At 37.4% G+C, this 71,463-nt stretch overlaps 6 protein-coding genes and 1 non-coding gene across 9 annotated transcripts; 3 read left to right on the top strand and 4 right to left on the bottom strand.

Moving 5' to 3' along the window:
• Nucleotides 1-9,867: 9,867 nt before the first annotated feature.
• Nucleotides 9,868-11,424, bottom strand: LOC138872998 (uncharacterized). Its single transcript, XM_070151423.1, has 5 exons — nt 11,161-11,424; nt 10,624-10,714; nt 10,380-10,456; nt 10,209-10,331; nt 9,868-10,029 (listed from the first exon to the last, which is right to left on the bottom strand). Exons 1-5 carry the CDS (start codon nt 11,422-11,424, stop codon nt 9,868-9,870), a joined length of 717 nt encoding a protein of 238 aa, XP_070007524.1.
• A 4,350-nt stretch (nt 11,425-15,774) lies between these two features.
• Nucleotides 15,775-21,585, top strand: LOC104218909 (putative F-box protein At1g49610). 3 transcript variants are annotated; one of them, XM_009769511.2, is made up of 5 exons: nt 15,775-15,874; nt 16,435-16,712; nt 18,378-19,380; nt 20,414-20,593; nt 21,084-21,585. In XM_009769511.2, exons 3-5 carry the CDS (start codon nt 18,385-18,387, stop codon nt 21,399-21,401), a joined length of 1,494 nt encoding a protein of 497 aa, XP_009767813.1. In that variant the 5' UTR covers nt 15,775-15,874; nt 16,435-16,712; nt 18,378-18,384; the 3' UTR covers nt 21,402-21,585. The 3 variants fall into 3 exon arrangements, with proteins under 3 accessions (XP_009767813.1, XP_009767814.1, XP_009767812.1); XM_009769512.2 differs by having other exon boundaries at nt 15,778-16,028; XM_009769510.2 differs by having other exon boundaries at nt 15,778-16,712.
• Nucleotides 21,586-22,284: 699 nt separating this feature from the next.
• On the bottom strand, nt 22,285-23,787 carry LOC104218914 (homeobox-leucine zipper protein HAT9-like). Its single transcript, XM_009769516.2, has 4 exons — nt 23,712-23,787; nt 23,078-23,442; nt 22,703-22,782; nt 22,285-22,603 (listed from the first exon to the last, which is right to left on the bottom strand). The coding sequence occupies exons 1-4, from the start codon at nt 23,785-23,787 to the stop codon at nt 22,285-22,287; spliced, it is 840 nt and encodes a 279-aa protein (XP_009767818.2).
• Nucleotides 23,788-26,007: 2,220 nt separating this feature from the next.
• LOC104218910 (QWRF motif-containing protein 3) lies at nt 26,008-28,768 on the top strand. The gene is made up of 6 exons (XM_009769514.2): nt 26,008-27,245; nt 27,339-27,458; nt 27,577-27,693; nt 28,118-28,207; nt 28,296-28,403; nt 28,555-28,768. Exons 1-6 carry the CDS (start codon nt 26,097-26,099, stop codon nt 28,645-28,647), a joined length of 1,677 nt encoding a protein of 558 aa, XP_009767816.1. The 5' UTR covers nt 26,008-26,096; the 3' UTR covers nt 28,648-28,768.
• A 1,026-nt stretch (nt 28,769-29,794) lies between these two features.
• Nucleotides 29,795-29,889, bottom strand: TRNAY-GUA (transfer RNA tyrosine (anticodon GUA)). The gene is made up of 2 exons: nt 29,853-29,889; nt 29,795-29,830 (listed from the first exon to the last, which is right to left on the bottom strand). It is a non-coding gene; the product is annotated as a tRNA-Tyr (tRNA).
• Nucleotides 29,890-32,032: 2,143 nt separating this feature from the next.
• LOC104218913 (uncharacterized) lies at nt 32,033-35,684 on the top strand. The gene is made up of 4 exons (XM_070150599.1): nt 32,033-32,275; nt 32,497-32,567; nt 32,974-33,060; nt 35,410-35,684. Exons 1-4 carry the CDS (start codon nt 32,152-32,154, stop codon nt 35,431-35,433), a joined length of 306 nt encoding a protein of 101 aa, XP_070006700.1. The 5' UTR covers nt 32,033-32,151; the 3' UTR covers nt 35,434-35,684.
• Nucleotides 35,685-36,542: 858 nt separating this feature from the next.
• On the bottom strand, nt 36,543-38,321 carry LOC104218911 (uncharacterized). Its single transcript, XM_070151422.1, has one exon. The coding sequence runs from the start codon at nt 38,319-38,321 to the stop codon at nt 36,543-36,545; it is 1,779 nt and encodes a 592-aa protein (XP_070007523.1).
• Nucleotides 38,322-71,463: the final 33,142 nt, after the last annotated feature.

The following is a 71,463-nucleotide window of genomic DNA, read 5'->3' as shown; positions in this document are numbered from 1 at the left end:
CCTGAGGGACACAGATCGGGAATCAAGATTCAACAAAGAATGGTATCAGCCATATACCGATCGAAGGAACAGCGGACCGAGCCGTAATGCTTCTCTGAGTGATCGAAGAAACGACCGAGGTCAAAGTTCTTGGGGACTCATGAGTAAAAGCTGGTTCGATAAGAACACCGACCCCGCCGAGGCCCCTCGATTATCAGAGTACAACTTCAGTGTAAATGCATCAAGGATTGTCTCAGCTATTGGGAAAATCAAAGACACCAAGTGACCCAAGCCAATACAGACCGATCCTTCTCAAAGGAACCCGAACTTAATGTGTAAGTATCATGGCACACATGGTCATAGAACAGAAGATTGCAAACAGCTAAAGGAAGAAGTGGCTCGTTTGTTCAACGAGGGTCATCTTCGAGAATTCCTAGGTGATCGGGCTAAGAATCACTTCAGGGAGAGAGATGCAAGGAAAAACGAACAAGAAGAACCACAATATGTAATCCACATGATCATTGGCGGAGTCGATGTCCCTCAACGGCCTGTATTCAAGCAGACCAAAGTATCTATCACTAGAGAAAAATGGACTCGGAGCTATGTGCCCGAGGACGTCTTATCATTCTGTGACGAGGAAGCAGAAGGCATATCTCGGTCTCACAACGATGCCCTGGTAATCTCTATCCTTTTGAATATAATTCAAGTTAAACGTGTTTTAGTGAATCCAGGTAGCTGAGCAAACATAATCAGATCAAGGGTCGTGGAACAACTCGGCCTACAAGATCAGATCATACCTGCATCCCGGGTCCTGAATGGCTTCAACATGGCAAGCGAAACAACAAAGGGAGATATTATATTGCTAGTAAACGTAGCCGGGACAATACAAGATATGAAGTTCCATGAGGTATAACGCACTCATCGGGAGACTGTGGATACACAACATGAGGGCAGTGCCTTCAACTCTTCACCAGATGATGAAGTTCCCAACAGTGGAAGGAGTAAAAATAGTCTACAGGGAGCAACATGTTGCAAATGAGATGTCTGCAATCGAGGAAGTGGTGCCGACTCCAGAGCCTTAGACCTCAAAGAAATCGAGCATCGGAGATAAACAAATGGCCAAATAACAATCACCGCTTCTAGCCTCGATGGAATTGGAGCAACAGGTAATCGAAGACGAAGATGAGGATTTCCTTACTCCCCGAACCTTCGTCGTTCCCGAAGAATCCAATACAACCAAATCAACTATTGAGGAGCTGGAGCAGGTCATTTTGATCAAATACATGCCCGAGAAAAAGGTATACCTGGGAACAGGATTGACCCCCGAACTCAGGAACAAACTCGTTCAATTTCTTATTGATAATATGGATTGCTTTGCTTGCTCCCATTTAGATATGACAGGGATTCCACCAGAAATCACCACGTATCGGCTAAGCACTGATCCCAGGTTCAAACCAATAAAGCAAAAAAGGCGGCCTCAGTCCGAGGTAAAGCATGCTTTCATAAAAGACGAGGTAACTAAACTTCTTAAAATAGGATCTATATGGGAGGTAAAGTACCCCGAGTGGTTAGCCAATGTAGTTGTAGTTCCTAAAAAAGGAAACAAACTTAGAATGTGTGTAGACTATAAGGACTTGAACAAAGAATGTCTAAAAGATTCTTTCCCACTGCCTAACATCGATCGTACGATCGATGCCACGGCTGGCCACGAGATTCTAACTTCTCTCGATGCCTACTCCGGGTACAATCAGATTCAGATGAACCCAGGGGACCAGGAAAAAACTTCGTTTATTACTAAATTTGGGACTTATTGTTACAATGTAATGCCATTTGGGCTAAAAAATGCAGGATCTACATACCAACGCCTAGTTAACAAAATATTTGAAGAAAAAATAGGTAAAACAATAGAAGTTTAAATTGATGATATGTTGGTTAAATCCTTGCCCGTAGAGGACCATTTGACTCATTTGCAGGAAACATTCAAAATCTTGAGAAAATATAACATGAAGCTTAACCCGGAGAAATGTGCCTTCGAAGTCGGCTCAGGTAAGTTCCTCAGCGTTATGGTGTCGAATCGGGGCATTGAAATTAACCCCGATAAGATCAAGCCCATTGAAGACATCACGATCATGGACAGTGTGAAGGCCATGTAAAGGTTGACATATCGAATAGATGCTTTGGGTCGATTCATTTCGTGGTCATCAGATCAGAGTCACCAGTTCTTTTCCTTGCTCAAAAAGAAAAAAGACTTCGCATGGACCCCTGAATATCAGCAGGACTTAGAATAATTAAAGCGATATCTGTCGAGCCCGCCTTTGCTTCACACCACGAAATTAGATGAAAAACTTTATCTATACTTGGCAGTGTCTGAGATAGCGGTAAGCGAGGTACTAGTTCGAGAAGAGAAAGGTACGCCATTTCCTGTTTATTACATAAGCCGAACTCTAGGAGATACTGAAACTAGGTACCCTCACTTAGAAAAATTAGCACTTTCATTGATAAGCGCATCTCGAAAGTTAAAACTATATTTTCAATGTCATCCTATATGTGTGTTTTGCATAAGCCCGAGCTATCGGGCCGATTGGCCAAATGGGCTGTCGAACTTAGCGGGTACGATATCGAATATCAACCCCCGAACGGCCATCGAGTCTCAAATCTTATCTGACTCCGTGGCCAATTTTACGCCAACCCTCATACTCGAAGTGGAGAAAGAATTCCTGCTAAGCTCGGGTACAATATCGGGGGTATGGACCCTTTTCACAAACGGTGCCTCAAATGTGAATGGGTCCGAGCTCAGCATTGTCTTAAAACCACCCACGGGTGATACCATTAGGCAATCTATCAAAACTCCAAGATTAACTAACAATGAGGCCGAGTATAAGGTCATGATTGCAAGTCTCGAGTTAGCTAAAAGCTTGGGAACAGAGGTCATCGAGGCCAAGTGCGATTCTCTATTGGTGGTAAACCAAGTACATAAAAGTTTTGAGGTTCGAGAAGATAGAATGCAACGGTACTTGGACAGCTACAAGTAACTTTTCACCGCTTCAAAGAGTGGACTCTGGATCATGTGCCTCGAGAACAAAATAGTGAGGTCGATGCACTTGCTAACTTGGGATCTTCTGTTACGACCCAACTTTACCTCCATTTGGGTATCGTGATGGCACTTAGTCTTAGGGACTAGGTAATCCTAACTCTTACTGAATATCAACCACAATAAGAATAGTCTAACAGATTCAACATAGAAATCTTTATGAAATATACATTTTCCCAAAACCGGTGGTACAAGTCATAAGCTCTATAGAGTTTCGCTACAACTTCTAAACACAACTGTATGGAAATAAGTACAACAGTGTGATTGCAAAATAGGAAGGTGACTCCGAAGCCTGCAAACGCCGCAGCAGGGTTACCTTAAGTCTCCTCGGCAAGAATCCGCACAACTATTAACAAACAAAACCTGGATCTGCACAAAAAAATATGCAAAAGTGTAGTATGAGCACACCACAGCGGTGCCAAGTAAGTATCAAGACTAACCTCGGTGGAGTAATGACGAGGAACCGTCAAGATACCCACTGGTCTAATAAGCAGAACAAGTGTAAGTATAGAAACAATGGAATATAATATCTATATAAAGACTACGTGATATGGATAATAACCCAATAATTGCAATAAGGGAAGAAAACAACGAGTAACCGCAGAACACCATAATAAGAACATAGAAAAGTGAACGGAAATGCAACCCAATCCGAAATCACAAATACAACAAAGACAAGTCATAACTCAGCAACTACGACAATTTTCTTTTTTCACATTCGGTCTTAGCTAGCAAACTTCAATTAATTAGTCAAATCCTTCAAGTGACAAAAATATTTCGAAATATACTTCGTTCAAATAAATATTTTTCCAAAAATAGTTCTTTCAAAGTAAATACCTTTCGAATATAATCTTCTCAAATAAATAACCTTCGAATATAAGTCACCCTGTGACACCTCATCTCATAATCATACAGTACGGGTCTCAATACCTGAACCCTAACACTTGGCATCTTGTGCTCTCATCACACCACATAATCACACTGACAACTCACGTGCCAAATAGAGCCATTCTCACATGGAAGACAAATAAACAAGGGTGTGCGTCTATACTTGACAATACCAAGAAGCCTCCTATCCGATTAGGGTGCTTAGCCACGTGTATGCTTGTGCAAGTGTCCTAACATAGTTCATACTAGCTAGTAAGTATAAGGAATAAAACAGACATCACATATAATGTTTACACAGGGATAGGATCAATGAAAACAATAGCTCAGAACACAGTGATTTTAACAGGGGATCTCCCAGGATATCGTCCCGTAGTCCAAATCATAAATATGTAGAGGAATCTCCCAGAATACTGATCCGTAATCCCAAAGTAAATATCCAGCACAGGGGGATCTCCCGGGATATCGTCTCGTAGTCCCAATTATAAATGTATAGGGGGGTCTCCCGGAATACCGTTCCGTAGTCCCAAAGTAAACATGCATGGGGATCTCCCTGAATACCGTTTCGTAGTCCCAAAGTAAATACGTAGCGCAACCAACAGAAATAACAGTTACAGCACAACAGAAAGATCGTACATCACCATAATACGTATAACAACAACAATGACTATAATACAAGGTAAGACAAGTAAATCAACTCAAGGGCTGTAAATCACAAGGAAACGGTAGAACCAGCTCACAGGGAATAACCACAGAAAAGAATGCTGGCATAAAGGGAATAGTTCAACAACGGGAAAACTAACATGTAGCAACTATCCCACAATATACAAGTCAATAACAAGGAAATCAACACGAGTCAAGTAGTCCCAATTAAAGGCAAGTCAACAAGGATATAGGTTATCTAAACTCCTTTTAAGGTGGGACACTTTTCGAGGATATTCGACAATTTAATTAAGGAAAGATGATCTTAGCTTCACTTAAGACTAAACAATTTCAGGAGGGATACTAATAATTCTCAAATAAGACAAGCGGCTATGAAAAGATAGCATGACAATAGGAGAGGCAAAATTCTTCAATTAAATAAAATAGGAGTCAATTAGGCAATAAGAGTGAACCATGAAGCAATTAATTCCAATTAAGTATGTAGAGGTGAAACTAGTAAACAGGAAACCCAGTCATGTTAAGAACACATTCATACACAGTGAATATAAAGACCTAAGAACCCCAAAGTCTAATTTTCCATAAATACGTCCGAGCACGCACTCGTCACCTCACGTACACGAACTACAACCAACATAAAAGACTCGAATCCTAAGGGGAAGTCCCCCACACAAGGTTAGGCAAGATACTTACCTCAATCCGGCCAATTCAATACTCAATTTAGCTTTTTCTTTACCAATTCATCAACGCTCGGCTCAATCTAGCCAAAAACGAATTAAATACATCAAACAATGCAAGAGAAATAATTTCAATTAACAAAGCTATGATTCTTATAAAATTTGCAAAAAGTCAATAAAAGTCAACTCCCCAGGTCCGTACATCGGAACTCAGCAAAATTTACAAAAACCGAATACCCATTCCGATATGAGTTCACCCATACAAAAATTATCAGATTACGATACCATTTGGTCCTTCAAATCATCAATTTATATTTTTGAAAGACTTTACAAATTTTTCCCAAATTCTATCCCAAATCACGAATAAAATGATGAATTCAATGATATACTCATGAATATTAGCCAAAATCGAGATAGAATTACTTGCCCAGATAATTTCCTTGAAAAACTCCCGAAAATTCGCCTCAACCCGAAATCCCAAGGTCCAAGATGTAAAATAAAACCCTAACCCTAGTTTATATAGTGTACTCTCTTATCTCCACTACGCTGACCGCAAAAATCCAGGCGCGGCCACGAAATCCAACCCCCACGGTCGCGAAAAGTAGCGCTGTACGCGCTTTTGGTGGCTACAGTGATAGATTTAAGTATTTTGGCCATAACTTTCTCTACAGATGTCCAAATGATTATTTAAGGTCTACAAGTTACGTTTTTGAATCATTTAAAAACTCCTTGTAAATCAAAAGATATAGGCTTCTGAAGCTGGACCATTGAATTTGCAGATCTACCCTGGAGCGCCTCCGCGGCCAGATTTACGTTGTATGCACCCCCTACTCCGCCCTCAGCAAAATTTCATCGGCCTCAGCGAAATTCCTTCGCCCTCAATGAAAATTAAGCACCAGAACCATGCCTAAGTTTCGGTAATGCCTGGACTCGCTCAAAACTCACCCGAGGCCTACGAAACCTCAACCAAATATGCCATCAAGTCCTGAAATACCATACTAACTCAATCAAGCTCTCGAATCACCTCAAACAATAACAAAAATATGAATCACACCAATTCAAGATTAATGGACTTGAAACCTCAAACTTTTACAACCGATGTCGAAACATATCAAACCTCGTCCGAATAACCTCCAATTTGGCACACACATCACAAATAACATTACAAACCTACTCCAACTCCCGGAATTTTATTCCGACTCCGATATCATAAAAGTCAACTCTCGGTCAAAACTCTCCATTTTTCAAACTTCAACTTTCCCAACTTCCGGCGAAATGCCTCAAATTACACTACGGCCTTCGAATCCGAATGCGCACCTAAGTCCAAAATCACCATACGGAGCTGTTAAGATCATCCAAAATCCATTTCGGAGCCGTTTACTCCAAAGTCCAATTCCGATCAAATTCTTGCCGCTTAAACTTCCAAAAACTAGATTCCTTCTTCCAATTCTGCTCCGAATCATTCGGTAACTAAATTCAACCATTTACACAAGTTGATACTCATATTATGAAGTTGTTCAAGACCTTACACCACCAAACACAGCTTAATTTCTCATAACGACCGGCCAGGTCGTTACATCCTCAGTCGAAGAAGATGACATCGTCTCGGGGACTGTCGTCCAATTATTAAGGTCTGTGGTTGAAGAGGGTCATGCCGAGATAAATTCAACGAGTTTAACATGGGATTGGAGGAATAAGTATATCCACTATTTGAAGAGTGGAAAACTTCCACTGGACCACAAAGAATCGAGGGCCTTACGAGCCAAGGCTGCTAGGTTTGCATTAGATGAAGATGGGACTTTGTACCAAAGAATTTTCGATGGACCATTGGCGGTATGCTTGGGGATAGGGGACACCGATTACGTCCTTCGAGAAATCCACGAAGGCACTTGCGGGAACCATTCTGGTGCCGAGTCTCTAGTCCGCAAGATTATCAGAGCAGGTTACTACTGGGATAGCATGGAAAAAGATACTAAGGAATTTGTTAGAAAATGTGATAAGTGTCAATGATTCGCACCAATGATCCACCAGCCCGGAGAACAACTCCATTCAGTCATATCCCCGTGGCCTTTCATGAAATAAGGAATGGACATAGTTAGACCCTTACCAACGGCTCCAGGTAAAACTAAGTTTATTTTATTTATGACTGATTATTTTCTAAGTGGGTAGAAGCACAGGCCTTCGAGAAGGTCTGAGAAAAGGAAGTTATTGACTTTATCTGAGACCACATCATATGCCGGTTCGGGATACTTGCCGAGATTGTATGTGACAATGGAAAGCAATTCATCGGCAGCAAGGTAACGGAGTTCTTCGAAGCACATAAAATAAAGAGGATTTTGTCAACACTGTACCATCCGACTGGAAATGGACAGGCCAAGTCAACAAACAAAACTATCATTCAAAACCTAAAGAAAAGGTTAGATGATGCAAAGGGAAAATGGAGAGAAGTTCTACCCGAGGTCTTTTGGGCATATCGGACAGCATCGAAGTCTAGCACGAGGGCCACCCCTTTTTCCCTAGTATATGGTTCCGGGGCCCTTATTCTCGTCGAGGTCGGGGAGCCCAGCGCCAGGTTTCGACATGCATCGGAAAAGTCAAACCACGAGGCCATGAATGCTAGCCTCGAGTTGTTAGATGAAAAGCGAGAAGCAGCGCTTGTTCGGATGGCCACACAAAAGCAAAGGATCGAAAGATACTACAATAGAAGAACCAACCTTTGACATTTTAGAATCGGAGACTTAGTCCTACGGAAACTCACCCTCAATAATCGAGACCCAAATGAAGGGAAACTAGGCCCGAATTGGGAAGGACCGTACCGAGTTCTCGGAGTTGTCGGTAAAGGATCTTACGAACTTAGCACAATAGAAGGTGAACAACTGCCAAACAATTGGAACATATCGTTACTTAAGCGATACTACTGCTAAAGCATAATTTTATCCTTTTGTCTGTTTAAGTTTAAAACTAACTTATTATAGATCTTTCGATCAAAGCTATCAAAGTCACGCGATCTCGAAGACACCCTTTTTCACACGAAGGCCTTAGGTTTTAAAGCATGCGTTGCACTCTTTTTCCCTTAGATTGGATTTTTTCTCAAATGGGTTTTATCGGCAAGGTTTTTAATGAGGCAACAATTATGTGCTACCTAAGGAGAACTCAATAGTATCCAAGGCTTCTTTTCAATCAACCTCGAATACTGGGGGGCATCACCCTCGGAGGTTATATTTTTGAGAAAAATACTTCACGCCTAAGAGGGCCTCGATAGGAGAAATTTGTAATGGGCCAAACGGTCAAATGAACCGTGTCCATATAAAATAGTCGAGCCCTGATGGCAAAAACATGTACGCATGTATCAATAATTTGAAGAAGCATTCTTGTTATCTCAAAAACACTTTGTGTCTCAAAGAAGTTTACTATCATACGAGCTCTACACTTATAATCTTATGGGAAACGGCTTGAGAGACAAAGCATAGAAGCACCCCCGAACAGTCGGGGGCTGTCATCGACAGTCAATACATTCGAGTCATCGAAAACTCGGACTCATAAGACCAAAGAGGTATCCCCTCGAAATAAAGGCCAAGGCTAATATACTCAGGGACTAGCTTTTCGTACAAGTTCGAAAGGTTATGGGGAAACAAGTCCAAGTGACATATCCGAAGGCTACAGCCATATTAAAGACAACGGTCATATAAAAAGGCTACAACCAAAATAATGTGGCTCGGAGACGTTCGACTTCCGCCATAAATTAAAGGCCTTCAAATATTGAAAAACCGGTTAAATCAGGCTACCCTCGGCAAAAGCAAAATATAAAGGGCTTCGATAAATTCAGCCCTCGAATAATTTAAAGGGCTTCGATAAATTTAGCCCTTGGATAATTTAAAGGGCTTCGATAAATTTAGTCCTCGAATAATTTAAAGGTTTCTATAAACATCAGCCCTCGAAAAAACCTCTAGAGAAATTTGATTATTATTGCACAAACAAGTTTCTAATAAGGTTCTGATACGTCGAACCCTCGAAAAACCCAACGGGTACAAAAAACATGTGCTAAGGCATACAAAATGTTTACTAAGTCTTTTAGCCAAAAAGAGGGGAAAATTATAGCTATTTTAAGGCCAAAACGGCCCAACATAAAGAGCCTAAGGGCCGATATCTAAGAGTCTAAGGGCCAACTTAAAGAGCCTAAGGGCCGATGTATAAGAGCCTAAGGTCCAACTTAAAAGGCTTAAGGGCCAAAACATATAGAGGTCGAGATCCTGTTCTCACCCGACTCAGACTCGAGAATTCCGACATCCCAAACTCACATCAAATTGATTTAAATTTAGCTCGAGGATTCACAAAACCCTAAGGGGTATTATATTGATCAAATAAAAACCTAAGGGTTTATTACGTTCTGAGTCCGAACCGATACTCGAGCTGATTATTTGAATTATCGAAATCTTCCACAAATGAGAACAAAATTCAACACAAGTCGAGGATAAAACAAAAGGATACCTTATATTTATAAGGGGATTTTTACAAAAAATATTTACAATACCCACGAGCGGTCCTTACACAAAAACAAAATAAAGAAACCTAAAACTACTCCGGGGCCGCATCTTCGGCAGCTGCATCTCCGGGAGCCGCGCCTTCAAGAGCCTCATCTTTGGGGTCTTCTTCTTCATCTACCCCACTATCAGAGCCACTGGATGAATCCTCGTCATTAGAAAGCAAAGCGACGGCCTCTTCTTCCAAAGCCTTTGCCTTTTCAATGTCGGCAGAGAAATCGAAACCGCGAGCATGCACCTCCTCGAGGATCTCTCTATGGGACTGTCGCCTGGCGTGGTCGAGTGCACATGATAACTTGACTTCAGCAATAGTAGATATCTCTCTTCCTGGGTGTTGGATGACTCGGCGTCGGCTCGGTACGAAGATGCAATTACCTCAGCGTTAGATTTGGCCTTCGCCAGCTCAGCAGCAGATTTAGCTTTAAGCTCCTCGATTTTGCGGCCTTGATCTAAGATCTCCTCCTTCACTTTTTGAAACTGGTGTTTGAGTGAAGCCAGCTGCTCTTGAAGAGTTTCTTTTTAGAGGCGAAACTGTCCATGCCTTGCCTCCACCCCAAGGTCTCGGCCTCCTTCAGCTTTAGCTCCTCCCGAAGTTGCTCTACCAACTCGCCCTTCTGCTAAAACTGCATAATTGAAGTATTAGTCGTCAAAACAAACAAGTACACAGTAGACCTTCAAAGGTTGTATTACCTTTTCAACGAGCTCGGATCGTCTTGACAAGCCTTCGTCAACTCAACTCAGAGATCGCTCATCTCATCCTCTTTCTTGGCATAAAGGATTTTAAGAATGCCCCTCTCTTCCGAGATCTTCTTAAGCTCAGCCTTATATTGAGCAAGCTCAGCTCGAGACTTGAAGAATGCTTTCTTATGAAGCACGATGGCCTTTACAAAAAGGGATATGTTAGATTCAGAACAACAAGGATAAAATACAAGCATGATTTCAAAGGACAAATACTTACTTGTTTGAAGAGCCGTCGGGCCTCATCGAAAATGAAAGAAGCATCTGGGTCGGGGCCATCCTTAATCCCAGCAAGGCACTCTCGAATGATATCATGCCTTTCATGGCTCATTCCTACGTCAAGAGTCTCCATGTCCTGGGCATCTCGGAATTGCCCCTCGGAAAAGATCGGGCCTTGCGGTGAATCGTCTATGTTGATTACCCCAAGCGGTTCACTTGGGATATTATCTTGTCTTTGAAGAGCCTCGGGGTTAGGCTCTTCTATCTCATCCACCAAGCGTCCCCCGAGGTAAGTCACCCCCTTTTCACCTGATGACCCGGGGACTTTGCTCGAGCTCCCCTTAGAAATTTCTTCAGTTCGAGGTCAAACCGTCTCTGCCACCACAGGTTTAGCGGCCTTCGAAGCGTCAGAGCTTCTTTTTTCATGAGCTACCAACAAGCAGTCGTTATATTCTTCTTCTTCCTGGTCCCGGAGGCGTTGGGCCGTTTCTAGAGATAAGGCCACAGTATCGACCTTAGGCTTTAGAACCGTGCTTTTCTTCCGCTTCGGTGTATTTACAGGCGACTCCCTCTTTTTCTTCTTTTCTTTGGGAGGCTTTGAGATCTCTTCTTCACCACGTGGGGGCGGCCGCATTTTAGTAGCTTCTCCGAGGCCTACATAAAAATGAAGTAAGTATTGCATTGAGGAACGCAAGTAAGCAAACAAGAAAACTCACTGTGGTTTTTTGCTTCCAATCGGCCCTTGGGTAACTCGCGCCAGCAGCGCTCCGTATATGAAGAAGTAGAAGCCAGTTTACGGACCCAACCCTCGAGGTCCGGGACCGTCCCAGGAAACCAAGTGACAGCTGCACCATCGGAGAATGGTTATATCGAGAAAAAGATAAAATCATGAAAGAAAAAGGAAAGCAAGGTATAAAGTCGCCATGTACTTATGATTCATGTTCCATTTCTCGGGGGATGGCATCCTCTCGGCATGAATTAAGACGGAGGTCCTGATTAGGATAAATCGGCTCATCTATCCTCGGTCTTTGTCCTGATCGATGCTGGAGAAGAGAGATTTTGAGGATCGCATTGCAGTTTTATCAAGCCACATCGGTATAATCGAGGATTGTACATCCTGATTAAATTGTCAATAGTGAATGGCATCCCCTTGACCTGCTCAAAAAGAATCTAATCAAATAAACAATTCACCAGAATGAATGGTAGATCTGGCCAAGCGTCACTTGGTACCGTTGGCAGAAGTCGAGAATAACTGGATCTACGGGACCCAGAGTTGGATTTACGGGGCCCAGCGTGAATGGGTAGGTGTACACGCTTAAGTACCCCACTTTATGGGTAGTGATGTTCTCTTCCGGGGAGGGGATCACCACATCTTTGTCACCCCAGTTACAATCTTTCTTTACCTGCTCGAGCTCATCCTTAGTTATCAAACAGATGTATCGAGACATAGGCTCACATCATCCTAGTGTCGATATGGGTTTTTCAATTTTAAAATCGAATGTTATTTCGCACAGCGGGAGAATGCACTCCTCAATGCGAGGTGGAACCACCGATTTACTTCTGGATGGCCATGATGACGAAGAGGCCTTTTCTTATTGGGGAATAGTTTTGGATGTTCTAGACATTGTAAGTCGAATAAAGAAGGAAAGGTTGATGATGGAGTAAAGAACAAATTAAGAAGAATGTGATTTCAGGGAAGTTGAAGGAGCTAACAAGATTTGAGAATGAATTGAGAAATAAAGTTTGCAAAATCATGAAGTTGGCCTATTTATAAAAGTTACTTAAGCGTACTGGGGAAACCAAAAGTCCGACCGTCAGCCACCTCTAATTAATGACCTAGGAAGTTGCATAGACGTAACCTTTCAGTTACTTCAGACGCTAATGTCACGAGAATGGCATCATGATCGAGACATCGAGGAGATCGAGATTCAAGTCGTTTATTATCATTCTATTCTAAGAAACGCGAGGACGATTTGTATACAGTCAAAATAGAGTGCCTTCGATCTATATACTCGCGAGGTCGTCCGAAGTCCGAGGCCGGGTAAGAACAAGTTCGAGCTTGAAGGATCAGACCCGAGTTCAAAGACAGAGCACGATACGTACCGAGGTCGAGTGTGCTCGACCCTGAAATAGTACTGTTATGGATTTGTACCAGAACAAGCTAGATTCCTGCCACGTCCCAAAGTCATGGCGCAAATCACGGGATAGAATTGTACAATTCCGTACTAGGCGGTTAGACAGTTGTACCAAGAATATTCCTTACTATAAATAAAAATATTCCTTATTTAGGGTTCCCCTATTATATAAAGGGGACCCCAATCATTTGTAACATCATCTAATCATTGAGCAAAGAATATACTCTCTACTTTTTGCCTATTGTTCATTTGAGTTGTCCTTTAGCTTTATTGTTCTTACTTTACTTTTCCTACTTAATTGTTCTTACTACCCTAAGTCACCTCGAGGTCGCTAAGCTCGAGGTTACTGTTGCTGAGTAACATTGGTTTGATTCACTTCTATCTTTCATTTCTACTTCATACTTCTTAATTATTAATTGGTATTGAACTAAATCATGTATCTTTAAAATTATTAATTAAATTTAGTTGTTACTCGTATTTTCGACGTAAACAATTATGTTGAGATTTGAAAGGCAAAAGATTAGTTTACTTCAAAAGGATTGGTGAAATAGTAAAATGGTTGATAATTTTATTTTACATAAAGCCTTATTCTAGTATCTTTTTCTTTTGCGACTCAATTATTTTTGAAAGAACTGACGAATTTCTGATCAAAGCATGAGCTATGCAAATAAGATTTTGGCTTAACACAAATGGATGTGGTTAGATTTTAATTTTAAGTTATCTTGTGATTTACGAGGATAGGTAGATATGGAGTTGGCATTAATCTCCATATTAGTACAAATTATGCCGATATTAGCTGTTATAAACTGTCTTTTTGTGCTTGCCATGCATATACAAACAAAGTGTGTGATAAGTCTAGGGTCAAATACAAACCCAAGTTTGTAACTGAAAACTAAAAGATGGGAACATACTTCAATGTTATATTATCTAGTGGTTTATGAGGATAAGTGGAGATAAGATTAGAGTTATCATTATTTTCCTGATTAAAACGAGTTTGAAGTCAGTTATAGATCCTACAAATGTTTTTTGTCCTTGTGCTCCCAAGTCAATAGTTTACAGGTAAAATGCTAAAATTAGTATTCGTCATTAGTTAAAATCAGTACCGGACAAGAAGTTAGCATTTACCACTGCTTCCTCTAATTTCAAATATTAGTCGTGTTAACAAACTGAATTTATTTCAAAATGACGTTCTAGAAAAATAAGAAGTCATTTACACTACTTTTTTCTCAAATTATATCCTTATTGTTTCAATTAAAGCTATCACATATCTTTCTTAAGGAATGCGGAAAAATGTGAACAGGAAAGAGAATAATATTTGACCATAAATATAACAATCACTAAACTTTAACAAAAAGCACCATCAGTGCATGGGATACATTTGCTACATTAGCTAGGCTAGAGTTTATAACTGAATGCAAATGGATATGACCAGACTTAAATTCTAGATTATCTTTATGTGTTTTATGAGGATAAATATGAACTGAAGTTAATTCAAAAGTTAGTACCAGATTTTGTCAATTTGTCAGTCTCCAAAAAAGGATAATTAACTTAAATGTCAGTACAAGTTCTACCGACTAAGAAGAGAGTTCGGTGCTTTAAGACAACCCCCCCCCCCCCTTCCCCTAAAAAAATCACTTATTAACTCTAATTAGTATATCGAATAATATGCTAAAGTAGTTGGAGTAAATTTTAGCAAATTAATGGAGTAATATTTTTGACATGTGCTAATTTGAACACTAAAATTAACATTGTTATGCAACTTCATACTAACATTTTAGCTTTGATAGATATTGAATTCAATACTTATCACTTTATTACTATCTTATTACTTTTTTTTTTTTACTTTTTTAAATCTTAAATCACTTTCTATTTAAACTTTTTATGCAATATTTAATGTTCAAAAAGTATGTTTCTCCAACAAAATCAAGTAACAATAAATTTAATTTTATTATTTTGTAACGTTAAAATTAGAGTGACAAAACATACCTTTGACATTAGGAGTGGGCATCAGTCGGTTCGGTTCGGTTGTGAATATTATCGGTTTAGCATATCGGTTATCGGTTGACAAATATGATAAATCGATAATCGAACCGATAAGATATCAGTTATCAATTATCGGTTCGGTTATCGGTTTACCCGATAAGATATAACTCAATCTAGAGTTAAACAAAAAAGAGAAGATAATTCACTGGAGTTAAGCAAAAAAGAGAAGAATTCACATATAATATACTACACATTTTTACGTTCTGACCACAACTAATATTTGAAGCATGCTTCATTTTGACAAATTCGAGACCTGTGCAATCTCCAAAATTGATACTACAACTCCACAAATATTCCATCTCCATTCACTAGAAATAGCAGTTAACAAGAACATAAATAACAATTTTTTTATTTTATGCCAAAAATTGAATGAAGCTCTGGATGTATTATATACTTAAGAGTAAAATCATAATTTTATTAAATCTTATTGGGTTGTCGGTTAACGTTAAGAAATTAGGCAAATCGAGGCCCGAACAGATAACTCAATAGGGAAAAAATACTAAATCATTACCGAACTGTTAACCCAATAACCCGATATCGATACCCCAATAAACTTTTTTCGGTTCGGACTATCGGCTATACTCGATTATACTCTGATATATGCCCAGCCCTATTTGACATGGTGCATGACGAATGACATTGTCATAACCTGAAGTTGCAAATTTGACCTTTAAGTCATGTATATTTTTTGAGCAATTCACGTATAAATCAGATTACTTTAACGTAACAAAAAAATAGTTTCATGACTTTAATTATATAGTGGCTAATGTTTATGGACTATATGTGAAATTAACAAATGAAAAATGCATATAAAATTGGACTCTAATCAAATTGGAATAGTGAGTGCGGAGACCGTGAAAGTCGAAATTGAAGCTAGCTGTTAAGCTTAATAGCGATCTTGGTCCAGTTGAGGGTTTCCCCTTTAATCAATTTCTGAATATTTGCTTAAACAGTGTTTTGTTGCTGCAATGGTGATTCAGTCCTCACTCAGGGAAGAAATATTTTGTTAAAATTAAACCAAAAAATACTAGTATTGATGGCTTGTTGCTGCTCTTTCATAGTAATTATTTAAAATTCTGTATAATTTTTTCAAATCATAGTAGTAGGGTAAATTCATGCATGCGTATATGAACTATGAATTATGAATCCACACACGTGGTATTAAGCTCTTTTGATTTGAATTACATGTTTATTTGTGTAAAAAAATTTATGGGGCTATGGTTTTAATCCTAAGATTAAGCTCAAGAATTTGAAATTGATGTGAAGGGTGTTGATTCTGTCCTAAAACTGTACTTTGTGAGCGTGAGAGCTACTCATTTTAGTAATACTCGATTTCATTTAGAAATTTGCTTATTATTTAGTTTTTACAATAAATAAATTTATTGGTAGCTCGGGCAGACTCTTGGACTATGTTATTGTTTGATCGAATTGAACTAATTATGTTTTTATCTTTTACTTTTGGGAAGAAATCGATGACAGAGAGTGCGGTTAAGAAGTATGCTTGCAATTTATTTGGAATTCCAAAAGGGAAGAAAAGTTGATCTACAGAAGTATTTGGGGTCAAGGAAATTCGGATTTAGTTTGTGTTCAGAGAATCGATTGTTGGCATGGAACTGGAATGATTTTTCCTCTTTAAGGCAAAAATGCAGTCTTTTATTGACAATGGAGTCATCTTAGACGCTTGTGATTGCTGGAATCAAGGCCAACGCAGATAAAAGAACGATGTGGTTTCTGAATAGTTGAGGTAAATATCTCGATTATTTTTTTTCCATTTAAGTAAGCATTTCTCGATCTGATTTTTGTTTTGCTCGGTAGCTCTATATGGTAGGATCAAGGTCACGCGAATAATTTAGGCATTTAATTTTAGGAGTAGTTTTAGGTTTCCTGTTATGGGTTTGTTGTATTTTTGCGACGTTATACTGCTTTTATGATTGATTACATATAACCCTTGTGATATGAAGTTATCGACATATATATAGTTTTTGACATATTTATTGCAAAGTGGGGATTGCTTATAGCGGACGGTTGCATCTAATTTACTGACAGCAAAGCATGCACCGGAGTGAGCCTAGTGGCAAGATATTTTGGCCGAAAATCCCCGATATCCTCTATATAAGTTTCGTGTAACACTGTAATTTTCAGAAGCAAAACTCATATCGTTTCTGTACTAAATAGGCAAGGGTGTAACTTGCGTTAAAAGAGGGCTTGATTTCTCATCTCTCACTAGAAAAATCAGTCCTGAAACAGGTATATGAAAAAATGTTATGCCATTCATTATCTTTCCTTTTGGATAATTGTTAACTTTATGGCTGGAATCGCTCATATGTTTATACAGGTTCATTTTTGGTAGGGGCGTTTAGGTTTGGCAAATCTAGGCTTTTGCATTGTGTTCCAAATGTTGAATCCTGAAATGAGAGTCTTGCTTTGATTCAAACTGTATTGGATCTTTCTTTTGTCAATGCATTTAATGATTTTCAGGTTCTTTCTGTTTCAGGGCATAAAAGGCCTAAGTATTCTGGTTTTAGATACTACAATTTTGTCTTGCTCGCTTTTAAGGTTTAAATTTGGTTTGAGTCTATTGTAAGCTCGACGCTACATATGAGATTTTGGATTGTGTTCATGTACTATTTTAAATGTTGGCTCTTTTTAGGCAACAACTTATCGGTATGTGTAAATCTGTGTATAAAGATGCCATTTCTGATCTAAAAGTGAAGAAACTGTTCTGAAATAGGTTAAAGAGAATTGGTATACATTTTATGGGCTTATTGCATCTGTGTGCCGGCTAACGTTTGGTAGGGTCCATTCAGAATAGCAAATCCATGTTGCTGCATTGTTTTCGAGTTTTTGGATCTCCAAATAAAAATGTAGTTATGTAACGTTGTAACCTGAGCTGCATTGCTACTTATTGGTCCCTGCGTTCTGTTGATAATTTTTAGGTTTAGATACTAGAAACTTGTTAAGCTTTTCTTTTGGTTTACGATTCTGTTTCTTTATCTTTTGGGTGGATGCCTTGGATATGTGCGCATATACATTTCTTTTTCCCTTAAAACTCTTCTAGGTGGAATCCTTTTGAATTTTTTTTTTTTTTACATCAGTGGGTACTCTTAGAAAGTGATTGAATCTAAGAATACATTTGCCTTGTCTTAGAAACTTTGTAATCCAAACTATGAATGATAATTACTTAAAAAGTTCCCCAATCTGTTTGATCCCATGTTTTATCATCATGAATTGTTATCTCTAAATGGAAATTTAATATACTGAGATTATCGCTCGAGGATTTCTCAGCCTCATTAACTAGAGGGAGGAAAGCTCTCATTCTGTTCCTCTTGGTTTCAAGGAATAACATATGCTCAGTCATTTCATAGCTTGCAATTTATCGCGCCTAAAAATGTGCTATGTTGTCTTACAGAAGGAATATGTCTGCAAGGCAAAGAAGCTGTAACTTCAACGAAGACCGTATAAGTGGACTACCAGATGCCATCCTCATCCATATTCTCTCCTTATTGCCAACAATCGAGTCTGTAAACACAATCTTGATTCGAAGATTTAATCACCTCTGGCCATTCATCCACAAACTCACTTTTGATCAATGCATGTTTCCGGGGCACAACTGCGTCTATTATAGTCAAGCTAATCGTCCTGACTATGACGAAAGGTTCTTGAATTTTGTTCGTCATGTGCTTCTTCTTAATAAGAGCCCTACTCTTTATAAGTTCTCCCTTGATTTTCATTTTAGCTTATCCCATTCAATTCGACAAAGAGTATCCAACAGAACAGACAGATGGCAGTACGACTGTCTGAGGAGTGAGAAAAGGATGGCTAATGAAATTGGTACCTGGATCCAGTTTGCATTAAATAAAAATTTGAAGGTCCTTGACTTGTCTTTCTCTGCACATGGTACATTTGAGCCCCAGGCTTATTATGATCTGCCTAATTTTGTTCTAAGCAGTCCTCATTTGGTTGAACTCCGATTGGCATACTGTAAGATAAATACGAAAAAGAAGAGCGACCTGAAGGCCCTAACAACATTTTCTCTTGATAACGTTATGCTAATGGATCAATCAATGGATTATATTCTATCTGGTTGCCCGGTGCTGGAGGAATTAACTCTGTGGTTTTGCTATGGCCATAGAAGACTGGTTCTGGTCAATTCAAATTTAAAGACATTGGTACTTGGCATTAGATGGTTTGGAACAAGGATACATGTCTCTGCTCCAACTCTTCTATCATTAGAAATGTCTGGAACTGTGGAGGTGCTGGATATTACAAATGTAGCATCTATTGTTGAAGTGTCTGTCAATCGTATGGAGAAGTATGACTTCAAAGAGTACAAGGATTATCAAGAGATGAGAATACTCCTCCAAACAATTACAGGGGCCAAAAGTCTCAAGCTATGTTCCTGGTTTGCTCTGGTATGTGGCTTTTTCTCTTTCTCCACAACTTCTCCAGGTATATTTAACATTTCTGACTCTGGAGAAATAGCCTTTTAGGTGGACATACTAACTATAAACTCCTCTATTCAAGAGATGGAATAACATTAAATTTATTGACTGGAGGGGTTATGGTGTTGGATTTTGTCTTTAACGCTCAGGTTTAGGCATCAAACGATATTTCATGTACATTGTGCAATCAGTTTTTTAATGCTTTTGTTACTTACCTTGTGGTTGTCAGCACAAGTCCTTGTTGATTAAATCGTCATCTTGAGTTTGTGCTTCTCTGCTTTTCTTAAGAAATTTCATTTTAACTTATTGAAAAAAGAAACTTTTATTTCAATATGATCAGATTACAAACAAACCCTTCTCATGTTGTTTTCCATAAACTCAGAAAGGGTAGATAAGTCAATATCCTAAGTCCTACAGCAAAAGGCATATTCTTTCATGTAGAGTCTTATGGAGGCTAGATAATAAAAAGTCAGAGTATAGTGAAGTTGCCATATGACTGTGTGCTACTTCCTCTAAGCAATTTAGATGTCTGCATTTTCATGGTTCAGTTTAGCAAGCATTTACGTCAAATTTGTTGCGATGCAGCATTCTTTGCTATTGTAAGCATCTCTTTGATTGCATTCTTTATCATGTCAATATCAAAGGAAGAAACCTCCTTGTTTTCTTGATCATTTAGAAGCATTGTTCATAGTGCATAGGACCATTTCCTTTTAGACATAGTCCTTTTCGCCAACACAAGAATTTACTTATGTGCTGAAGCACACACCAAATTTGTACATCGCATTGAATGTGTGCGTTGCATCAAATGTGTTTAAGCTTAATTTGAACTTACAGACAATATCTTTTTCATGGTGTAGAGATGCGTTGTTCAAATAAATAGATGGGGAATGCTCATGTTTCACATAGCAACAAAGAAAGTTGACCAAGGGCTTGAATAGTCTAATGCAAAAATCTATTTATTTAGTTTCTTTAACTTTTGTGTTTTTATTTTTTGTCTGCCTAGGTATTTTCTTCATGGCAGTTGACAAATCTACCAGCTCCGACCTTCAGTTGCAAGGCGCTTAACCTTCAATTGGATTTTGTGAAATGGCACTTACCAGGAATACTGAACTTGCTGAAGCACTGTCCTTGCTTGGAGAATCTTATCATCGAAATAACTGCTTACTATGATTATCCATCGCGAGTATGACAAAATTTAATTGTTTTATTGCTCTAGTTGTTAACTGTGTTCTTTGCAATGTTCGAGTCGAACCTATTATCATGGACCCTAAAGATTTGGAAACATGTTGGTGTCAGACACTGGTAGGACACTAACCCGAGTTGGCATGATTGGGATATGTTGAATACTAACTTTGACATTTTCCATTTTAAAAAAAAAATAGCACTTTCAAATTTCATATGCAAATAGCACTTTTTTCCTAATCTCCTTTTTACTCATTATTTGGGGAGTCATGAGAAACCATCAAGTAGCAACATAAGACATCATGTTTCTTCAAGGTGGAAACTTAAATTTCTAAACATGTATGATTTTCTTTGTTTGTTTCACAGTAACTATAGATGTATTTTCATAATGTGTTACCCTAAGATTTTGCAGTTCCGAGACCTTGTTAGTATCCGTTATAGATAGCTCAGGACAATTCTTAACTGGATATTTCCTCTTGTGCTTATTTTAGAACGCAACCTCGTGGATTCACCCATATGACTTTGATGGAGATGAATTTTGGAATATGGTAGATACTCCTGTCCAGTGCTTGACTCATCACCTCAAGACGGTGGAGGTAGCTGGTTTCGTAATGGAGAAGCATGTGATTCATTTTGTGGAATATTTGCTCAGGAGTTCCATGGTATTAGAGGAAATGGTGATATTCGCGGAGAAGCAAACGTGGATCTATGGCCCAATTACTCTTATGTCTGGTAAGGTTCAGGAATTCGAGGAGAGGCTAATAAATGCCCCAAAAGCCTCTGCCTCTGCTGCAGTGGTTTTCTATTGATGGTGAACCCTTCAGAATGATTTGGCCTAGATAGTGTAAAAATCATTTACACTGTCAGTGTTTATAAGTTGAACTTCTGATAATAATGTGCACAATGAATTGTGCCGTGGACCGTTTCCTGCATTTTCTGTAATAACCTGTTGAAGGGCTTTTCTGTTAGATGTTATGTAGCTTTTTCTTTCAATATTTTCTTTTTGTGAAATTGGTTTTATATGAGGTCCTATTAGAGGAGAAAGTTATGAATGGGCTTTCTATTAGTTGTTCAGAGTTCTACCCATATTAGGCCTTAAAACTCACTTAGCAATGAGAATTTAGAGTTAAACAGGCCACTCTGTTGAGTTTTGAACTACACCTTGTAATTTAATAGGAAGAGAACACCAAAAAACTGGGTTGCTATAAAAATGTGGTAATACTTTAGCATTAGATTTTCAAGCATTTCATCATTTCATGCTGCATATACTATGGTTTTTTATATTCTCTTAAGGTAGATGCACCATGTGGTTAGTTGGCTAAAAATCTGGAGTTACTGGACTACTTATTAAATTCGTTATAGGTAGCTTCATCGTATACTCTATATAACTAGTTAATTAGCTCGCGCTTCTCGCGGTCAAATATATCCGTGTGTAAATTAGCTGATATAAAAGATAAAGTTATATAACAAAAAGAATATATGTGTGTATATAGATTGTTGTATATACGTAAAATGAAAAATTGAAAAACAATACGCTGGAGTTACAATCAATGAAGAAAGGCAATTTAGAGTCCAAAATTTGAACAGAGTTGGTAAACCAGATTAGATTTATGAAACACTTATGAATTATGATTCTTGCCCTACTTTATTTAATAAAGTTTAATATAATGACTTTGTGGTAAATAAGGGATACTATTTGTTCTTTTCCTTGACAAGAATAGTGTCTGAATTTGCTTCTTTGGACATTGCATCACTAGCCACTTTTTGGTTTCCACAATCCAAATCACAATGCTTTTGCTCAGATTTGATATTCTCTGTTTTCTGGCAAGATGGACACAGGGCAATTGTCCTAATCTTGGGAAGTCGAAGATGAAAAGGTGATGCCCACTGATCAATTTTGATTGATCTTAGCTCTTGCAACTCTTTCTTTAGTCTACTATTTTCATCATTCAAATTTTGGCAGCACTTCTTCAAAAACTCACAGTCCACTTCTGTTTGCTTCAGTTTGGTCCTTTATAACACATAAACAAATGTTATAATTAAGAATTTAAAACTGTACAAAGAGTAAAATATGAAATAGAGGTATTAAAATTAATGAGAATATAATTACCTTGCTCTTCTATTCTGAAACCAAACTTCTACTTGCCGTGGCTTGAGTTTTAATTTGGCTGCAAGCTCTTGTTTTTGACCCTGCATATCAATCCAAATTTAGCCTATCACTCTTAACCCTCACTTGTTAAAGACATTTTCCATCAGTCTTTTCTTCTAAAGTACATAAAAAAAAAAATGGGGAGTCTTGGAGCAACAGTAAAGTTGTCTCCGTGTGACTTGTAAGTCACGAGTTTGAACCGTTGAATCAACCACTGATGCAAGCATCAGGGTAGGTTGCAGCCTGCCTCCCCTTGGGTGCAGTCTTTCCTTGGACCCTACGGGATGCTTCGTGCACCGGGCTGAAGATGCAAACTTGAAGATATTAATGATATACCATAGCAAGTGTAGTGTGCCGTTTGAAACTTTCTTCAAGCAAAGTGGATTGTTCTTTGGTAAGCCTCAGCTTCTTTCTCATACCATTCTTCTTGCTCTCATTATCAAAATTGTTGAAATTTCTTGGACTTGTACTGTTGGGGGCTTGCCTTAGGTCATTTTTACAGTTTTTTGAGGTTGACCCCTCGGTCTTTTTCTCCTCCATATCACTAGAATGAAGAGGAATAGATGGATCAAGACATATAATCTTCTTATGTTCTTCTAATTGGTTTTGTTTAGGTAATAAATCACTTGTGACAAGTCCAAGTGTGAGTCTGGTGTCACAAGTTTCATTATCATTTCCCATGGCATAGAGAGAAATGATATCTGCAAAAGAGAAAAGAATGAGGTGAATATTATGGTATGATTTGAGAATACTGAAACTGTTCCTTGAGCAGGATCTAATTTATATGGTAAGAGTGGGAATAAGTATGTTTTGTTTCAGAAATAATGAATGAGACTGTTAATTTTGTATTAATTATACAAAGTCATTAAGTAGAGAAGAGAGGAGTGAAATACTAATAAGCATTTGAGTAGTAATGGCAATTATGGCATGCGTTAAAACTATGACTCCTATTAGGAGACCAATAACTTACTTTGAACTATGACTTTGTTTGACTTGCCCCCCTGTTTCCCAGAAAAAGATTTTGATATATTCAAAGGGCTTTTCATATTCCAATTACTTGCACATTATTACTCATTTGTTTCTTGCGTATAGAAACTCTAATACATTTATGATTCTCATAAATTAATGAGAAAGGATTCATAATTTCATACATTTCGTAACGATAAGAATTATTTTAGGACAAAGAGAATCATGTAGGGTATTTGGCTGGTGATGACAATATTTGGAGATTGCCGTGGAGAGGAGCAAGGATTTCACATTAAGTCCCTGTGGGACTTGGAATATTACTCGGATTAGGAGTCTATACTTTATACAACACAACACACATTATTATAGCGTTCATTTTTAGGTATATATAATAATAACAATAACAACAACAATACTGATAATAATATTTTCTTCAATATTCAATTGATTGGCCGTAAATCTGGACAACCGCTAATGAGTCACAAATATTAAATGTAATTGTATTGCCCTAATATCGAATCAATCTAGAACCACAATAAAGTATGTCACCAAATAAGAAAATGTTTATTTTTTATAAGCTACATCGACAAGGTCGTTGTAGTATAGTGGTGAGTATTCCTGCCTGTCACCCGGGTTCAATCCCCGGCAACAGCGCATTTTTCATTTTTCTCCTATATTTGCTCCTCAGTTCTACGTTTGAAATGAACCAATTTTAGAATTGCCCCTCAAAGTGTCTTGCACATAGCTCATGTCACGTTTTCCTTTTACTTTTGACCAAAAGGAGGAGAAATTTTGCCAAACGCTTACTAGACGAGGGACCAGAAATATGAAATATTAGTCGAAGTATAATACGCTAAACTACCCGTAATAAAGAGACTAAAATTATTAATTTTTACAACTTCGAATATTCTAAAAGCAAAACAAAACAAAAAAAGAAATGGGAGAAGGATATTGGAGTATTTTGATTTATACACTGGGTTCCTAATCGGGAAAGTACTTACTTATACAAGTCAGTTTATATTTACATCAAATCATAATAAATCAATAATGATCACATAGGCGGAACTCAAATTTTAATATTTATGAGTTTCTAGTGTAATTTTAAGTATATGGGCCAAGTACATGTTTCTTCGGGTCGGGGGTTAACTTTGAAGTATGGAAGAAGATATATTAAGTTTGTCTCTACATAACTAACGTTATCCATAACACAAGTTACAACCAATATGGAGAAATTGTAGGAAGATTAAAATATTATGAGAAGGACCCATTTTTCCACATTTTAGAGGGAGTAATATCACCGAAGAATGTGGTGCAGTGGATATGACTGCTCTTTCCTTAACCAGAGGTCTCGGGTTCGAGCCCTAGGTATGGAAAAATCTTTGGTAGGAAGCGTTTCTCCCCGAATGGGGCCTTACGCGGCGCGAATCCGCATATAGTAGGGCTCCAATGCGGGTACCGGACACCGGGTGGAAAACAAAAAAAAAATATAATGAAACTGAGGATACCTGAATCCAAACTGACTTATTTGCCCCTTGATGGAGAGACGTAATCACAAATTCACAAAAGAGGTGAGAATCAAGATTTCAAACCTGTGGACTCGAGATTTTAATCGTTTTAAGTTACTGGCTTCTAAATTAATAATTTATACATATTCAATAAACTTTTTAAGACAAATACAGAGTTCGAACCAAAGCTATTGGGTTTAGCCGAACCCGCTCTCGGTACTCTAGCTTCGTCCCTATTCACGATCATATTAAGCTAACACACACTTTGCGCAGATTATGAAAAGGTTATTGATTTATTTATTGGTATTTTGGGAATAACAAATTTTAAAATTACTACTCACAAATATTATTTCTCGCAAAAATAGAAGCTTAAAATTAGTATTTTTTATACTGTTAGGTCATCAACTGAATAGTTAAAAAAAATAAAAAAGAAATTTACACCGGATAAATTAAAACCAAAATTAAAGAGGCGCCTTCCATTGCAAAGCAACGCTAATACTAGGAATGCCGGCAAAGCTAAACAAACAGAATCCTCAAACGACACTCCATTTTGATTAAGATTAGTTGCTAATTGCCCAAACATAATCTCTATCCAAGTCAACTCTCTTTAAGAACATTTTACTTACAAACATTAAAACCCAAAACTACCCTTTTTAATTCTAACCAAAATCTCTCCATATAAGGCTATTTACGTAAACTAATAAATCCATTCACCAGAAACCCGGTAAATATGCCGGCTTAGCATCTACATTGCCGCCTCATTTCAAGTGTTTGTTTTTAGTCTCAACCATTTTCGGTAACAAACCAAAAATCAAAAATCCAAAAGCCAAAACTTTTCTCTCTTGACTCTATTGTGTTGTTTGCTTGTTATTTTTGTTGTTACTATGAAGGAGAACGACTGTGAAAACATGGGTTTTGATCATTCTTTGACGCCAAAAAAGCCAAAATCAAGAAAAATAAGTTCAAGATATCTCTCCACAACTTCAAATCGTTCCATTCTTGATACGGAAAATCAGTCTCCACAAAACATAGTGCCAAAACCAAGATCATCCACTGATTGTAATAAGCTTAAAAGCCTTGAGAATTCAGGATTAATGGGTAAACTTTGGCCATCTTCAAGTTCAACGGTCGACACATTTGCAAATCACTTAGGAAATGAGAGGCAAAAAGACATTGAAGAGCACAAAAATCCAATGTCTCTTAGTAAGCAAAAGAGTTGCACCGAGTTTAGTAGATTTGAGAATGAAAAAGAAAAACGTAGATCATTTTTTGGTGGTAGGTACACTAGAAAACTCAAATTTCCAGGTAGATTTTCAACTTCTTCAAATTTATTGGAAGATTATAGCGATCATATTGTCCCTGGAAGACTTTCTATCGATGAGGATGAGAACTCCCTTGGGCGAAGATCTAATTCTGCACGAATTAGATCAGATATAGGACATGATTCTGAATCTGAGTACAGTGACATTGGTTCAAACAACAGCTTTGATTCTCCTGTTATTCGGAGAAACTTAGCACCATCTTATATGGCACCAACAATGAGTTCAAGAAAGGCTGGAATTGAAGTTCCCTCAAAGTACATGCAAGAATCATCATCAAAATGGTCGCGAAGATGGAGTGCAGATTCCAGTGTTCAGAAGCCAGTTTCATCGGACACTTCTCCAAAATTAGGACTCAAATTCAATAATCCAATTCAAAGAGCTGGTTCACTTAACAGTAAAATTTCTAAGTGGACTCTGTCACCTGGAAGGCCAAACTCTCCTCCTGTATTGATGGAAAACAAAGGGACATTTATGTCAAATATGAAGCCTCCGACGAGTCCTTCTAGGGCGAAAAAAGTCGGGAATTTTCTTAGCATGGGGCTTGAATTGTTCAAAGGTAAGAAATTTTCTTCTGTTGCAGCATCTCCTCTTCGGCCAGGCATGACCGAGAGCGTTCATCGGCTAAGAATGCTTCATAATAGATTGCTGCAGTGGAGATATGTAAATACCAGAGCTGATATTGTCAATCAAAATATCAGTAAACACGCTGAGGTTTGTGTAGTCTTTTTCCTTAGTTTAAAATGTTGTGATGAGTACTAGGCCTTAGTCACAAAATCAGCTGATTGGATTATTTGGTTTTCTCAGGCAAACTTAGTATATGCTTGGGATGGTCTAATAAAATTGAGACAATCTGTGGTACAAAAGAAGCTGCAGCTACAGAGGCAAAAGCTGGACATGAAATTGAGTTCTATTCTTCATGCTCAAGTAAGAACTTATTACCCTTAATTAATTTGGTAAAATGACATGATTAATTACCAAAGACCAAAACCATTACAATTGTGTTAAGGTATGATATTTTGGCCATATATGAATGATTGTGCAGATTAAGTTACTAGAAACATGGGATTCTATGGAAAGGCAACACTCTTCATCAGTGTCAAAATCCATAGACGGTTTACAGTCTGCAGTTTGTAGGGTACCTCTTATTGAAGGAGCAACGGTATGTCAATTCAAATAACTAATTTTTTATTCACTTGGTCTATTTGCTCTGCTATGAAACGGGCTAATCCCACATTGGCAAAACACAAGAGAGATGATGGGTAAATAAGTAAATACGACTTACACCCTAGTGACGTGTTTTAAGGCCGTGCCGGCTTCAGCCCGAAGCGAAGAATATCACTAATGGACTAGGCTGTTAAATATGATATCAGAACCACTCTGCGTACGATGAGTCCCTAGGGGTTGGATGTGACACCTCAGGCGAATCTCACATCGATAAAATACGCGAGAGATATTGGGTATATAAATAAACAAGTCTTAGACTCTAGTGACGCGTTTTAAAGCCGTCCGAAAGCAGATAATATCACCAGTTGACTTGGCTGTTACAAAAACAGAGCATTTAGCTGACAAGATTAATTTTGCAGGTGGAACCACAATCGTCTATTATTGCCCTTCAACATGCCTCAGATGTATCTTCATCAATCAAGTTAATACTATCCAATTTTTCATCAGGAGTAAGATTCTTAAATTTCTAATATTGTTGTTTATAATAGTATAGATGATTTAGTTAGAAAATGAGTTGTAAAATAAATTTTTGTTCAGGCTGAGAAAACTGCTGAAGTACTCAAGGAAATGGCAGAGGTAGCTGTACAAGAGAAGTTGCTGTTAGAAGAATTCTTGGAGCTTTTCAAAAATATTTCTGCACTTGAGGTTAATTTTTTTTTTCTTTGCTTTATGGATTATAATACAAGTTGGGCATTTTTTGCAGATACTCAAAATTCATTACCATATTCAGATGCTTTATTTGATACGATTAGCATTTGAGCTTTCCTTGTAAATCTTGTTTGTTTGTTATTGGCAGAATCAAGAAAGGAGTTTAAAATGCAGCATTATGCAATTAGGACTGCAACAAGAACATTACTGCAAAAAAGAGAAGGATATGGTATCTGCTTAATCATTTGATCTCAGCAAACAAATGCTCAAGGGAGGCAGGAGCAAGACGTGCATTATTTTGTTGATTTTTTTCATTGCATGTATAATAGTGGCGTACGCAGTATTTAGTACAAGCGTGAACATAATGGCACAACAAACAGTTAAATAATTCATGTATATAAGCATTTTTACCCCTTGGGCGGCCCTTTCCCTTTGACAAACAAACACCTAATAATTAGACAAATAAACAAACAATCAATAAAAATGACGAATTGACCTCATAAAAGGAAGAAGCTCAACCTAATAACCTATTAGGTGCTATCAGAAGAACATATCAATACTGAATATATACACAGAATAAAGTAATTTCATTACAAACATATAAAGTTTCAACTTACAAAACTTTGGTGATTTCTTCCCATCTGTTCAAGCTGTAGTGGATAGAATTACCTAGTACATGTTGTTGATGGGAGGTGGCATGTATATCGCGAAATTAATTTAGGTGCACAAGCTGGCCCAAATACCATAGTTATATAAAAAAGACTTAAAAACAAATATAATAAAAGTAATTAATATAATAAACAAAAAAAATTCAATTTAACACATAATATGATAATTTTTTCCCAATGAAGTTGGTTAATTTGAATCCACATCCTTGAAGGCGTGTCTGTAATTGATGAATGATGTGCATGTAATTATTATTGTTAGAAACATAATTTGTTGTATGCTATATTTCTATTTTAAAAATGCGTAAAATGTGAAAAAGTCGATTATATATTTTTGTGAAAACCAAATTATTCAATCAAGAAAATGCGAATATAAATTGATTTAGCTCAAGTTTTCTATCCAAAATTGGTTATATTATGAGTGATTTTATGGTGTGCCTCTTTTTATCTTATACATTTGTAGACCCGTATCTTACATATTTGGGTCTACAAAATTCTGGGTCCACAAAATTGTGAGACAAAAAAGAGGCCTCACACAACTAGTACGAGGCACAAAATAAAATTTTTCTTATGTTACGAACTCGTTATACTTTTATTCTTTTCAGGACCTAGTCATTTCCAGAACTGGTTATGTACAGACTTGGTTTAATCTCATCATTTTACTTTCTTTTAATGACCTAGTTATATCATTTTATCCAGTCAATAATAAAATGAAAAAGAAAATCCGACCTGCCGGATTCGAACCAGCGACCTAAGGATTAGCGCTGTTAGCCCTTGCCCACTACAGTCCTCCGCTCTACCAACTGAGCTAAGGTCGGTTGCTATAAGCTTACAACATTAGTATATTAACCGCTAAATGTAACATCCTCTTATGCACTTCTTGCTATTTTTTTCCCAGCCCCTCAGATAAGCTTACCGTTAATAAATGGAATTTATCCTTCGGTCGTAAAGTGCTCGTTCACTTTTTCAATTTTATTGAAAAATAATAATAATAATAATAATAAATTTCTTAATACCTTTTGCAAGTTACATGACTTAAATCTACTAGGCGAATAAATTACATTTTCTTGAGCATATTTTTTATATTAACAAATTATTTGGTTGTCTCCTTCCACATGTATATAATACTGTATTTATTCACTTTCATCAAATATTTATAATTTTCAATAATCGCTGCCCTCGGAGAATGATATTGTGTTCCTCCTCTTTGATAAGCTTGACGACAAGTAGGCAATTCGTCTCCACTTTTAATTTTTGTATTCTCTTCCTTTTGCTAATTGAGACCTTATTCGATGTTACATAGTTTTGTAAAGATGATTGATGTAGAATTCATTTACTTTCTCCTTAACAATCCCTCCAAAAGTAACATCTTTAGTTTGAGTCTTCACATTGTCATCAATAAGTTTTTATTTATTTTTCTTGCATAAGTAATTGATCAAATTTTTTAGTTTGGCTTGTTTTAGATATAAAAATTTGTGAAGGAAATATTTCATCAATTTCCTTAGGTACATCTTTTCAATCAAATTTATGTTTTGCTCTTCCCGTATATACAACTTTTATTTATAATACCTCATCCAAGTATTGGCTTCTCATTCAAAGTATTAATCCCATTCTATTGAACTTATTCCATGTTCATTTAAATAGTGAACAATCCTAAAAATATGCACAAACCCTCCACATTTTTATCATATTGTGCACACTTAGGAGACTCAATTATTTTCTTAGTAATATCAAGTATCAAATAAAGTGAAAAGGGAAAAGCAAAAAAAAAGAAGAAGAGAAAATGCATAAAATACCTATTAACTTGTCCGGAAAAATTATTTACACACCTAAACTTTACGGGCGACCTTTTACCCCCCCCCTTTCTAAACTTAAGTGAATTTAATACCCTCTTGAGTGATGACATGGCGTAAAACGTGTAGTTATGCGCGTGAAGGCAAAAAAAAATAACTTAAAACTAATTTAATGGTCCAGGTGTCACTTTCCTATTGGATATTATAACTAATTAACTTAATACTACTTTTTTCTCTTTTCTTATTCATTTTTCTTTTCTTTTTCGTTTTTTTTTCTCTTTCTTCATTTAACATAAGTAGTGAACTGGGCGCTACCTTGGCTAAAATATCCATTTCCGGTGACCTTATTCTTATCTACATCCTTCTTCAATTGAGATTTTCTCCATCCGATTTTTCATCTATTTGCTGAAAAATACCTCTTTAGAACCAGAAATAGTGTTTAAAAAAAGACAAGGTGTCACCGGAAAATTCTCCGGCCGGAAAAAATTTATAGGTCCTTAACAGGTGGCTCTATATCTCAGATTTTATTCACTCTTCCAATATAAAACTAGGAAGAATAAAGTGACAAAAATTCTACTAAGGAAACCCATACGAAGGAAATTAGGAGCACAAACCCAACTCATCAAAAAATAGGTACCAACGATACCAAACTTTCCGCCCAACCCAAAATTTCTCTCTATCCCAAGCCTTTCGACGCTTTTTCTCCTTAATTTTGTGTAATGTCAAAGCCACAAATAAATTTATCTACAATGAAAAAAGAAGAATAGAGATAGAGATATTTAAGGGAGTTTATGGCTGTGAATGGCTTCCACAGTGGCAGCAGCAAAAATAATGAGGAAGAAAGGTGAAGAAGATGAAATGAAAAAAATATAGAAAAGGAATGAAGAACTATATATATATATATATATATATATATATATATATATAAAAAAAAAATAGTGTAACATTTGATACATGTATAGCGCGTGTTGACACAACCCACCACAAGATTGGTTCAGTATTTTGAATGAGGTATTAAATTCACTTAAGTTTAGAATAGTGGGGTAAAAGGTCGCCCGTAAAATTTAGGCATATAAATGATTTTTTCGGACAAGTTTAATGGGTACTTTTTGCATTTTCTCAAAAAAAAAAAAAAAAAAACAACAACAACAACTAACACAGACAGAAAAAAAATGAAAAGCAAGGCGTTTGGGCCGAATTCTAAGCGTTGGTCGATAAATCGATTTTAACCACCGCATCTCCGCGGCTTCCATTTGAGATAACTGAGAGCTGAAAAAGCAGACCGCCATGGCAACTTCATTGGCAGCGATGACGGCTCGTCGAGCCGCAACCTTCACTCGCTCCCCAATCTCAAGCTCTACGACTCAACCAGCTTCTCTTGCTCAACGCCGCGGCCTTGCCGGCGCTGCTGGTATTAATCTCACATTTCCTCTCTCTAAACTTTTAGATCGATTCAATCATTTCTCTGATGTGGCTCAGTAGCTCTGGATGAAATTAATGTAAGGATGCTGATCCCTGAATGTATACTACCATTTTTGTGTATGTATGTAGGTAGGGGTGTGTGTGTGTGTGTGTGTGTGTGTGAGTGTGACACGGTGACTGATGATATTGAAAAAATGGATGTAATTTCAGATCATCACGGGCCACCTAAGGTCAATTGCTGGAAAGAACCTATGAATCCCGCACAATGGAAAGAAGAACATGTGAGTTCTCTAATTTGATGCTTTAGTTCTAGGGTACATTTTTTTGTTATTTTGTGTTCATCAGGAGTAAAATACATGGAGCTTAAATAAACTAATGATTGTGCAAGTTTGGTGTTTGTAACATGGATATTGATTGGTTTGAAAATATAATTAAAAATGCAAAGTTCATAGTGTTGCCTGTCTTCCTATTTCCCTAAATCATCTCTAGATATTTGTGCCAAATGTCTTCTTAGTAGAGATGAAGAAAAAATATAATTCCAGAAGATAAAGAGTAATATTCTATCACTCTTAGCTGACAATTCCAGTTCGCAGAATCATCTGTCTCTTTTTTGTTGCTCAATAGGACATGCTTTCGAGCCTTTTGATATTAGTTGAAATATCAAACTTATATGTCTTGAACTTGCAGTTTGTGATTGTATCTTTGTCTGGTTGGGGCTTGCTTTTCTACGGTGGATACAAGCTCTTCACCGGAGGCAAGAAGAACAAAGAAGAGGTACTCACGTGTTCCTTCGAAATCCTGAACACTGATTGGTACTTTTACATTTCAGTTTTTCAACTATTCCAAGAATTGGAGATAAATCAAATCTCCTATAGGAGTAATGTTGCTTCCAATCACACTGACCTGTTCAATTTGCAACTGGTAGAGCTTTTTAAGCCCAGTTCATTAAAAACTGATTAAGGAATAGAGGAATGTCATTGACTGTAGTAGCTTACTTTCCTATACTTATGTGGAGCTATAGTATGGCATTATTGATTGAAGACCATACATGGAAATCTCATAGCGTCAGATGGGATGATAACAATTCATGAGTTATTTATGCACTATTATTTGAATAACTATACCTTAGAATCTATGAATAAGTGGTTTGTAAACCTTTGAACTGTTCATCCAGGGTTTGAGGAAAACAGAATCCTGCATTTTTTTTAGTGCTTCCTGAAAGCAGTGGCTTTAGATTCTTTTTTTTTTCCTCTGATGATGGTGGTCTGCTGGCCAGCATAGATGTTATTGTTATTTTTTTTAATAAGGTAGATATTATTGTCATTTTTTAAGTTATATTTGTTTCCCTCAACTTTCATCTCAGTTCTCAGAAAGTAAATTAGTCCTGTTTGACTTTGGTTCTCTTTTTACATGGTGCTTCTTAAGAAATGCCTTTCAGCTGATGTATAAAACAAAGGGAAGAAAAAGGAAGACTTGTGTTTGAATGATCATTCTAGTTTGAATTTTAGTTATTAACTGAACGAGAACAGAAGGAATGTTCTATCCATTTACTTCTTGCAAATACTAACAGTGTGGACCAGTAGCAAAAAAAAGATTAAGGGTCGTTTAGGAACAAGTTTAGAATTTGAAACGTTGCCTTGGTGTATATGTTTTTAACTTTAGAAAACAATTCCCCAAAAAGCAGTGTTTCTATGAATTACTAAATAGGTGCTTTCCATTATTCATTAGTTAAATACACGTCTTTGCTAATGTTTTACTCAATTAGTGATCAATCTTTTAGTAGAGCTTATGAATGATGACTAATATCAAATGTCTCTCTTTTTTTCCTTCTTTTGATCAGTTGCTCACTAACATCAAATATAATCAAGCTTAATGCAACTATTCTGGGAAAGATTCCCATGCATCGAAGAAGTTTAAGGACTCTTGTTGTAGATATGTTGCCTATTCAAGTAATCACTTTTTTATTTTGCTCAGACCCTATTCCTTTCTTCTTTTTTTTTTTTTGAGAAGGTAACCCTAGTGCAATCATCCATAGTTACAAAAGGTGGAACAAAAGTGTATTAAGCCTTAACCTACTTACAAGGATCCTAAAACATCAACAAAAGACTCTAGATCTTCCATGTATTCTTGCTTGGACCAAAAATAGAAAAGGGATAAACATTGCATTTTCAGTTTCTGGATAGAGCTGTATTTATCTTCGAAGCATCTTTGGTTTCTCTCTTTCCAAATTGTCACCAAATGCAAGCTAGGACAATCTTCCATTTCTCTTTCTGATTGGAGGAGCTACTGTATCTGTTCCAGCATTCTAGAACTTCATGGGTATCCCTTGGCATAACCCACATGCTTAGACCCTATTATTGAGTTTCCAAGTGCATTTGCCTTGATAAGATTATGTAAAACAATTTCTGTAATGCGTGAGATGCCACTAGGTCCAACTTGGTTGAATTGGGGTTTCTTTGGTTGGTACTATGAAATAAGATTATAAGATGTGACTGGAAATGCTATCTTGTGGAAAATGAATTCTTACTTTTGGTTAATGAATAATACCAAATAAACTGAAGAAAAGTTGAAGAACAATGTCACATTCTAGTTGAATTTGTACTTGTATAGCAAAGATATAGCTGAAGTCACGATTTATGATGGATAATTGGGTAGGGGCAAAAGTTTCCTATCATATAATGCTAAAACGACTTAGATTACCGCTTTTGTATTTCATGAAACATTATTTGACTAGATGTAGAGTCTAAGATATAATTTAACTTGTTAGTTTATTAAAAAAATTTACGTCAAATTTGGCATTTATTTTGTTAACTGAATTTGATTTCTTGATACTTGTGAAAGGTAAAATAGTGCTATTAGCAGAATGTTGTTAGAATGACCCAAAGTAGAATGAGTATTGTAAATTGGGATTGGGAGACTAAATAATTTCTTCTTTTTTTTTTAGGGGGGGGGGAGTAGGGGAGTTGATACTAGAAATAGTGGCGTCTTGGTCTTTGTGAAAGTGATTATATGCTGAAAAGTAATCATTTTCATTTGTATATCCCTCTTTCTTACCCAGGAAGTGGCGTTTTCTTCCATTGTGAGTAATGACAATTATATGCTATTTATTTCTTATATTTTCAGACATTGGTTCAAGCGGCACAGTAAGGTGTGAATTTCAAGGTGTTATCCCAAGACTGGGATTTTTTCAAGTCCCAGGTCCGAGGGTTTCTCTCTAATAATCCAATTGGTGGACATGACATAAGTTCCTTTCTTTTCTTTATATTGGTTTCTTCCTATTGTTACAAATGACAATGAGAGTTTTTGAGCCAGTAAGTCGCAGACAAAGTTGGTTGTATCACCATTATCAGTTCAGTATCTCCTTATAATATCAAACTATATGGAGTGGTTTATGCCCATTTGCTTCTCTTTGCTATCTTCATCTTGCTTATGCTTTGTCTAAATTCTGTATATCCATTTCAAGATCCCATAGCCTAAATATCATGCAGATTTTGAACGTCAGGTGATCTGGAGGCGTTGTCATAAACAAATTTACAAAGTAGTATCACTGGGATTTAACTACTCAACATGTCGTCAGACTACAGATACAGAGTAATATATTCAATGACGGTGATGAGACATTCATAAGGGTTCTTGTTTAGATCTGTATTCTTATCACTACTAGTCTTCAGTACGAGAAAGCCTAATTTACTCAGAACATGTTCTAAATCTTAATTCTTCGTCATCCAAACCATGGCTCTAAAAGTTAAATGCCTAGATTTTGTGTCTTTACCCGGTGAACACGAGGAGGCTTGTTTCCTTTCTTTTCCCCTATTTTATCCATGGTTATGCTTTTCTGGTGTTCCTTTTCCAATATCTGGTTAGGAGGGAATGAATTCCTTTTTTGTGTGCACTTATGTTGGGAGGATGGGTGTAAATTTTAACCCGGTGAACACGAGGAGGCTTGTTTCCTTTCTTTTCCCCTATTTTATCCATGGTTATGCTTTTCTGGTGTTCCTTTTCCAATATCTGGTTAGGAGGGAATGAATTCCTTTTTTGTGTGCACTTATGTTGGGAGGATGGGTGTGTTGATTGGGGACATGGGGTTGTTTGAAGAGACATAAAGTTATTAGTGAATAGAAGCTACAAATGTTAAAATTTACAGCTGCAAGAGGGCAGAATGGAAGTATTCCCCTAAGCTAATCTTAAACATGACACTTTCTGCTATCGACTTCTAAATGAAGCATAACATTAGCATTTTTAGAACTGCTGTTAGACTAAAATTCAGGCTTGTCGTTGTGGTCTCCATCCTCTCCCTCCTCTCCCAAGCTGGCAGCAGAGCCAGCAGTACTGTCTGTCTGTTCTTCTATGTCCTGATCACTGTCAACTTTAAAGTTAGCAATTTTTGCATGTAGATTGTCCACATGCTTTTGTTCTCTATCTTCTCTGATAGAGTCGGTTTTTCGTTGTGGTTGTGCAGTGTTATCTGATTTTTGATTTCTGGCATCTTGTGATCCTCCAGAATGATCTCCCTCTTCTTCTGTTACTTGATAATAGTCAACCTCTTTGTCTTCATCTTCTTTGGCACCCCTTTCAACAATAGTCGCATGTTCAAAAGAATTTGGAAGATTGTGAGCTTGCCCTAGCTCTGTATCTTCTCTGATGGTGCTGGTTATTTCCTCTGATTGTACTGTTTCATCTGGATTTTGATTTTTGACCTCTTGTGAGATGCTACTGTCTCCTCTAGAACTCTGGAGCAGCTGAGTTTCTGTGTTACTGACTTTTCTTTGCTGCCCTTCCTCAGTCTTCTGAGTTGCATCAGGATTCATGACTTGAGTCCTTTCCTCTGCGTCTGCAAAATTGTTAGGGTTTGACCGTGTCCTACCTGGTGGACTATCATCATGATTTGTGCTAACATCTTGCGTTCTGTCTTTTCCTGTATCTAATTTTACTCCTTGTTCTGTCCTTTTCTGGTTATTGATTTGTGCCTCTGAATCTTTAACTTGTTGAACTTTATTGGTCATTTCTATCCCATGAACTTCCTCATCAGGTTTTTTCCTCACGTCCACGCCCATGTCCTTGTTTGTCTGATGACCCATTGTTTCCAGTGTACTGCCTCCAGCCCTCTCGATCCTTTCGGTTCCCATTTTTACTTTCAAGAATTTTCTGTTTCTCATGCTTGCAGTTCCACGACTTTCAGGATGCATGCCACTTTCATCTGCCTGGCGCTTAACAATTGTTTGCCGTCTCTTACCTCTTTTTTTCCTTATGTGGTCCTTGGTCACTTTTGTTGTTCCTCTGCTTGTTGAATTCTCTTGCATTTCTAACTTCATCACACCTTTATCATTCACTCCAAATTCATTCCTTTGCTTTTGCACCTGATTTCTATCATCTTCAGTTTCCTTAGATGCATTGTCATTAGTGCACCTTTTCTTGTCTAGATAAGGTTCTTTCTCATTCTTATAACTGTTAGCATTCTCTCTTTGTCCTTCATTAATGTGAGAAATGGTGCTGTTTCCTGGAATATCTCCTTGAGAAGTTTTCAGCTGCTGAGACTGCTCTTCTCCAGTTTTGCCGTTTGCGTTTTCAAATCTCTCTCCATCTTTTCCTGTGTCATCAACATGCCCGGTGAATTCCTCATTTCTCGTATGGGCAGATTCATTGACACTGCTGTCTATGTCTTCTGCTGAATTTTTCTGATCTTCTCTTTTGATGGATTCATGCAACTCTTCACTTGCTCTTCTACCATCATGTCCAGCAGCCTCAGTGGTGAAATTTGTTGCAGGATTTGATGGGTCATCTGCACTTACTGACCAGACCTTTAGAGGTGATAATTCCAGACGGTGTTTTAAATCCTCAATTTCAGCCTCTTTCTGTCTCAAGGTTTCAGAAAGTAATGTAACTTGGGAATCATCTGACTTTGTTTCGATGTGTTTTTCCTGAAGCATCTTAATTTCACCCTGCTTTTCCTCAAGGGCACCTTCTGTTGTTCTTTGTTCTTCTTCAAGGGAAGAGATTGTCGACTTCATCTCCAAGATCCTACTGTCGAGATCCATTTTCTGCGTACGAAGCAAGTGTATATCGGATTTCATGTCCTCTATTTGCCTTCTGGCTTCTTTTGCCTGTTCTCTTTCTTTCTGTTGCTCAGGTGAAGAAAAAAGTGTTATACTTAGGTAGCATAATGAACTCGAAAGTTTGCCAACGGCAGAAAATATAATGATTGTTATTTGTCTCATAAAAAAATCGACTGATCATGGGATGGGTCAGCGGGTAATGAGGGGAAGGGGTCCACAACATAGCTTGGTAACTGCATTACACTTGTGGTTTGTCATAATTTGAAGAACTTTATTGATCATTGATTATTCTATACAACTGTTAACACGATTGAATTAGAGTTTTGTCATCCATCTTTTCCCTTACCAAAAGAATTAAAATGCACCTGTATTCATTCAAGAATTGATTTAACATCCGGACCCAGTCTGTGTTTTGTTCTGAAAAGTTGTTATATAAAACCGTTCTTTTAAACTGTATACTTGTCCATTGAGAGGTACTGATTCCTGATGTTTTGGATTTCACGTTTACCAGTGAAAATACTGGTAGTTTAGTTCATTTCTTAGTGAAGAAGTGAAGACTGAGTGATATATATTATGTAAATAGAGGCTGGCCACGGACAAGCGTTCCTCTTTGATCAACACACACACAGGGGGGTGGGGGGGGAGGGGGGGAGAGACCTGCAAGAGAAGTTGAAGGGTGTTGAGCTCGCGATCTTTCTCCTTGACAAAGAGGCTGCAGATGCGCCTGTCCCTGAGCTTGTGGAGAGTCATAACTCCAAAAACGGCAGCACTAAATGCGAGCAGCAGCAGAAGTCCATATGATCTTCCTTTGCTTCCTGTGTTTTTACTGTGCCTCATGCTTTTGCTCTATGTCCTTCAGGAAATGTGTAAAGAGTTGTGGGCAAACAAACAAGAATGGCCTTACTAATTAGCTCTTTCAGTAAAATATAATTCTTATGTATTAGAGGTAGAGTGCTGCTTGTCATTCAAAGTGCTCTCACACAGAAGAGCCACACAAATGGTGTAATTCTGGTTTATAAAGGAACTAAAGAAGAGTAGCGAAAAAAAGGAGATTTTTTGAAGAATACATGTGCATGGCATGGGGACTGTGTACAAAGGGCAGCTCATTCTGCCCAATTTTTTTCTTTTGAAGTCAATCATTCTGCATCTCTTGCGGTATAGGTTAGAGTTTCCTATTTGAAGGCAATGCAGTTTTCCATGCGTTACAATATTTTTGTAATTCGCACATACTCTCGTTTGTCCAATATTTGGAAGAGTAAAATGATGGGAATCTGTAAATCTCTGGATCATTTATTGCTGCGCACTTAAAAAATCGAATACAACAACAGCTATGCCTCATTAATCCTAAGCAAATTGAGGATTAACTATATGAATTCTCACGGATTATGCTACAATGAAATAGGTATGTAGTTGTAATACAATTACCATTGTTTGCATCAAATCATTGATAGTACATACCATTAATCTTCGACACAAACTTTAATCACCAAACTAATAATTAATTATATGTATACTTTTGTACTTTCAAGGTTAAATATTTGGTTTGATGTAAATATCATAGGTGAATAAGTCTTCTTTGGTATTTTCCTCCCTCCCCCCTTCTGTTTTTCCAAATTCGTGTTTGTTGATTATGCACTGAGCGATAGGTCAAAAGGTTCGGCCTTATATTTAGGAACAAGCAATTTATCTGGACTATCTACTTGTTTCAGTACTTCACTGGACTTTTGGTTGACCTTTATTAAGGATTAGAATTGGGAGGGAGCAGTAACTTAAACCCAAACCTGAAGCAAAGATATGGTTGAGTAGAACCAAACTGATCTCATACAAAAGCCTAACTTCACTCTCAAGTATAAATCCGTGGAACTATTTTGCTCCCTGCTGCCACTTGATTTTCTTTTTCCTTTAATATTTTTTACTTGAAAGCGATATTCTTACTTCACGTATTTATGAACTATCTTATGGTTCTTGAATTGAATGGTTGATTGTCTGATGGAAAGAAAGAAATGTAACTGCAACAACGAGTATGCTAATATATACTAGTATTGAGTAACAGTAAAGAGATTGCTATACCGAGTAGCAACACCTAAAATTTTGTGTGGGATTTTGCAATGCGAAAGTTGGAATCTTTATTATTCAGAACACATGTACAAGTTAGTTAAACAAGATCTAATTTGAAAATTATAAGAACTGTTATACTATCATAGATTTGATCAGAAAAATAATTTGATTTACTTAAGTAAGGTGCCTTACTTTATTGTTAAACATATATTTTTATTTCAAATTCTTGTAGCACAAATAATTTCACAGACACACAAGTTATTGTGATATATTTATGTGTGAAACGGAAATGGATATTTACGCAAATAGCTGGCAGGATTTAGTGTTTATTTTTCTAATCCGGTATACAAAGATTATACACTGATTATACACAAATATTAAGAGTATTAAGAAAAGGGGATTTTCCAAGAATCTAAAACCGCAATCCCTTTTGTGGGTCAAATACCTCCTATCTCTACCGTAGGTGCCAAAGAAGAATGAGAAAAAGCCCGAAAAAGAGCAAAAAGAGCATACTCTGATACAACAAACAGAATAAAACCATATGGAAGTCCTAATTGTATGACTTTGGTATGATGACGTTCTAATGTGGATTCACCTAGAGCATCACGCCACCATACGAACATGGTATATAGGATAAATATGAGGCCCAAACTGAGAAGTATGTATGTGTGTATGTATATATATATACACACTATATCCGGTTATTTTTGTTTAAGCAGTTAAATGGAAGGCTATTTAGGTTAATTTAAAGAGGAATTTTGAGAAATGACTATTGTTTAGTGGCTATTAACTTGCTATAACTACCATTTACTTAATTACTCCCTACAACTATATTTTTACTTGTTATAGAGTGTATTCGATGTATTCAAGCTACTGTATTCATGAATACAGTAGCAAAACTCGGCGAAAAACAAGGAAGTCCGGCTAAATATAAATTGTATTCATATGTATTCGCGGGCTGTATTCGTAAATTCAATAACGAAAATCTGCGGAAAAAAGGTCTGCAGCTGTTTAAAAACGGTAAGTGAATCAATTAACGCGATAGACTCCTAATATAACTCAATAAACTCAATTATAACACGCAAAATTTGTATTTCCGGTTATAGAAAAGATTCTCAATCGAAAAATACCCCCAAAACAGAGCAATCTTCAGAGATTCAATCCATCCTTTCTTTTTTTAGTGGTATCTTTATTAAAATATTTTTTATTGTATCTTTACAAATAGATTTATATATTGAAATTATATAATTACATTGAATACAGTTAAATACATACAATAAATTGAATACATGAAGTATAGCAGGTCATCTATAGTGCAAAACATATGAATACATACTGTAGATACATTTAAATACATATATACATTTGAATACATAAATTATATTAATTAAAGAAAACATATGAATACATTCTACAATATATTGAATACATACTGCTGAATATATACTGTTGGATAAAACAGTGAAATAGAGTGAAGCTTTGAAATTATATAATTACATTGAATACAGTTAAATATAGTGAATATATTGAAAAAGTAGAAAAAACTAAAGACAGTAAATACAATGAAATACATGGAATACAACAAGATACATTGAATACAATGAAAATAAATATCTTTTCCCTCAACTCTTGAATCATTACCATAAGTTTTCTTCTCTTTTCCGCATCAGGAAGTGTTAATTCTTTCGAAGATTTCTCAAATTGGGCTTGTTTCGATGTCGGGTAACCCTCTTGTGAGTTGTTGAATCAGCCCTTAGAGATAAAATTTCGAGTTTTCTAGTGAAAGCAAAACAATGGTGAAATTAAAAAATTGGTTGAATTTACATAAGAGAATATAACAAGAAAGAATGAAAATTTCTGATAAAAGGTGAATTAATTTACCTAGCGGTGAAGAACATTCCAGCACAAAAACTACCTATACAAAGAAAAATAGACCATTTTTGTGAAATAACACAGAAAAAGAGTCCATTTTTGTGAAATAACACTTCTTAATGGAGGTTCTGCCACTCCTCTGTTCTTGAAAGACATTTCCAATCTAATTTACTCTAATTCTCCTCGGCCAATCTACCTTTCTGGTTAAAACCCCTTATGCAAAACTCAAAGACAGAACCAAATCAAATAAAACCCCATACCAGCGAAAATCTAACAACTTTAACACTTACCACAACTTTTTGGAGCAAAAAAATTTGAAAATTTCACGAGACAATGGAGATGAATCAATGGAGAATCGTGGTTGTATTCATGGAGAAGAGACTGGCGTTGAGAGAGAGATATAGTGGAGAGAGATCATGGTTCCTGAAGTTGTATTATACGGTGGTCTTGTGAGAGAAAGAACAGAAAGTATGAGAGAGAAAAATATTACCAAGCGTATTTAATGGCTAAACGGGAGGAAGTGACGATAAATACATATTTTACTATAAAACCTAAAAGGTAGCTATAGAAAATAATATTTTAAAAGGATATTTATTTATAATAAACAGGGATGGCAATTTGAGTCCAAACTCATCCAACTCGCCCAGAGATTAATGGATTGGGCTATAAATATTTTAGGTCATGGGTCAATTTGGGCTAAGCCCAAGTTAACCTATTATTTTTTAGGAATTTTTACCTTCTATAGCAAAGGTTAACACCTTATTTATTTTAAATAAATATCATTTAAAAAATTATATTCTATAGATGCCTTTTAATGTTTATAGAAAAATATCTAATTTTGGTTAACTCCTACCCTTAAGCCACTAAACACGCTATTTTTTTATTTTTCTCTCTCCTTTTTCAGATTTTTCTCTCGCATAATTACCGTATTTCATATAAACTTCTCAATCCACGTTCTTTCTCTCTCTACTTTGATACACTTCATTCTCTTCCCCCATTCCATGTAACCACGATGCACAAAATCAGAATTCCTCTCACCCACATCGCCTAGTTCTTCCTCATTCTCAGTCTCAACCCTAATTTCATACACGCAATCTACATTGTATCTCTCAATTGTCGTTATTTTTTGCTATAATTAGTGTGTTAAGTATTTAACTTATTAGAATTTCGCTATTTTTATTTATTCTGAATATCTATACTCGCCAAGTTTTATGTATTCAACAGAAAACTTGAGATTTTCTCACAACGTCTGATTCAACATCCCACAAGTTGGTTATCAGAGGTATATCCACTAAAGTACTCAATTTCAATTGGCCCTCTTTCTCTTTGCAAATCACTCAAGGGGAATTGGATGCAGGTTCAGCAGCAAAAACGGCAGCGGAGAAAAGAACAAAATTACGCAATGACGATTTCAAACAAGCTCAAGTTGAGAAATCATTGAAAGAAACAAGACTTCCCGTTGCGGAAAAGAGGAAAAAACATATTGCTGAAGCTTCATGTGTCAAGGAAAAGGAGGTCGATTCAAGTAAAAGCTCGGATACACGGGAAGAAAAGGTAATTTTTGATGTATTCCTCTGTATTTCAGTCCTCATACACTGATTATTATATGTAGATGTATTTATATGTATATAAAGTTTGACTTCACTGATTTTTATGTATCTAGATACATTTAGATGTATTTAGATGTATTCAAAAAGTACATTCACTGTATTTTGTACTTATAGAAATCAGTGATAGAAATATGTTGATGTATTTATATGTATACAAATTTTGACTTCACTGATTTGTATGTTGCATAATGCATTTAGATGTATTCAAAAAGTTCATACACTGTATTTTGTACTTACTAGACTGACCTTTTCATATTGTATATAATTGTATTTATAAGGATTTTCAAAGTTCCCTTTACTGTTTTCTACTTATTGCAATGTCTTTTATTGTTGTACGTGGATGTATTATATATACACATCTATCTCTATCACTGATTTCTTAATCCAGTGTATTTTTGCATATTGTATTCAGTTGTATTTATATGTATTCAATATGGTTATACTATGAAATATGTATTGATGTTAACATTTGAAATCTTTTTTGTAATTCTTGTTGTATGCAGGAAATTAAGCTATTTGTGAAACAACAGCCTATTTTTTCACCGCATATCAGTTCATATACTAACACAAATATAGTCTCTGACCTCAAAGAAAAACTTAGTCCAGAGCAGTACAAACAACTAGGTAGTACTTGTTTTGGAAGTTTCCTTGAAATGAAGCGTTGTGAAGTCCAACATCAATTGTTCAGGTGCTTCATGGCTCTGCAGTTAGAAGGAAGTATTAACGATGTATTTTCAATATACGTCAATGGTACAACATTATCTTTCTCAATAAGGGAGTTTGCGCTTGTCACTGATCTCAAATGTGTCGGTGACCCTGATGATTTTCAGTTCGATGAAAAGGTTCCTAACCGGATTGTTGAGACATATTTTGGTGGTGCAAATCTTGTCAAAAAGAAAAATTTGTTGACTTGTTTTGCCGAGAAGAATTGGGGTCATGACAACGATGGGGATGCCATCAAGATAGTTGTGTTGTATTTAATACACACTTTCATATTTTTATCCGAGAAGAACAACACAACCATCCCAAAACTACATTTTGACTTGGTCGAGAGTGGGAGATTTTCTGATTATCTATGGGGTATAAAAGCATTCGAAAACCTTATAAAATCTATTAGCAAGAAGATGGATTTTCAGAAGAAGTACTATAGGATAGCTGGGATGCCTCTCGCTATGTAAGTTTGGTTTTACGAATGCTATTCAAATGTTGATCCCAAAATTGCACTTCGTGTTGATAACCGGGTACCCAGAATACTCAAATGGAGATCCACCATCAATCAGCCAACCTATACTGATGTGACGACCCGGCCAATCGTCTCATGAGTTACTGCTCTGTTTTCCCCATTTCTGCTTCTTATTGCTTTGTCTATCGGTTCTATGTGTGATTGGGTTCATTGGCTCGGGTTCGGAAATGATTTGATAAGGTTTGAGACACTTAGTCTCTTTTGAAGAAACTTAAGTTGGAAAAGTCAACCGGATGTTGACTTATGTGCTAGAGGGCTAGGATGTGAGTTTCGATGGTTCGGTTAGCTTTGGGAGGTGATTTGGGACTTAGGAGCGTGATCGGAATGAGTTTTGGAAGTTCGGAGTAGATTTAGGCTTGAATTGGCGAAGTTGATATTTTGGCGATTTCCGATTGGTAGGCGAGATTTTGATATAGGATCCAGAATGGAATTCCGAGAGTTGTAGTGACTACGTTGTGTCATTTGGGATGTGAGTGCAAAATTTTAGGTTATTCGGACGTGGTTTGGTTGAGTTTTTTATCAAAAGCGGAATTCAGAAGATTTTGGGAACTTAGGCTTGAATCCGATTTGTTTTGGTTGATTTGATGTTGTTTGAGGTGTCTTGAAGATTGATACAAGTTTGAATAAGATTTTGGGATATGTTGGTGCTTTTGGTTGAGGTCCTGGGGGCCTCGGGGTGATTTCGGATGGTTGACGGAGGAGTTTGAGACTTGGTGAAATTGCAGATTTTTGCTGCTTCTGGTATTTCCGCACCTGCGGATTGGGGACCGCAGGTGCGACACCCCATGTGCGGAAAAGCGGTTGCAGAAGCGGAAGTTGGGAAGATGGCAGGAACCGCAGATGCGGTTGTGGGACCGCACCTGCAAAGGCGCATGTGCGGAGTGTTGACTGCAGATGCCGAGTTGGCCGTTTAAGTGATTTCTACAGAAGTGGTTCAAGGACCACAAATGTGGTACCGCAGAAGCGAGTATATGGCCGCATATGCGAAAATGTCTGGGCAGAAGGTATAAATTGCGTCCTTCGCGATTTTGAGCTATTTTCACCATTTTTAATTAGGCTTGGGATCATTTTGGACGATTTTGAAGAGGGATTTCAAGAGAACTTCATTGAGGTAAGGATTTTGGACCTAAAATTCGTTTCTATGGTATTATTTCACGAATTAAGCTTGTAATTTATAGAATTTAAGGATCAAAGTTTGGGGAAACTAGGGCTTGGAAACTTAGACTTTTGATTGACGATTTGAAGGACCATTTGAGGTCGGATTTTAGAACTTTTGATATGTGTGAACTCGTGGGGATTTAAGGAATCTACTGATGTAAAAATTATCGAATTCCGAGACGTGGGCCTGGGGGTCGGATTTTGATAATTTCAGGATTTGTGTTGTAAATTGATTATTTTCGCTTGGGCTTCGTTCCCTTAGCATATTTTGACGTCGTGATTCTGATTTTGGATAGATTTGACGCGAGTAGAGGCCGATTCGAGGGGCAAAGGCATCGCAAGCTAGAGATTTGACCGGATTGAGGTGAGTAATGATTGTAAATGAAGTTCTGAGGGTATGAATCCCCAAATTTGCACATCGTTGTGCTATATTAAGGTGACGCACACGCTAGATGACGGACGTGAGGCATGCACTGTTGGGGATTGTGACTTAGTCCGTTCCGAATTACTATTTTGCCACGTATTTGACTGAAATCTATTTTCTATCATCATTATTTGGGTTGAATGCCATATTTGGGCTTCGTGTCAACTATTTGAACCCTTAGGGGACTTTTATTGATATTTCCTCACTGGTTTGACCTTACACTTGAACTCAGTCATGTTATATTTCACTATTTTCGTACTGGGCCATGTTTACTCTGTTTTAACACTTAAAGGATCTTTTAAATGATATTTTGGGCTGAGAATCATATTTTACTATTGCCTGAGTGGCTTGTGAGGATTTTTGACTGAGTAAGGCCGAGGGCCTATGTTGTAAGGAAACATTTGATATTGATTATGAAGCTGAGGGCCTGAGATATATACGCCACGAGGTGGCTTGTTGATATGAGGCCGGGAGCCTAGTGATGATGCCACGAGATGGCTTGATATTGCACTTGGGCCGTAAGGGGCCCCTCCAGGAGTCTGCACACCCCTAGTGAGCGCGGGTACCCATTGTGATGCGAGATATAGCTCGAGGGGCTGGTATTGTTCTGAGATATTGTCCGAGGGGCGAACCTTTATGTGTTTATTTTCTTAATTGCTTGTCCTTTACCTGTTTAAATGTTCAAAAAGGTTTTCAGGAAGTTTAATTGCGCTAAATGATTTTCACATATCTTTTACTGATTTTTACTGCTTCATTATAGTCTGCAAATGTGTTTTACGTGATTTCCTGCTTTCAGTCTTTATTTATGGTTATTACTCACTGTGTTGGAGTACTCACTTTACTTCCTACACCCTGTGTGCAGATTCAGGCGCATCTGGTCCTGCTCCCGAGTGCTGATCTTCCCAGCTCAGGCGGATCTGAGGAGTCTCTAGGTAGATGTCGGCTTTCGCAACCTGGAGCTTCTCCCTATCTTATTTCTCCATGTTTTAGTTACTGTATAAAACTCTGTAGTTTTCTCTGAGTATCCCGGATTGTTTAGATGCTCATGACTAGTGACACCTCGGTATCGGGCTGTGTTGGGTTGTATTTCGCATATTATACTATCATCTTCTTAAACCTTGGATTATTTTATCATGATTTAGACTGTTTCTTACTGTTTTAACTATTAAATACTGAAGATGGGAAGTGTTGGCTGGTCTTGTCTTCACGAGAGGTGTCATCACGACCGAGTCCGGGTTTAGGGTCGTGACAACTTATCTAATGAACGGCATGTTCATTGACCAGGGAAACATGGTAATTTACTATTTGTTAAGTGGCTATTTTTTTATTTTTTTTACAATATATTTCTGTTAGTAAATACAATTGCATACATCCTACTTTTGCATACAACCTACATTAGATTTCATATTTGCATACAACAATGGTAGTACACTTTGAGTGTATTTTGTTTTTCAGATTGTTTACAATGACATCCAGCCAAGCGATATAGAGCTTGTTGTTATTCAGATTCCTCCAGTAGGCGTTGATGAAGAGAACAGTCCTGCTCCTACTCATTCAGACAAGTCCGCAGAGGATTCGGATGACTTCACTCCTACACCGCATCTTAAGTCTAGTAAGAAATATGCTGCAAGTGTTGGTCCATCTTCATCACCGCCCCACGAAAAGCGCAAAGAACAAATTATAGATCCCTCAAATGCAGAGACTCAATCCAAGATTCCTCATGTTGACGTATTGGAAATAGCACAAAATGTATTGTATGATAAGAAGCCGACAGATTCCAAAACTGATGAAGTATCTTCTTTGAGGAAAGATCTACATTCATTCATAGAATATGTGGGGGTTTTATGCACATATTAAACATTATAGTTTAGTGCTTAACATTCATATATTTTTGGGGCACCTATCTAATTATTTCTGTATTGATAAGGTAATGGGCGAGTTCACGTCTCTGAGATCATTGATCAATGAAAACTTTAAGAAGCTTTCTGAACATCTTCAAGACAATCAGCAAAAGAAAAGAGTATACCAGAGAAAGCAAACCACATGGAGACGTGATGATGGTATTCAAATATCATCTGATGCCAACTTGCAAGATAATCTTAAAGGCCGAACACAGAGTGATATAGTTGTCGGCGAGAATGTAGAGGTTAACACTTTTTAACCTCTTTAGTATAAGTTTATATCTTATTTGTGCTCTAATCCAGACTAATCATATATAATACATCATACACATTATAAAACTGAATATCCAAGTCAGAAACTTAATATTACAAGTTGTATATGAATTCAACAGTCTGCAAAGTATGTACCCAACATGTTGTATTTATATCTATTAAACATGTATGTTCATATGGCATCAAATGTATATGTAGTATTATTCAGATGTATTTGGTTGTCTTTGTATATTATAATCAGACATAGTGTATAACAGATTGTATAAGTATGTATTAAACATGATGTATTCGAATGTATTTAACAGGTAGTTTTCAACAGAATTTAACAGACTGTATTCATATGTATACAAATGTATTTGTTTGGTTTGTATATTCAGAAAGATTATACAATCTCAAATCCAAACACTTTTATATCTAGATTTATTTATATGTATTCACAAAAAATGACTGACTTAGATATTACATGAGATTGATACATGTATTCAAATATATTTAGAAGTTTGATACATGTATTCAAGTATATACATATTAGTTCAGTATATTTATTTAATTTAACCATGTATGCAGATGTATTTATTTGTATTCTGTTATCTGACTGTATTTATACATAATACTATTGATCTTTTCATGTTGTACATAGATGTATTCATAATTATTAAAACACTATTTATATACATTTAAGCTTGCATTATATATTTAAGCCAGAAAATAGTAGTTAGATGTATTTCAAATATGCCTCAACAAAATACAAATTTACACTCAAACATGTTTTGTATTTACATGTATTCATAAACATGAATGAATTATGTATATATGTCTTTTATATTACACTAACATACATATGTATACATTAAACAGAATACATATGTTAATTCTCTTTAGGATGACGTAAGAGTGGAGGGGAATACTATATCTGTGGTGTCGTGTAACATAACATCTATATGCCAAGAGGGTGTATCTCGAGAATTCAATGTATCACAATTTGAGCTGGACGACAAGTTTCTTCCAAATCAAATTCGTGAAACTAGAATTGTGATACATCATGCAATAAAAAATGGTGAATCAACCCCATTACCATCTCATAGGAATCATCAACCAAGTCGATGGTATTCTTTGCCTTACGAGTCGAACTTCGACTCTGCCGGTTAGTGAATTATTAAACAAAAATAATGCTTTATAAAGTTATGGTCTATTTTTCTATGGTATCCATAATTAAATGTATCTATTCATGACTCCAATGAACAATAGGTACCTCTGTAAAGTTGACTCCCATATTTGAAAAAAGACACTCATTTAAAGATGATTTAATATCGGGGTCACATCCAACATTAGTCATCGAGGAATACGAGAAATAGGTTCGTGATGGTCTTCTCGCTAGACATGAACAAAAACGAGTTTTTTTCCCGGTATGTCTATTATGTATTTATATTTTTAAAAATAGATATAATATTTTTTTCAATTTCTTGTAGAAGTGATTTGGAAGACCATTACAAGAAGAACAAGTCAACATTGCATATACCATTGGATTTTGGCGTTGATCAAGTCACTTCAAAAAATTGGTTTTACCTTCTCTCATTTGACGGTAAACTATGGAATGACAATGTAAGTTATACCCCTTCCAAATCCATTTTAATCCATTTTTTATGATTGGTTTTTCAATTGTATAATTCACAATTTGAGATCTCACACAAATTTGTATTTATAATGTGAAAACAATGAACATACTGTTATTCAGGTGTATTCGTATGTATTTCTATATATTTAAATGTATTCAGATGTATGGGTCACATGTGTATTTAATTGTATGCATTTGTTATTATATTGTTCATGCACTATTCAAGTAGTATGTTCTCTTGATTAGTTTCTGAACTATTCAAGTATTTATATTTATTTAGTTAACAGAATGTATTGAACTGTATTCTGCATCAAATACATATATGTATTCAGCATTATGTATCTTAACAGGCGATGCCAATTTTTAAGTTCAATTTTTTTAACTTTTAATGCACAAAATTATGTTCGTTCCATTTATTTTCAGCACCTGATACTTCTATATTCAATTTATTTTCCTTGATTTCATTCGATGTACTAACGCTATGTATTTAAATTTGTACATAGCTTATTGATGTCATATTTTACTATCTGAGAAAGAAGAAAAAGTATAACCAAACAACCAACTTCAAGTATACAACTGTTGATTGTATATTCAACAAGAATCGTCAAAATCTTCGACAGGTATGCTGATACAGATAGTAATGCAAATGTAGCCAAAGAAGAGGATGTGGTATGTGAGTACATAAGGGGATACAGATTGCTAGCTAATGTACCTTGGCATATTGTTGACAATGTCTTGATACCAGTCAACTTGAAGGACAAACTACACTAGATATTGACAGTTGTCTCATTCAAGGAGAGATGTATCAAAGTGTATGACTCATACAAATCTGTAGGTCATGATGTCTATGTATCTTTTGAGATACATAAGCTTTCTAAGATTGTACCTCTGTATCTATCAACCAGTGATTTTTACAGAGATAAGCAAGGCATCGATTGGTTTCATGACTCAGTATACACTGACAAGTCGCAAACTGATCCATTTGATGTTGTTTTCATATCAAATCTGCATCAATAAAGATTAGGGAGCATGTATGTATTCGATTTTCTTGCTTATATCATTTAAAAATCTAATAATATGAATTGTTTTTAATTGTTTCAATCTATATTTTTAGGGATTGTGGGTAGCATGTTGCGGCATACACAAAGTTTCTGAGCACTCTTGGGGTGGTTCCACAAACAACATTTGATGTCAATTTACTCCGTTAAAGATATGGTGCTCTCCTCTAGGACTATGCTATGCGGAAGATAGACGTTGATGCCATAAGCGAGAACGAAGCACCCTCAAAGATTGTTAGGCAAATCACGGAGTCAGATTCGTCGTTGAAGATAATGTTAAAGTAGTTTTAGGTGAATGTAGTTTTGGAAGTTAGTTTTATGTGAATACTGTTTTTTGAATATTGTTTTGGTAAAGATGGTGTTAAGTTAAGAAAAAACATGTTTTTATTTTAATCACTATATCCACAATGTTTATATATGTTCATTTCAAGTATTCAATCGATGTTTCAATCTTTTGTGCATCAATATTCATACTTAAGCAACAAGTTATATTGATATGTATTCAACAAGTGTATTCATATGTATTCAGAATCAGTTGTTTGGATTGTATATCCAAGTCAGAAACTGAATATTACAGGTTGTATATGTTTTCAATAGTCTGCAAAGTATGTACCCAACCTACTGTATTTACATCTATTAAACATGTATGTTCATATGGCATAGAATGTGTATGTAGTAGTATTCAGATGTATTTGGTTGTCTTTCTATATTAAAGTCAGACACACTATATAAAAGATTGTATAAGTATGTATTAAATAAGATGTATTCGATGTATTCAACAGAATGTATTCGAATGTATTCAACATGGGTTTTTCAACAGAATTTATCAGGTTGTATTCATATGTATGCAGATGTATATGTTTGGTTTGTATATTCAAAAAGATTATTCAATTTCAAATCCAAACACTTTTTGTATCTAGATTTATTTAGATGTATTCACAGAAAAATGAATGGCTTATGTACTGCTAAATGAAATATGAAATCTTTTTATAATACACTCATATTCATATGTTTATAATAGTTTTTTTCATCTGTAATCAGACGTATTCGAATATAGAATATGAGTGTACCCTGATTTATGTATTCACATAATAATCTAACACAATAACTAACTATATCCAAACTCCATTCACGAAAAAATCCAAAATGTATTATTGCAAAATATCACCGAAATCTATGACACATTGTTGTAGTTCTAATACAAGTCAGAATGTGAACTAAGTCCTACGTGGAGCATTTATACATGTTCTCTTATTATGTCCTCCCTACCTACATATGCTACATGAATGTTGATTTTTCTACTCAGCAATTCACTGAACGGTTTATTGTGCTTCTTCTTTGGCCTTCCAGGAGGTCTTTTCCATTTGGGTGGTAATACAACTTCCTCTGAAATATGTGCTGGTATATTCCATTCATTTCGGTCCAGCAGCGGATACACAGGCACCTCGTATGTCATTACAACAGATTTTGGTTTGTAATATTCAGAGCAATAATCTTTCGACATTATAAATTTGCTCTTCAATACAGCCCAAGCGTGTGGGCATGATAATTCGTCAACTTGGAACCTCCCACAAATGCATTTTCTCTCTAACAAGCACACGGTATAATGCTTCCCTTCATCGTTCATGGTATGCAAGTATTCAGTCGATGGTACCACCTAAATTTAAACATAGATCTATAAGTTTTGAACACATACAAACCAAAAAATTCATTTATATACCAAAGAATAGACGCATTAAATATACATCAGGTTGAATTAAATCAAATATGTATTGAATAAAAATATATTTCTGTATATAGAATGCAGAAATATGCAGCTGAATACAGCAGAATACATCCGATCAAAATTATCAAAATAATCAGAAAAATACATCAGCAGAATACATTTAAATACATCAACAGAATGGAATTGTTTGAATACAGCAGAATACATCCTATATGTAGACTGGCAGAATATTAAAGATAATGACATCTTATATTATGAACACATTTATGGGTAGAAACAAAAACATTAAATTCAACTAACGATACACTGAACATATGTACTGTATTCCAAATAGTATTGTGATGACCCGGCCAGTCGTCTCATGAGTTACCGCTTTGTTTCCCCCATTTCAGCTTCTTTATGCTTCATTATCCGTGTTTTTGTGGTATCGGGTTGCGCGGATCGAGTCAGGAATGAGTTTGGTGAAGTTTGAGACACTTAATCTCTTTTAAGAAGGCTTAAGTTGGAAAAGTCAACCGGATGTTGACTTATGTGTTATAAGGCTTGGAAGTGAGTTCTGATGGTTCGGTTAGCTTCGGGAGGGGATTTGTGACTTAGGAGCGCGATCAGAATGAGTTTTGGAGTTGTAGAGAAGATTTAGGCTTAAATTGGCGAAGTTGATATTTTGACGGTTCCGGTTGATAGGTGAGATTTTGATATAGGAGTCTGAATGGAATTCCGAGAGTGGAAGTAGCTTCGTTGTGTCATTAGGAATGTGTGTGCAAAATTTTAGGTCATTCGGACGAGATTTGATAGACTTTTTGATCTAAAGCATAATTTAAGAGTTCTTGGAGTTCTTAGGCTTGAATCCTATGTTAAATTGGTGATTGATGTTGTTGTGAGCGTTCTGAAGTTTTGAACAAGTTTGAACGATATAACGGGATGAGTTGGTACAATTGGTTTGAAGTTCCGGGAGTTCCGGGTAGGTTTCAGGTAGGTTCCGGGATGTTTTAGGCCGAAAATCATAGTTGTAGCAAGTCCAGAAGGGTTGCAGGCCTCGGAACCCACCCACGTGGTCCACACAAAAAGAAGTGCGGCCGCGGTATATGTTGTGCGGACCGCACATAAAGAAGTGCGGCCGCGGTAGGTGCTGTGCGGACCGCACAAAATGCAGTGTGGCCGCGGTGGGGAACATTTCACTGGTCCTACTTTGGAAGCTTATATCTTTTGATCTACAAGTAATTTTGAGAAGATTTAAAAACAAAAGTTGCAGCCCTTTGTGTCTAGTTTCCACAAAAAGTAAAGATATCGCAATTTGGATATTTGTAGAGAAAGTTATGACCAAAATACTGAAGCCTATCACTGCAGAGGAAAGCATGTGCGGCCGCGGTCATTTTTGTGCAGACCGCACTGGTTTTGTGCGGACCGCGATCGATTTTGTGCGGTCCGCGAAGGTGAAAATCTGTGGGGTACTCTATAAATATGAGGTTTTGGGTTTTATTTGATATTTTGACCTACAGAGCTCGGATTTTGGCAATTTTTCGAAGGTTTTTCAAGAAATTTATCGAGGTAAGTGATTCTAACTCAGATTTGGCTAGAGTACATGAATCTGTCATTGAATTCATCATTTAATTTGTGATTTGGGATGGAATTTGGGAAGAAAATTGTGAAATCTTTCAAAAATGTAAAATGATGATTTGAAGGACCAAATGGTATCGGAATTGGATAATTTTCGTATGGTTAGACTCGTGAGAGTATGAGGATTCTAGTTTTGTAAAATTTACCTGATTCCAAGACGTGGTCCCGAGGGTCGGGTTTGACCAATTTCTGGAATTTTGTGGTAATTCAATTATTTTCGCTTGGGCTTTATTCCCTTAGCATATTGTGACGTATTCATTCTGATTTTGGATAGATTCGACGTGCGTGGAGGCCGATTCGAGGGCAAAGGCATCGCGAGTTAGAGATTTAGCCGGTTTGAGGCGAGTAATGATTGTAAATGATGCTCCGAGAGTTTGAAACCCTGGATTGCACATCGTAGTGCTATATTGAGGTGAGACACACGCTTGATGACGAGCGTGGGGTCGTGTACTATTGGGGATTGTGACTTGGTCTGTCCCGAGTGATGATTTTACCGCGCATTTGACTGAAGCTTATATGTTATCATCATGATTTGGGCTGATTGTCATGTTTGGGCTTCGTGCTAACTATTTGAACCCTTCGGAGATTTTTATTACTATTTCCTCTCACTGTTTTGACTTACTAATTGAACTCAGTCATGTTATTTTCCACTGTTTTACTACTCAGCCATTTTTACTCCATTTTGAGACTTAAATAATATTTTAAATGATGTTTTGGGCTGAGAAATACTGTTTTATTAATGCCCGAGGGGCTTGTGAGTATTTTTGACTGAGTAAGGCCGATGGCCTAGTTGTGAGGAAACACTGATACTGATTGAGCCCGAGGGCCTGAGATATGTACGCCACGAGGTGGCTTGTTGATATTGTTTATGAGGTCGGGGGCTTGAGATATATACGCCATGAGGTAGCTTGATTGATATGAGGCCGAGGGCCGAGATTTGATGCCACAAGATGGCTTGATATTGCTCTTGGGCCGTAAGGGGACCCTCCCGCAGTCTGTACACCCCCAGTGAGCGCGGGTACTCATTGTGATGTGATATTGAGCCCGAGGTGCTGATATTGTTCTGAGATTGAGCCTGAGGGGCTGGTACTATTCTAAGATGTTGCCCGAGGGGCGGTTTTGTTGATACTGTGCCCGAGGGACAAACTTTTACTTGTTATCTACCTTTTAATTACTTGTTTTACCTGCTAAAAAGGGGATTTTACTTGATTCTTCACTGATTTACTGATTTTATTGCTTCGGTATAGAATGCCTTGTGTTTTACGTGTTTTCTTACTTTCAGTCATTATTTATATTTATTACTCACTAAGTTGGAGTACTCACTTTACTCTCTGCACCCTGTGTGCAGATTCAGGCGTAGCTGGTACCGCTCCTGAGTGCTGATTCCTCCAGTTCCAGGTGGTTTTTCGGAGACTACGAGGTAGCTGTTGATGTCCGCAGCCCCGTGTCTCTACGTCTCTATAATTTTTGTTTCCTTTCAAACACTTGTAGTAGTCTATGACTTTAGTAGACTAGTATTATGGATTAGAGATGATCGTGACTTGTGACACCCCGGTTAGGGCTGTGTCGGGTTGGACTTTCCGTATTGTTATCGATATTTCCACTATTTAGTATTGTTTAAATCATGTTTAGACTATTTTCATGTTGATTAACTGCTTTAAAAGTTGAGTTGGGTTGAACTGGCTGGCCTTGTCTTCACGAGAGGCACCATCACGACCGGGTTTGGGGTTAGGGTCGTGACAAGTTGGTATCAGAGCCTAGGTTACATAGGTCTCGCGAGTCATGGAAGGTTTAGTAGAGTCTCGCGGATCGGTACAGAGACGTCTGTATTTATCCTTGAGAGGCTGCAGAACCTTTAGGAAAACTTCACATTCTTGAAATTCTTGTCGTGCGAACTTGTTGATCCTAGTACTGAACTTCCGTTATTCTATTCTCTCATAGATGGTAAGGACACGAGTGTGAGCACGTGATTTTTGCCTCGCGAAAACTACTCCAAATCTACTCAAAAATAAAAAAATAAAAAAATTTCTTTTACTGTGCAATTTTTGAATTTGCGTGGTGTTTGTTAAATATTTGTCTTATGTACGTAAATGTTTACGTTGTCATAATAAAATGAAAAATAAAATAAAATACATGTTGCATGCATATAGGATTTAATTATGCATTTAAAAGATAATTTAAATAAAATCACAAAAAATATGCATTCGTTCTATTTTTAAATATGTCACTGTGTGATTAATGTTTTGACTATGTGTTAAATAGTTGTTATAAAGTAATTAATATTTTGTGTAAGGTTAAAAATTGTTTTTATAATTTTAATTAGGAATTTAATAATTAAGAATTTAATTAGAAAATGAAAGAATGGGGAATGATAGAAACGGACCTGGGCCAAGAATTTTTAAACAAAAAATCAGGCCCAAACACTCAAAGGACCCGGTCCATGTCAACCAGTCCCATACAGGACTCAAACAACGTCGCTTCTGGATTTTTAATCTGGGCCGTTGATTCATTTCAATCAAACGGTCCAGTTCAGCCCCTGCATAAATGAAACGACGACGTTTAGGGCAACCAGATCTGAACCGTTCATCCATCTTGATCCCACGGTCTCAAAAACTCACCCAAACCCGATCCATTTCACCCCCGGGTTGACCCCTTTCCCCAACTTAAACCAAACGATGTCGTTTGGTCAAGTGAATTGATCTCAACCGTGCATCTTAATTGATCCAATGGATGAGATCAATCCACCCCACTCCTATATAATGCCCAAACCCCTACCCCGCCCCCTAACTGAACACCCCCCTCCTCTCTACTGTTCATCATCCCTTCCGAAACCAAACCCCTAACCCTAGCCGCCCTTATTCCCCACCGCCTGAAACCCGGCGGGATCAACGCCGCCGGTCACCACCTTAACACCCCAGAACCCCCTGAACACCCTCTATCCGAATATGTTAGCCGCTTGGCTCGAATCTTCCTGAAGGTTCTCGAATCTTCATTTGAAGATTCGAGCCAAGCTCAGATCTAATCCAAACAACCCCTAGTTAACACCATAGCACCCCCTAGCATGCCTCGTTATGGATCCGGTGTTTGTTTGGCTCGAATCACTTCAGAGCTTCTCGAATCTTCATTTGAAGATTCGAGCCAAACAAGAACATACCCAGATTTGTTCTAAACTAACACCAAATCACCCCTAGGTTTCCCTCACCCTTGTGTCATCGTTGGTTCCCCTCGAATCTAACCAGAAATGGTTAAACCCCAAATCGAACCTTCAGGAACCCTAGAAATACCAGACTTTTGGATTCTGCCCAAACTAAATAGAAGATTGAGGTTTAATCGACCTTAGTCGAAGTATTTTCAGTGGAAAATACTTCGACTAAGGTCTGTTTGATTTCAAAAAGTCAAGTGGAATTCTGGTCTGAATAAATTTGAAGGATTCAGAGATATTTTTTCTGTTTCTTATGTGTATTCTACATGTATTCTATGTTTGTTTCATTAGTCTGTTTAATTTTTCATAATTTTCTAGTTAATTCTGTTATACTGTCTCTTACCCGTCTACTTAATCCAAATATGAATTGTTTCTGTTGTTTATGATTGTTTATAATATGTGTAATCGACTCGATTAAGTTCGTCGATTAGTTGTGTTATAAATCCTGTTTCTGAAAATGCTGATTGAAACAGTCTGTTTCTATTTTTTAGACTGATTATTGACAAATGTTGTAAATAGTCAACTGATTAATACTCGTCAATTAAATCATGTTTGTTTGCAAATCAGTAAATTCAAATGAATGTTGTGTATATATTGTTTTCTGAACAGGGCATTGTCAGTATATTGACAATGCTCCTGTGTTTGTTTGATTTTAGTCCAATGATTCAGTTGAATTATTAGGCTGAATTCAGTATAATATTGTTGTAATGTTAGTTTTGAATTCAAGTTTACAAAGGTTGGTTAAACACAATTGTATTAGGAGGTTAATCCTAGGATTGGTTATAGCTGCTTAAACAGATTTTAAAATCTATAGTGTTAGATTCTGAATTTAAGGCAGTAATAACAGTAATTACAGTAGGATTTCTGGGGCATTTCTGGGACAGAACAGTAAGGGTAATGTGATAGTATAGTGGGTTGAAAGTGGAATGTTAATGGCTATAGTTTAATGAGATAATGGGAAACAAAGGATAATGGGGCTGCTTAAAATCAGGATAAGATCATTTAAAGTATTCAAAAGCAGTTCTTAATGGAACTTTCTGATTTTTAAAGAAGAAGGGGGTCCAAGAAGCACTAAAAGGAAATAGGACAGACCTGTATAAGTACAGGGACTGGAAATTTGAAAGGAGATCAGATTTTAAGAGGAAAAAATAAGGAGATATTTAGGAGAAAAATCTGATTTGGAAATCAGATTTCAAGAGGGAATTGAGAGAGAAAAAATCTGATTTAGAAAGGCAGTTTTTTTTCAGAGAGTTTTGAAGAGAGGCTGATTTCTAAAGCATTAGGAAATATACACAGAAATACATATACATTTGAGAAAAACAGAAAGAAAGAAATAGAAATAGAATCAGAAACAGAAATCTAAAAGGAGGGAAGAAAAATAGCAAAAGAAACAGAAATAGAACACTCGCATACACACAGAATCTGAGACAGATAATAGAAAAGAAAGAAGGAAAGGCTGAAACAGTGTTTCTGGAATCTGTCCTGGTTTGTTTGTCAACATTGTTTGGTTTAAATTTGGAATTCTTCTTAAATTTCTGTTACTGCTCGTCTGGTTTCACGGGTTTTATTATTGCTCAAATCTGGGGAAATACTGCTATTCTGCTGATTTTGTTACTGCTGCAACTGCTGAAATTTACTCCTTCTACCTTCATTTTCAGGTACATATCTTTTAAATTCTATGTTGGAAAGAGATTCAACATGACAAATAAATAAAGTTTGAATTGTAATACTGTCTTCTATTCATTTGAATTCCTTAGTTAAAAATTCAGTTTTGTTTCATGTTGGTCAAATAATTAGTATATGTTGACGTGATGACTGTAAGTTAAATGTCATTTCTTGAAGTTTGTATAAGTGTTGTAATAAGGTTAATTTCTAAATTTTCATTAAGGGAAGACATAATTAAGTTGTCAAGGTAGGGAATATGGCATGAATGTTGGCCATTATTTAAATTTTTTGGTGTTGTTAGCTAAGTAAAGAGTAATGTAGAAATATCAAGAAAACTGCGAGTAACCTCTATTGTTAAATAAGGTTAAAATGGTGTTGGTGGTGTTTTTCATGTATAAGATAACAAATGTATGTATAACCATTAGTGAAAAGTGATTTGATATAACTCGTTACGATGTTAGAATGTTATGAATGTTTTCAACGTACAGTTGGGTTGCATGCAAGACAATTTTATCGAATCAGGTTTGTATATTAATTCCTTTCTTATCAACTTGATGCCTAGCTACCATCGTAAGCAGAATTAACAAAATAATTAGGCCTATTAGATTAAAAACAAGTATATGAGAATAAAATGAGATGTACAAGCACAAATTGCAACACTTTATATCAATGGTAATTAGAAATAGAATTTGCACTAAATAAAAATAAATAAAAATTGTTCAAAAATACTTCTCCCCTTCATAAATCATTCTTGTTAGTTTCATATACAATTCATTCTTTGGCATATATATATGTTGTATTCGCTAAAAATCATATTTTTATTCTTTTCTTTGAATTTGAATAGTTGGGATGAATATAATTTATACTCGGAAATTATAATCGACGGGCAACATTTAATAAATTGTGAATTCTTTTAAAAGAATTTAAAGGCATCCCTTAAATGTGAATTTCTCAGGAATTTCATATAAAATGTGTAGATATAATAAACAATTCGTGGAAAACCCATAATACCATTAAGAATATTTGGCATAATTAGGGATACGTTCGCGTAACCTGATTATATTGCTAAAAGCAATTCGAATTATGCGTTTGCGCAACTTCGAGTGAACATTTTAGTAAAAGAGATTTCTTCGAGGATGTAAAATGATTTCATATAACCCGGAATGTACAGTTCACTGTTTAAATATAAGGGTGGTGACGTCCTTAATTCTATTTTAAATCACGAACATACAATAAAGGATATAATATGGTCAATTATATTGTGTACACGCATGCGTGACATGATCCCCGTAATTATGGAAGGTATATAATACGAATATACGTACGCGTAATTCGTTTATATAATTGTAAACAATAAGTAAAAGCGGTAGTAAAATCATGCAATAAAAACGTATTTAGTAAAATCAAGATAATTAAGCCAATAATAAAAACAGTTGAGCGACCGTGCTAGAACCACGGAATTCGGAAATGCCTAACACCTTCTTCCGGATTAACAGAATTCCTTACTCAGGATTTCTGGTTCGCAGAATAATAAACAGAGTCATATTCTCCTCGATTCAGGGATTAAAACCGGTGACTTGGGACGCCTTAAAATTCCCAGGTGGCGACTCTGAAATAATTAAATAAATCCCGTTTCGACTGTCCTTCAATTGGAGAAAACTCCCCACGCGCCCCGCGGGCGCGGTAAAAAGGAGGTGCGACAGCTCTGGCGACTCTGCTGGGGAACAGAATGTTATGTTCAGGGTTTAAAGAATTCGAGCTTAAAATAACTGTTATAATTGGCTTTATTTATTGTCTAATTTTTACATGATATATGCTCAATATGCTAAATGAAATTTTTACTGCTTTAATATTATTTGAATTATGCATATACAATTGCTACGAAACCTCCTTCTTTCTGAGTCTTCTGAATTTATGGTGCACACGTGCGCGTGGCCCACCTTTCTGTTAAAGTCATACCAAATAAGACGAAGTTGGGACAAGTAACTAGGCCGGGTAGACTTTCGTGCTCCCGGTACGTTGCCCCCGCTTCGGCTCAAACTGTCTGTTTAGGTAAGCCAGGTTTAGAACAATCAACCTCAGGTTTTTCACCTAGAATAACTCAGCCATGTACCGGATCCCTAGTAGGAACGTCTATTTGCATCATATACATTTGGCCTTGGAGACTCAACATAGGGGTTGGGTCTGTCTAGGACAGGTGAACCCGAAACAAAAAGACCATCCTGATGCATCCTACCTGCTACTTGTGCATTCATTTGCCTCGAACATGCTTGTTGACCAGCTTAAATGAAATCATGATGAGAACCGAGGAATAAAATGGGTTGTTTTAAAAATTTCCAAAAATAGTTTTAAATCTTGAAATAAAGGTATTTAATAAATAAAAATTTTTGAAAATGATTTTTTAGTGTATATTTTCAAAATGAGTCTTGACTTTATTAAATTAAATTTCAGATACAAAATGAGCACCACGCAAAACCCCCCATCCACGAATACAGAAGAGTTTCTATTTCAGCTTCAAATGTGGTGGTATGATTTAGGCGAAGATGGTCAAAAATGGGTCGTCAAGCATTTGGGAAATCTCACGGATATTATGAAAGTTAAACCCCGTGATGATCTGATTGCGGCGTTAGTAACTTTTTGGGACCCTGTTCACAATGTCTTTCGTTTCTCTGACTTCGAGCTTACTCCTACATTAGAGGAGATAGCTGGATATGCTGGTTTTGACGGAAGTCTAAGAAATCAAAGCCTGATATTCACAAAGGCTCCTTCGGTACATCGATTCTTCGGTCTTCTGAACATCAGCAGTCAAATCAGGAAAAACAATGTCATCAATGGATGTTGTTCCTTCAACTTTTTGTATTCAAGGTTCGGAAAGTCAGATGGGTTCGAAATTCATGAGAAAGGCCTTACTAACAAGCAAAACAAAGACACTTGGCAGATTCACCGTCGCTTTGCCTTCATGGTGGCTTTTCTAGGAATCATGATCTTCCCAAACAAAGAGCGAACAATTGATATTCGCACCGCGAAAGTTGTGCAAATCCTCACCACCAAAGAAAATCACACCCTTGTCCCCATCATTCTCTCAGACATTTATCGGGCTTTGACTTTATGTAAATCAGGAGCAAAAGTCTTCGAAGGATGCAAAATTTTGTTGCAAATGTGGGTGATTGAACATCTCCAACAACAGCCCAAGATCATACAGTATGGGTCAAACAATGATAATTGCATCGAGAGTTATGAGGAAAGAATAAAAAATTATCAGGCTCCAGAAGGGATAGAAGCATGGGTATCTCATCTAAAGGCTTTAACGGCAAATCAGATTGAATGGACTTTGGGATGGCTCCCGATGAGGGAAGTGATACACATGTCAACCTCAAATAGTTATCTGCTACTATTGGGATTGAGAAGCATCCAGCCGTATGTGCCACTAAGAGTCCTAAGACAACTAGGGAGATATCAAGTAGTTCCTGATGATGAAGATTTGAGTATGCAAGTAATCGAATTACACCCAGAAGCCACTATTCCCGAGGCTCTACTTCAGCAGATGTGGAATGGATGTCGATACTTGAAAAGTGATACTCAAGTCCCAGACACTACAAAGGGTGAGATAAATCCTGGATATGCAAGGTGGTTTGAAAAACGGTCTCGCGTGGATGATGTACCAGAGCCTGAGCTAAGAAGGCCAACAAAAAGACCCCATGTTCAAAACTTCAATGATAAAATCCAAGAGCGGTTGATCTGGGGAGAAAAGGAAAAAGGGTACAAAGCAACTATCCATGCCCTAAAAGAAAATCTGAGAAGCCTCAGTTTGGAGAAAGATTTGCAAGCACAAGAAGCCGAAGGCGAGAAGAAGAGTCTAGCTTGTGAGAATGAAAATCTTCATGCTCGATTCCAAAAAATGAAAAGAGTTTCTGAAACGCCAAAGAGGAGCTGGAAGGATCAAAAAACCATCGCCAATCTCTTTGAAAGAATGCAAGATTATGATTCCATTCTTGCGGAAAACGAAAGGGCATTGAGCAAAGCAAAAGAAAGGATCCAACAATTAAACGAAGAAGCCAGATCTAACAAGGAACGCCAAGATAGGCAATCCGAAAAAGACAAGGCACAATTCAAGAAGGAAAAAGACTATTGGATACGATCAAAAGATTAGCTTCGTGTACAACTAGAAGAGGCAAGAAAATGCAATAGAGAACATCAACAAGCAGACATCGACAGGGAAAGAGTGCATGCAAGATTAGAGCAGGCCAGACTCCGAGCTCTATTAGAGTCAGCTCTAGATCATGAAACCGTGTCAGAGATATAGCCACCACTCGCCAGCAGCAATTGCAGGACCAAGACCAACGTCTCCAAGATTTCAGGGCTCAAATCCACGACCTGGCAGTCTACACCTCTCAAAGTTACGTAAACTGCCAAGGAATGGATTATGAAAGATTTACAGAGCATGCACCCATTTTTGCCCGTCATTTAGCAATGGAGTTGGAAAGGATGTATCGTACGCTGGGAGGTCATCCAGGTCAAGCCCCACATTGAGCAAATAATCTATTAATTTACAACAAAAGTGGAAAGTGGGGCATGGTGTGAGATGTTAAGACTTTTATTTTGATTTAAGTGTGTGTGTTTCAAGCCATTTTCTTACAAAGTTTTCAAATGTAATGTCTGTTCATCTTTGTATAATGAATAAAAGTGTTTGCCTCATGTCCGAACTACGCAAGGTCTGATTCATGCGGGGGCATGATACGTAGGCAATCTCTATAAGATTCGACCACCATAATAAAAGGAATATAATAAATAAAATAAAAGTGAGTAACAATAAAAATTTCAAGAAAATCTGGGACGACACAAGCGGCCGAGCAAATGCATAATAGAAAGGGGATATTTGTCTAGGAACATTGCATCTCAACGTATAATTATATATGTGTTAAACTCTCAAAACTAACAAGTTTGTTCATTTTCAGAATTCAAGCAGTTAGTTTCTCTAAAGAGTATACTGGCATATTATCACTATCACACAAGATCAAAAGGACCAATACCCGAAAGTATGTCTATCCCAGATGTTGACACAGGTATGGAGCTAGAGGAGATGGATGTCGGGAAAATGAAAGAAGAGATGTTTAAACTCAAGCAGCAAATGGCTGAGATGTACCAAGCCTGGTCTACAGGACAGTTACCCCCGTCTTACTCAACTAACCCTGCTCCATCAATGACCCAAACTCAGGATAATATTACCACTGAATTATCCCCAAATTTCCCCATTTACCAGCACTACCGAGGCACCACCTCTCAGACACCGCAGTCTCCACCTCCGAAACCAGTTCCATATTTTCCTCCACCTATGACTCCTGTTTTCGTAGCACCTCCCCCGGCTACATTCCACAAATCTCCTAGTGAGCCTACATTCCAGGCCCAGGACAACCAATATTACCCCCCGGAGCCCACCCTCAAAGCCTCCGAAATCCATTCAACTGCTCCTCGTTTTGATCTCCCAACCGAAATTGACAAGCCAGCCAAAAATGCTGAACAAGAAGAGATGTTCAGGAAGGTCAAGAGTCTAGAACAATCGTTCAGAGACATGCGAGGATTAGGTGGGCAAGTCAGTGTAGCATACAAAGATTTGTGCTTATTCCCCAATGTGCAATTACCAGTTGGCTTCAAGATGCCCAAATTTGACCTATACAACGGGCACGGCGACCCAGTAGCCCACTTAAGGGGTTTCTGTAGCAAGATGCGAGGAGCTGGGGGAAAGGATGAATTATTGATGGCTTACTTCAGTCAAAGTTTAAGCGGATCAGCTTTGGAGTGGTATACACGCCAGGACCATGGGAGATGGTACACCTGGGATGACCTGGCACAGGCATTCGCATACCATTTCCAATACAATCTGGAAATCATCCCAGATCGACTATCTTTGACAAAATTTGAGAAGAAACACAATGAAAGTTTCAGAGAGTATGGTTTCCGGTGGAGAGAACAGGCAGCAAGAGTGGATCCTCCTATGAAGGAGAGTGAAATGGTAGACTACTTCCTCCAAGCCTTGGAACCGACTTACTTATGCCCATTTGGTTTCAGCGGTGGGGAAATCATTCAACGAAGTGGTGAAGATGGGAGGTATGGTGGAAGAAGGCCTCAAGACAAATAAAATCATGAGCTATTCAGCGATTAAGGCGACTACTCAAGCTATTCAAGGCGGGGTAGGAGGAATTGGAAGAAAGAAGAGGGAGGAAGCAGCGGTAGTTGATTCAGAAATTTGGTCAGGACCCAGAGGTTCACCGCCTTACTATAATCAACAACGACCTCGCCAATCAACTTACCACTACAATTCATCTCAACACTACTATCACCCTTCGGAACCTCATTTTTCCATTAACCATGCTCAAGCATACAATCAGCCACCTGTTCACACCAATTGGCGTGCTCCTGTCACACCAAATACTTACCCACGAGCCTATCCCGGACCAGGTTTCAGGCCTAGGCCAGCATTCAGGGGAGAAAGGGAACAGAAAAAGAAAACTTACACTCCATTGGGAGAGTCTTACACTAGTCTGTTCCACAGGCTGAGACAGCTAGACATGCTGAGACCAATACAATCCAAGCTACCCAATCCTCCTCCAAAGAATCTGGATTACACCATTAGCTGTGAATATTGCTCCGGTGCACCAGGCCATGATACGGAGAAATGCTGGCATTTGAAAAATGCAATACAAGAGCTGATTGATACTAATAAAATCGAGGTTCAAACCCCCGAAGCTCCCAATATCAATAGAAATCCAATGCCAGCCCATCAAGAGGCCAATATGATAGAAATCATACAAGCTGATGGGGAGACAAAGAAGCCGTCACAAACTGTCATGATGATCAAGTCTCATGAAGCCAAGCCATATAAGCAGTTAACAGAGGAGAAGCCGGTACCTAAGCAAAACAGAAATGGTGATGAACCATCTATGATAGTCGAGGAGGGATCATCGAGCAAGGTTGCCACAAAGCAAGAAAGGTTGAAAGTGATAGTATCAGGGGTGGTCAGTAAACCCATTGTAGTCGTGGAAGGAGTCCGTGTAGATCGGGTTATTATCACACCTGTAACCCAGCTGCCAGTCATCAACAACAAAGCCATCCCATGGAACTATGAACGGGTGACTGTAATGTACAAGGGAAAAGAAGTCAAGGAAGAAGTGTGTGAGGTGCAAGGCTTGACTCGTTCGGGAAGATGTTTTACGCCCGAAGAGTTAAGAAAAACTAAAAATAATCCAACACCAATAAAGAGAGCTGTGACGGAAGAAGAGGCGGAAGAGTTTTTAAGAAAAATGAAACTCCATGATTATTCTGTTGTGGATCAATTGAAGAAGACGCCCGCTCAAATTTCATTGTTGTCATTACTGATCCATTCAGAGGAGCACCGTCTGGCTTTGATGAAAATCCTGAATGAGGCTCATGTTCCTGAAAAAATCTCTGTAAATCATTTGGGAAGAATAGCCAACAGAATCTTTGAGACAAACAGAATTACATTTGCTGATGATGAATTGCCTGTGGAAGGTACCGAGCACAACAGAGCTCTTTACCTCACCGTGAAATGTGAAAACTCCGTAGTAACCCGGGTATTGGTTGACAATGGGTCAAGTGCAAACATCTGCCCTCTCTCCACTTTAAGCAAATTAAAAATTAAAGAGGAGAGGATCCAGAAGAATAGTATCTGCGTACGGGGGTTTGACGGTGGAAGCAGAGATTCATTTGGCGACATAGTGTTGGAACTAACAATAGGGCCAGTTGAATTCACAATGGAATTTCAAGTGTTGGACATAACTGTTTCTTACAACTTGTTGTTGGGTCGACCATGGATCCATGCTGCTAAAGCAGTCCCGTCAACACTACATCAGGCTGTCAAGTTTGAATGGGATCATCAAGAAATAGTCGTGCATGGAGAAGAAAGTTTAAATGCTCACAACAGTACCATTGTACCGGTCGAGGGAACAGAAATTGACCAAGGACCATGGGTATACCAAGTGTCCGACACGGTGTCAGTAGAGAAAATTCCAGAAGGGAAATACCTTCCGAATCCAAAGATATCCTCTGCATCAGTCATGGTAGCTTATGAAATGTTAAAAAACGGTTTTATACCCGGCAAAGGTGTAGGCTCATCTTTGCAAGGAATTATACAACCAGTATCTCTCCCTGAGAACTGGGGAACATGTGGTTTGGGATTTATACTCACTATCACCGATGTGAAAAAGGCCAGAAAGCTGAAACACAAGGCATGGGATCTTCCAAAACCAGTCCCACCTCTATCAAAGTCTTTTGTCAAAACCGGTGCTAAAAATCGCCCGATAACAACAATTCCTAAATCCCGGGTCAATCCTGAGGAGGAATTAATTGAAAGATTCGAGAAATTGTTTAATGATGTGAATATGTTGGAAAGCGGAGAAGGGTGTAGCAACGCAGAAGTTCAATTCATTGGGCCAGAAACAAAGCTTAATAATTGGAAAGCCACTCCTCTCCCCATTCGAAAGGAGTCTTGGTAGTTTATTTTGATTTTCTTTCAGTTTGTTTGGGTTACCTCAGGGTTGTAATCCCAATGCTTATCTTACAGTTTGTTTGAAGTGTGCAAACCTTGTTATCTTTCATCATCCAATAAAATACAGTTTCCTTTTTCATTATCATTCCTGATAGTTTTCTTTTCTTTTTCTTCTTTCCTGTACAGTTCTTTTTACGCTGGCTCTAGTGATATGGCATGCATGAGGAATCCTCAGCCCAGTCTTAAAAATCAATCTGGTTCCGAAGTAATAATTCAAGAAATATATTGTGATTATGAATCAGAATATGATGAAGATGAGGTTTTTGAAGAGATTAGTAAAGAGTTAATTCACTTTGAGGAAAAAATCAAACCTAACTTGAGTGATACCGAGGACATCAATATAGGGGACACGAGTAATATCCGGGAAACTAAAATAAGTGTCCATCTCGAACCAAAGATCCGAGAAGAGTTAATTAAAGCACTCATAGAATTCAAAGATGTTTTTGCATGGTCATATGACGACATGCCGGGCCTGAGCACTGATTTAGTGGTTCACAAATTGCCCACCGATCCAACGGTGCCTCCTGTCAAGCAGAGGCTGAGAAAATTCAAGCCTGATATGAGTGTGAGAATTAAGGAAGAAATCACCAAACAGTTGGAAGCAAAGGTCATTCGAGTCACTCGATATCCTGTTTGGTTAGCTAATATCGTTCCTGTACCAAAGAAAGACGGCAAAATTAGAGTATGCGTCGACTACCGCAATCTCAACAAAGCAAGTCCGAAGGATAATTTCCCATTACCCAATATCCATATTTTGATCGATAATTGTGCCAAGCATGATATAGGATCTTTCGTGGACTGTTATGCCGGATATCATCAAATTCTAATGGATGAAGAAGATGCAGAAAAGACGGCATTCATCACACCATGGGGAACTTATTGCTACAGGGTAATGCCATTCGGTTTGAAGAACGCCGGAGCAACCTATATGAGAGCAATGACCACAGTGTTTCATGATATGATACACAAGGAAATTGAGGTATACGTGGATGATGTAATCATAAAATCAAAGCATCAGACCAACCACGTTGGGGATTTGAGGAAGTTCTTCTTAAGACTTCGCAGGTACAACCTCAAGCTTAACCCTGCCAAGTGCGCATTCGGAGTTCCATCTGGAAAATTGCTGGGATTCATAGTCAGTCGACGAGGTATCGAGCTAGACCCATCAAAAATCAAAGCCATCCAAGAATTGCCACCTCCAAGGAACAAAACTGAAGTAATGAGTTTGTTGGGAAGGTTAAATTACATCAGCAGGTTTATTGCTCAGCTCACAACAACCTGTGAGCCAATTTTCAAATTGTTGAAAAAGGATGCTGCGGTCAAATGGACCGATGAGTGTCAAGAAGCGTTCGATAAGATAAAAGGGTACTTGTCGAACCCACCCGTGTTGGTCCCGCCAGAGCCAGGAAGACCTTTGATTCTTTACTTGACGGTCTTGGAAAATTCATTTGGTTGTGTATTGGGGCAACATGACCTCACCGGCAGAAAAGAACAGGCCATCTACTACCTTAGCAAAAAGTTCACAGCTTATGAGGTTAAGTATACTCATCTGGAAAAGACATGTTGCGCCCTAACATGGGTGGCTCAGAAGTTGAAACACTATTTGTCGTCCTACACTACTTACCTCATTTCGCGTTTGGATCCATTGAAATATATTTTTCAAAAGCCTATGCCAACGGGAAGACTTGCAAAGTGGCAAATTTTGCTCACAGAGTTTGACATCATCTATGTGACTCGGACTGCAATGAAAGCCCAAGCATTGGCCGATCATTTAGCCGAAAACCCGGTCGATGAGGAATACAACCCGTTGAAAACCAATTTTCCTGATGAAGAAATAATGCATATCGACGAGGTGGAGCGAATTGAAAAACTTGGCTGGAAACTTTTCTTTGATGGAGCCGCTAACATGAAAGGAGTCGGGATAGGAGCTGTAATCATTTCTAAAATAGGGCATCATTATCCTGTTACGGCTCAACTGCGATTTTATTGCACCAATAATATGGCTGAATATGAAGCTTGTATTATGGGTTTAAGGCTAGCCGCAGACATGGGTATCCAAGAAATCTTAGTCATGGGAGATTCGGATCTTCTGGTACATCAAATTCAAGGAGAATGGGAAACCCGAGACTTAAAGCTCATACCATACCGACAATGTCTACATGATCTTTGTCAGCGGTTTCAATCAGTGGAATTCCGGCATATTCCAAGGATTCATAATGAGGTTGCCGATGCATTGGCTACTTTGGCATCAATGTTGCACCATCCAGACAAAGCTTATGTGGATCCACTACATATTCGAGTCCACGATCAGCACGCTTATTGCAATATGGTTGAAGAAGAATTTGATGGTGAACCATGGTTCCACGACATCAAGGAGTATATCAGGATGGGGATATATCCCGCACAAGCCACAGGAGATCAAAAGAGGACCATTAGGCGATTGGCAAATGGATTCTTCTTAAGCGGAGGAGTTTTGTATAAAAGAACACCAGATCTTGGATTATTAAGATGCATAGATGCCAGACAAGCTACAGCTGTCATGTCTGAAGTACATTCGGGAGTTTGCGGACCCCACATGAGCGGATATGTGTTGGCAAAGAAAATCCTCCGAGCTGGTTACTATTGGCTTACCATGGAGCGAGATTGTATCAGTTTTGTGCGCAAGTGTCATCAATGCCAGATACACGGAGATTTGATTCATTCTCCACCATCCGAGTTGCACACAATGTCGGCACCATGGCCCTTCGTTGCCTGGGGCATGGATGTGATTGGACCAATTGAGCCGGCAGCATCCAATGGGCACAGGTTCATTCTGGTAGCCATTGATTATTTTACCAAATGGGTTGAGGCCAAGACATTCAAATCGGTGACCAAGAAAGCTGTGGTCGATTTTGTCCACTCAAATATCATATGTCGATTCGGAATCCCAAAGGTGATCATCACAGATAACGGTGCTAATCTTAACAGCAACTTAATGAAGGAAGTATGTCAACAGTTTAAGATTACACATCGCAACTCTACCCCATATCGGCCCAAGGCGAATGGAGCAGTCGAGGCAGCCAACAAAAACATAAAGAAGATACTTCGGAAAATGGTAGAAGGTTCAAGACAATGGCACGAAAAACTACCATTTGCGTTA

The sequence above is a fragment of the Nicotiana sylvestris genome, chromosome 7 (assembly GCF_000393655.2).
Source record: "Nicotiana sylvestris chromosome 7, ASM39365v2, whole genome shotgun sequence".
Classification (NCBI taxonomy): Eukaryota; Viridiplantae; Streptophyta; class Magnoliopsida; order Solanales; family Solanaceae; genus Nicotiana; species Nicotiana sylvestris.
This window is presented reverse-complemented; position numbering and strand designations above follow the sequence as displayed.

Excerpts from the sequence above, each read along its gene's own strand:
- LOC138872998 (XM_070151423.1), bottom strand. The coding sequence starts at position 11,424 with ATGCGGCCGCCCCCACGTGGTGAAGAAGAGATCTCAAAGCCTCCCAAA. Across the intron at positions 10,715-11,160 it reads AACCTGTGGTGGCAGAGACG|GCCATCGTGCTTCATAAGAA; the intron begins GTTTGACCTCGA and ends CTTTTTGTAAAG. Across the intron at positions 10,332-10,379 it reads GCCGAGACCTTGGGGTGGAG|CTGGCTTCACTCAAACACCA; the intron begins GCAAGGCATGGA and ends CTTCAAGAGCAG.
- LOC104218909 (XM_009769511.2), top strand. The coding sequence starts at position 18,385 with ATGTCTGCAAGGCAAAGAAGCTGTAACTTCAACGAAGACCGTATAAGT. Across the intron at positions 19,381-20,413 it reads TATGTTCCTGGTTTGCTCTG|GTATTTTCTTCATGGCAGTT; the intron begins GTATGTGGCTTT and ends TTGTCTGCCTAG. Across the intron at positions 20,594-21,083 it reads ACTATGATTATCCATCGCGA|AACGCAACCTCGTGGATTCA; the intron begins GTATGACAAAAT and ends TGCTTATTTTAG.
- LOC104218914 (XM_009769516.2), bottom strand. The coding sequence starts at position 23,787 with ATGAAAAGCCCTTTGAATATATCAAAATCTTTTTCTGGGAAACAGGGG. Across the intron at positions 23,443-23,711 it reads AAACAAAGTCATAGTTCAAA|ATATCATTTCTCTCTATGCC; the intron begins GTAAGTTATTGG and ends TCTCTTTTGCAG. Across the intron at positions 22,783-23,077 it reads GGCACACTACACTTGCTATG|GGTCAAAAACAAGAGCTTGC; the intron begins GTATATCATTAA and ends ATTGATATGCAG.
- LOC104218910 (XM_009769514.2), top strand. The coding sequence starts at position 26,097 with ATGAAGGAGAACGACTGTGAAAACATGGGTTTTGATCATTCTTTGACG. Across the intron at positions 27,459-27,576 it reads GTTCTATTCTTCATGCTCAA|ATTAAGTTACTAGAAACATG; the intron begins GTAAGAACTTAT and ends ATGATTGTGCAG. Across the intron at positions 28,208-28,295 it reads TATCCAATTTTTCATCAGGA|GCTGAGAAAACTGCTGAAGT; the intron begins GTAAGATTCTTA and ends ATTTTTGTTCAG.
- LOC104218913 (XM_070150599.1), top strand. The coding sequence starts at position 32,152 with ATGGCAACTTCATTGGCAGCGATGACGGCTCGTCGAGCCGCAACCTTC. Across the intron at positions 32,276-32,496 it reads CGGCCTTGCCGGCGCTGCTG|ATCATCACGGGCCACCTAAG; the intron begins GTATTAATCTCA and ends ATGTAATTTCAG. Across the intron at positions 33,061-35,409 it reads GCAAGAAGAACAAAGAAGAG|ACATTGGTTCAAGCGGCACA; the intron begins GTACTCACGTGT and ends TTATATTTTCAG.
- LOC104218911 (XM_070151422.1), bottom strand. The coding sequence starts at position 38,321 with ATGGATCTCGACAGTAGGATCTTGGAGATGAAGTCGACAATCTCTTCC.